The sequence below is a fragment of the Equus asinus genome, chromosome 11 (genome assembly GCF_041296235.1).
Source record: "Equus asinus isolate D_3611 breed Donkey chromosome 11, EquAss-T2T_v2, whole genome shotgun sequence".
NCBI lineage: Eukaryota > Metazoa > Chordata > Mammalia > Perissodactyla > Equidae > Equus > Equus asinus.
In genome coordinates, this window is record NC_091800.1 from 853,005 (window position 1) to 925,093 (window position 72,089).

The 72,089-nt window shown below is 42.1% G+C and overlaps 1 long non-coding RNA gene across 2 annotated transcripts; it reads left to right on the forward strand.

The window, feature by feature from the left end:
• Positions 1-17,275: 17,275 nt before the first annotated feature.
• On the forward strand, positions 17,276-56,764 carry LOC139046547 (uncharacterized). Of its 2 annotated transcripts, none has more exons than XR_011506685.1 (3): positions 17,276-17,661; positions 45,602-45,720; positions 56,397-56,764. It is a non-coding gene; the product is annotated as an uncharacterized lncRNA (long non-coding RNA). The 2 variants fall into 2 exon arrangements; XR_011506684.1 differs by lacking the exon at positions 17,276-17,661 and adding an exon at positions 45,067-45,197.
• Positions 56,765-72,089: the final 15,325 nt, after the last annotated feature.

Below are 72,089 nucleotides of genomic sequence, written 5' to 3' on the forward strand. Positions count from 1 at the left end.
CTAAGGCATTTCCTTGTGTTATTCAGGTGAGGACCTTTCAGAGGAGGGCCTTGGAAAGGAGGGGATGGATCCCACGTGTGTTCTTCCTTTCTCTTTACCCCAAGCTCCCACTTGAGTTCCCTAATTGGGTCCCCAACTTCTCTTTGGGTACTACAAGATGGGAACATTGCTTTGGCAATCCTGGGGTCTGTTTACAGTTTATTTGCCAAAAAGCCAGGTCCCATGAACTCTAGAACACTCAGCCTGCTGTGTATACACCCCTCCTCCTACATGGGACTTCCCGTCACGTGGTGGGAGGCCCCTCCCTGTCTGTGGCAGCAGATCAAGTCAGCATTGAAATTGCTGTTGTTTGAGGAAGGTTCCCATTGAAAAGGTGGTCAGAAGAGGAAAGCTTCTTAGTCCAGGGATTATAAACTCATGGCTGCCAGCTGAATTTCACCACAGAAACATTTTATTTGCCTGTGCAAACTGAAAGTAGAATTCAGGCGCCTTCAGGTGCAGCTAACTCCAGTTAGCCAGCTAGAATGTCAGCGTCATCACTTACAGCACAGGGCCTGGCCAGGAGGCACTGACTTTTGCAGACCATTGTGGTCACCCTTTCCTTCATTTATAAACGAGGAAATGAAGGTCCAAAGAGGGCCAGGCCCCACACTTAGCTGGTGAGAACACCGGGAGTGGAGCCCAGGTCTTGGGCCTGCAGGCCAATCCTCTTTCCATTATCTCCCAGCTGTGAGGCTGTGCTCACGATGACTCCACAGTGTGCCCCTCCAATGATACCTGTACCTCAGTGGGGAAGGCTTAGAGACACCGGACACAAAGGGAATGCAACAGTCGAGTTTCAGGGGTCGTGGTTAAGAGAGAAGAAGCCTCAGCTGGCACCCAGAGCTTTAAGTCCCTCCCACACGGGTGCTCACCCAGGCCTAGGCGGGCTGGAGCTGCTGGCTCTGTCCTGATGCATTCTGTGGTTTCACCTGAGGCCCTCCGGGTGTACAGAATCGTTAGGGAGGCACGAAGCATCTGCGGTAATGAAACACCAACTGTACTCAGCCTTGCAGGCTCTGCAGCGGCTGGTAGATGGATGACGGGCCTGCAAATCCCCAAGGCCCTGTAGAATCTCACCTCTGCTCTTCTGAGCTGTTCCCAGAAACCCAAGTGGGGACTCGTGGCCGCCGCTGCGGCTGGAATTGGTGTGCCGCCCCAGCCTGCGCAACATGGGGAGGAGTGCATGACACCCTCCCTGCAGAAAGAGGCCTGGGCTTCTTTAGGAAAGCCCCTCAGGCGGTCAGGGGATCTGAGGAAGACCATTCTGTCCTTGCAATTCTGTGCTGCCTCTCCCTTCTCTGCTGCTGGCAGGAGGAAGAATGGTCAAGCTGTCCAGCAGGCTTCTTCCTCAGCAACCCCAACACATCTGCACTGATCTGAGTAGCAGGTGGAGCCCCGCCTCCCGAGTCCCCAGTCTATCTAGTTCATGGCTTACTGTCCTGTGTCGACAAAAGGGCCTGAGACTAGGTAGCTGCTCCCGTTATCCCTGTGCTCCGAAGAACAAACATTTCTGCAAATGCACCTTCCAGCTGAGTTTGGGACTGAGTCTCAGGGACTCTCGCTGTGCACATGCTTAATAAAGCAGTTTCCTTCACATGATTCTAAGGAGCATTTCCCAACCGGGAAGCTGCTGGAAGAGTCAGTGCTGTCTCCCAGGCCGCCTAGGCCTTGAGCTTGCTGGAACTCAGAGGAGGTGACCGGAAGTTCTGTTTGGCCGCACGGGGCCCAGAGAGTTAATGGAGTTCGGGCCCAAGAACGCGGGCCGGAGGCGGAGCCGGCGCTGGTGGCCTGAGGCCCAGCCGGCTCCAGGAAAGGCCACTACAAACACACAAGTGAGCTGCCACACCCTCGGGGGCTCATTCCCTGTGGTTTTCATGAGGAAGTAGAGAAAGTGATCCATTTTAGTGAACTTTCTGGTATTTGAGAGCATGGAAAACAGATTTGCCGTGTTTCCCCAACTCCCTGTGTGCCAGAGCTCCTGGTTGCAGTTCCCCCTGCCTTGTGGCCTGGCTCTGACCCCAGCGCTGCAGCGCCTGCGTGAGCCCATGGCCCGGGATCCCCGCGCGGTGCCAGCGCCTTGTTCAGGGCACTCTGGCGCTGGCCGCTGGCCTCAGGGGCAGGAGACACGCAGCTCGTTTTCTTTGGAGAGGGTATTTTTTTCTTCTTTTTCTCTAATTTTAAGCCCTTATTTTAAAAGGTGGTTTTGCAGAAACAATATTACAATAACGATAGGAATATAAAGCAAAAGTTTCCCCTATTCCCATCAACTAATCAAACGAAAGCTGCTCTTTGTCCCTGTGACCCCCAGCCTTGTCCACAAGCCTGGGCAGTCCACACTGGGGGCTCTTGCTGGCCGCCTGGTGTCTGGGCTCCCTTCCCGCCCGGGCTCCCCCACCCATGAGACAAGGCAGCCCCTGCCTCTCCTCCCTCCCTTGCGCCATCCCTCCGACCTCCCACCCTACGCGAGGCGGGTCAGGGCACCCTTCCTGTGCAGGGAGGGCCCTGGGGCCACCATGGCAGCAGGGATTGCAATGATGTCCAGTGTCCGAGGTCCAGGATCAGTGGGCAGAGCAAGACATTCTGTGGTGTGATTTGGACAACACTTAGTCTGCCGCCAATCTTAGTTCTCCAAGCCCCTGAACGTTTAAGTGAATTTCCCAGTATTCTCTTATTAAGTTGTTTTCCTGTTTAAATTAGCCTGGTTCCTGCTGCTTGCAACAATGGCATCCCTGACTGATATACCTATTCATAATTTTCAGTATTTTGTAGTATGGAATTGATATGATTTTATATTCTTTTTTAAATTAATTAATTATCTTTTTTTTGAGGAAGATTAGCCCTGTGCTAAGATCTGCCACCAAGCCTCCTCTTTCCTTTTTGCTGAGGAAGACTGGCCCTGTGCTAACATCTGTGCCCATCTTCCTCTGCTTTATATGTGGGACGCCACCACAACATGGCTTGAAGAGTGGTACTTTGGTCCACACCCGGGATCCAAACTGGTGAAATCTGGGCCGTTGAAGCAGAGCACGCAAACTTAACTGCTACACCACCAGGCCGGCCCCTATAATTTTATATTCTACACTTTAATATTTATCCTCTGTGTATTTTTCAGTTTGGCATAATCTTTTATTTTTCTATTATAATGATAATAATAATTAGTAGCATTTTAATCCTCTTCCTCCTCCCCTCAGGTAGCCAGTGTTAACAGCCTGTTGGGGTGCAGATGCTGTGCCTCGTCTTGCCCGTCTGTTGGTGGATCAGACTTTCCGTTACGACAGGTGCCTTGCAGCAAGCTGGCAACACTGAGCGCAGGGCACAGAGGGAGGGCCATAGACGCTAGAGCTGGGAGAGTGTTAGAAAAAGTCTGGTCCCAGTTCTTTATTGTTGGCTGAGCAATTTGAGGCCAGGAGAAGAGAATGGACTCGAGCAGGTAAGTCACTCAGGGAGCCAGCGTTGGAAGCAGGTCCAACCCCAGCCCACCAGCCCCCATGCAGAGCAGAGCTGCTTTCCTGGTTTCACGGTAACCTGGCTACAGAGCGACGTCAAACTCGCTGCTCTTGTCAGGCCCTTGAAAGTGAAAATGCGGGGGGCGGATGGTATGAGATGTATAATATTGGCACTCAGATTATCGTCCAAAACTCTAAGAATACAGTTAGTCATTCTTTCTGTAAACATTATTCAGGGAGCGCTTGGTGCCTGCTACATCTGAGGCACTTGATGGATCCGTGTTGAGGGAATGAAAGGAGGACAGTGCTGGGCTGTACATACCCAGTGTCGACTCTAAAATGCCTAATATGAAAGGTTGCAATAGCAGTGAGATGGGGTAGTAGTAAATAACGTGAGTAACAGTCTAAAAACAGGAGTTTATCCTCCCACTAGTGTAGTCCTCAGTTGGTAGACTGGCCCCGGGGCTCTGTCCTCGCTGTGTGGAATCTTTGGGATGAGAGGCAGTATTTAGGCCATCTTAGCTTTGCAGCTCTGTTCGTAAATAGTGCATCCATCTGCAGCAGCACAGGCCCTCGGAACGTACCCTCTCCCGAAAAGCAGGCAGCAGCCATGCCGGGGTTTATCGAGCACTGTCTATGTAGCAGGCTTCTTTTGGAGGGATGGTTAGCCCTGAGCTAACATCTGCTGCCAATCCTCCTCTTTTTGCTAAGGAAGGCTGGCCCTGAGCTAACATCCATGCCCATCTTCCTCTACTTTATGTGTGGGATGCCTACCACGGAATGGCTTGACAAGCGTTGCATAGGTCCACACCCGGGATCTGAACCGGCAAACCCCAAGCTGTCAAAGCGGGATGTGTGAACTTAACCACTGTGCCACCGGGCCAGCCCCCCTGTGGCATGCTTTATGTTAGGAATTGGGTGAGCAAACAGACATAGTCTCTACCCTCAAGGAATTTATAGTATTATGGGAGAGACGGGGATTAAACAAGTCAAATCCTTAACACAAGCTATGAATATAAGTGTTTTGAGGGCTAAGAAGAGAAAGAACAAATGCTATGAGAAAGAAGCAGAAGACACCCATTTTTGGGGGGATCAGGGATGACCTCTCTGAGAATGTTGATTTTAAGAAGTTGTCTCTGAAATTGAAACCAGAATGACTAGAAGTTTCTGACCATTTTAATTGTGCTGTTGAGAAATTGTCCCAAATGTCTTGCATGTGGTAAACACTCAATATGTATTAGCAACGACTATAATAAACACTTTCATATCCATTACCTCGTGGGCTGGTCCCAATGCTGGCGGCCCACTCTGGTGGTTACTGCTATTCCCACCGTACAGCTGAGGACTCCTCTGAGGCTCCAGTGGGTAAGTGGTAGAGTGAGGTGGTGGCTCATTTCACTAGTCAAAGGCACAGCTGAGATCGGAACTGAATTTTCCTTACAGATCCATCAGTGCTCATCTCTCCAAAGCTATTTTGGAATGGAATATGCAGTGATTAGGGTCTATACCTCATCTTCAGGAGCATGTGAACTGTTGGAGGGAGCCTCTCCCAGTGTTCCGGTACGGCAGTCGAGCCCTGTGCCGAGTTCTGGGGCGCTTCATGTGCAGCTTGTTCAATTCCAGGACGGTGTGGCCATTGGGAAGCACGTGGAGTCGGGCAGCATCTGCCTGTTCCTTTTCCCTTTGAATCTATCATTTCTTAAAGATTCTCATAAAACTAATGGCAGGATAAGGCAAGAAATCACATTACACTTTATAACGGCTAATTAGGAAAATATGTTAAAAAGTGTTCCCCACAGTGCCGTTTCATGGTTGTGCTGTTGGTAATCAGCACTTGTCTTCCAAGTGTCAGAATCTCGAAAGCAAAGCTACCTGCTTTACTGGGTTCTGTCACACTAATGAAATGAGTTAAGTGGAGTACTGGAAATGCTGTGCCGCTATTATCGCTCAAGTCCTTTGAAGGGGTACTTTGAGGCTACTACTTTGGTTCTGGCTGATCCTTTGAGCATTTGAGTGGGCATAAAAGCTTTTTAAGAGCTCCCTCCAACCCCCGATATAGAGTTTCTTTGCCTAGCAAAGACGTTTTTGGGGCCCAGTGCCCCAGTGAAGTGTTCACGTTCCGCTTCACTGGCCTGGGGTTTGCCGGTTGGGATCCCGGGTGCGGACATGGCACTGCTTGGCAAGCCATGCTGTGGTAGGTGTCCCACATATAAAGTAGAGGCAGATGAGCACGGATGTTAGCTCAGGGCCAACCTTCCTCAGCAAAAAGAGGAGGATTGGCAGCAGATGTTAGCTCAGGGCTAATCTTCCTCAAAAAAAAAAAAAAAAAGAAAAGATTTTTTTGGGCCAGTACTGGGGCTCTAGATGAGCATTTTGGAGGTCAAAGGGGGTTTCTTTGACTGGTTCTGAATGAACACATCCATCGTGAGCAGCAGGCCCCTGACAGACCTTGGGTATGCGAAGATTAGAAGTTGACACCCCTACTTCATAGAAAGGGAGCAAAATCTGTAGCACTGTTTGCCTTTGATACGCTACAGGCTGCAAACATACATAGTCATGATGTTAGTTTCTGGGTGGCTGGACGGTACTAAGGGGAGAATGGAACTGAAGGAGTACGTGGACCACAGCATGGGTTCGCCTTACACAGGGAGAGGTACTCTCAGCCCCACTGCTAGCTCATCTTGTGACCCAGCAGGAGTCCTACTTTGCAGACAGTGGTGTCTGAATAATTTATGCAAAAAGGAGTTTATGGGAAGTCTGATAGGGCTCGAAGAACCAAGTTTGGGAATGAGCAGGACTGGTGGAGTTTGAGAGTCCAAAGGATAGATATTGTGGTCCTTACCATGCAGCCAGCAACATCTGATGAGCTGCTGCCACTACAATAGATAACTGGAATCATTCTGGATTCTGTATATTCCAAGTCTTAGGAGGAGGCATCTGACTAGGTGGGCTTGGGCCACACGCCCTTTTCCTAGCTGTGCCCTTTTACTTTCTCTGGTGCGAGACAAGATCCTGGGTTTACTGCCTCATGGAGACTATGTGTAAGAGTAGGTCACCAAAGGAATCAGGATGCTTTTAGGAGGGAGAATGGACACTAGGCAGCCAAAAAGTGACAAAGGACCAATACGGCTGGTTAGGGACAGACTCCTGCTCCTCAGGGGCCTTGGCACTGAATGGGAGCCTGGTCCTTGCTAGGATTTCTTATTGAAATTCAGCCAGCTCTCTGCTCAGCCTAAGCATTCCTGTGCTGTCCACATACGGTAGTCACTAGCCACATGTGGCTATTTAAATTTAAATTAATTAAAAGAAAATAAAATTAAAGTTTGGTTCCCCAGATGCATTTGCCACATTTTGAGTGCTGTAGAGCTGCAGATGGTAAGTTGCTACCACATTGGTCAGTATAGATACAGAGCACTTCTGTAATTTCAGAACGTATTACTGGAAAGCATTAGAAATTTTGAGCCAGCCTTGATGGCCTAGTGGTTAAGGTCCAGGTCACTCCACTTTGGCCTGAGGTTCAGTTCCTGGGTGCCGACCATAGCTCATCTCTCAGTAGCCATGCTTTGGCAACGGGTCACATAGAAGAATCGGAAGAAGTTGCAACCATACACACCCACATACTGGGGCTTTTGGGGGGGACAAATGAAGAAGGAAAAAAGGAGGAAGATTGGCAACAGATGTTAGCTTAGGGCAAATATTCCTCTGCAAAAGAAAAAAAAAGAAAGCATTAGAGGTTTTGGTGAGTGACACAGACCTTTCTCCCTATCTTCATCTTATATGACATCAACTCCAAGGGTATTTTACTCTTGTTTGCCTATGGAGAGAGTGGGGCACAGAATGTGAAAAAGGAGAAATGACTGATTACGTATTTTTACTTTTTAAATTTTTGGTGGTGGATGATATAGCAACATGGATAAATGTAGAAATTACAATATAGGATATACTGCAATTACAATTATATTAAGACAGATTAGCTTATGGACAAGGCCTGAAGTAGAGCACACATGAAAAAGAAAAAATAGATTTGTTGGGTTGGTGGGACGACGGAGATTTTCTTTTCATTATTGCTATTAAAATGATTGGGTTTTAAATATACTTTTGCTTAAAGAAATGTTGGTTATTTTGGCCTAAATGAGGTATTGAGGGTCATGTGGGATAATAATGATCCATAATGCCATTTTTTGTACATCATAGTTTAGAAAGTTTCCATGAGCTCATTTGCCCCTCAGACACTCCCGTAAGGTTCAGGGCAGGGCAGACATTTGACCCCTTAGGCCCTTTCTGGAACTAAGTAAGATTATACATTTCAAAAAAACCATTATTTTCAATTTAAACTCAACTGCAGTTCAGATGGTTCAATAACCTGCCCTTGGGAGTCAAGCAGCTAGTGTGGAGAAGGCTGGAATTCCAACCCCTGGTTTCCGGCTTCTGGTTCAGCGCTGAAACCCAATGTCCTCTTGTTCATTGGAGGCAGAGTTCTCATGTGTCTGGGCTCTCTTTGCCCCTTTCCTGGGGTTGTTGGATGCTGAGTATCACATTATGGGGCTGGGCTATGGAGATGAGGAGACAGGGGGCGCAAGCTGCCCTCAGAGAGAGTCAGAGCAGGGCTACGGGCCGGGGTCTGCTGCCTGGTCTGGGGAGGAGCCCCCAGGTGGGAATCAGGGCCTGCTCAGCCTGTGCGATGGACCCGAGAACTCCTACTCCAAACTCTCACAAGCTGGCTGTGCAGTTCAAGACAGACACCATGTGAAAGCCCTTTCACAAAGCTGAAAGCGAAGGTTCAAATGTAGAGCATGATCATCACGAGAGGCCCGGCGGAGGGAAGGTGCTCCTTGCAAACATACTCCCCGTTCCTGCAATCATAGCGAAAAGACTATTCTGGGATGGTGGCTGAGAAATGACATGGTGTGGACAAAGTCTCCATTTACCAATTTGTTCAACATGGAGCTGGTAATCTCGGCGCCTGTCGGATGGTGTGTTCTGGGAGGCAGGGTCTCTGCTGAGTCCAGGCTCAGCAGGCTCATGCTCTCAGGCTGGTGGCACTGGGAAAGTTCCTCTAAAAGTGAAGCCACTTAACGTGTGACCAACATTCCACACTAAATGTCACAAAAAGATTTAATTGAAACTTTACCTTGAGAAATAAAATTAAAAATTGAAAGCCAGTTTATATTATCTTATATTTATATATATCTTATATTTATGTTAGTTGCAATCATGCACAAAAGAACAAATTAACTTTGCTGAAAACCTAACTCACTCACTCTGGTAAACATCCTAAGATCTGCTCTGCTGAAAAGTGGGAAGAAGTTTCAATTTTCATAAGAGCTTCTGAAGGCAGTTTTCTCCTCCGAAGCATACATCTGGTCAAATCGCCACTCTGTAGGCCTTTCCTTTACATTAACTGCCCCTGCTCTGCCTTACCCTCACTTGTCAGTGATTTAAGTGGGATTCAAGCCAGTTGCCATTGTCACTTTCATTCACTTTGCAAATCTTGCAGAAGATGCAGAATTTCTCAATTTCATCTGGCAATTGATTTGCATTGCATTTGTGTTGTGTTGGCAGGCACCTGCCACATCTAATAATCCAGGAGCTTCTACAAGAAGTCCATGACTGGTGTGGCCGATCTGTGGATGTGAGCTTCTAGTTGGACCTGTTTTAAAAGTGGTCAGGTTATTGAAGAATACATCAGTTGTTTCCATTTGGAATCTTGTAACCACATGGAGTCAGACAACAAACACTCAGGAGCATATGCCCTCTGCACTCAGTCTGAGCTGCACCAGATGGGGATGTTGGGGCCAGGAATGTCATCAAGGGTGATGTCAGAATCAACACACTCCTGAGTGCTAATTAAAATAATCTGCGTTCTCCTGCGACACTGGGCAAACCCCTTCCTCTCTCTGGCTTTGTGTGTAACACTCTAATTTCAGTCCAGCTCTGCCATCCAGTTCCTCCATCACCGCCATGTAGAAACTGGTTCTCGGCTGTCTAGCCACTCCCCCATAGGCTGCCAGCTCTTGCCCAGGCCACAGTGTCTGAGATGCCAGGTCAAGAACGTGGGCCAAAGGAGAGTGTTGCTGTAGCAGACAGGACTCATGAGAATGTACTACTTGGCCACAGGTCTCCAGGGGCAGCTGTGAGGTGAGCGTTCCGGGTGTTTGCTTCAGCAAGGGCTCAAGGGGAACTTCAAGCCTTCTGTGTCCAGTGTGGTCTAAGCAGACCACAATCAACTCAGAAAACCAGATTGGGAGGGTCAAGAGGATTTCAGTGAGTTTTGGTCAAGTTTTGTCTTTTTTTTTATTTTGGTAAAAAATGCATAACAAAAAATTTACCATTTTAATCATTTTTCCAGTTTTAAGCATACGGTTCTGTCACAGTAAATACCTCCACATTGTTGTGTAACCGTCACCACCATCCATCCATTTCTAGAACTTTTTCATCACCCCAGACTGAACCTCTGTCCCCGTCTCCCCTCCCCCAGCTCCTGGCACCCACCGTTCTACTTCCTGTCTCTATGAATTTGACTACTCTAGGAACCTTATATAAGTGGAATCATATAATATTTGCCCTTTTGTATGACAATATTTCACTTAGCATAATGTCTTCAAGGGTCATCCATGGTGTAGCATGTGTCAACATTTCCTTCCTTTTTAAGGCTGAATAATATTCCATTATATATAATATGTATATAGAATATATATGTGTGTAAGTACCACCTTCTGTTTATACATTCACTCACCGATGGGTGTTTGGGTTGTTTCCACCTCTTGGATATTGTGAATAATGCTGCTGGGAACGTTAGTATACAAATATATATTCAAATCTCTGGTTTCAACTCTTTTGAGCTGGGCTTGGTTTTGTCAAGCTTTAATCCTAAAATATGTCTGACTTCTCTAATTTGAAAACATCTTTAAAAAAGTTGGATGTAGAGTGAGATTAATTTGTTTGTTTAAACAAAATCTTTCTTTAGTGTTAGGGAATTTGACATAAGTAAGAAAATACTTGTGAGTTCCTGGGGACCACCTCTGTTACAGAAACCAAAGTGGGTTCCCTCCTGGCGAGTTAAATCAGACTCTCCACGAGAAGTAGTTGTCTCACAAAGTAAAGTGTATTTGTGGCAAACAGGAGACCATGAGGAATCATTTCCAGAGTCACGGCATCCCCGAATGACAGGAAGCAGGGACATTTATTTCGGATGAGGAATGAATATTCAAAAGGGAGAGGCGGGTATTTGCTTGCACAGGTTCAGTTGGAAAATACGCTTCCACATACACTGCAGCTGATGGTGACAAGGCCTAAGCTCCTCCTGGAGAGATCTCGGCATTAAGAATAAGGCAAAGGTCACAGGCATTGCTCTCCTGGTGAGGCTTGGTCTGGTTCAGGGAGGTTGGTCATTGCATCTGTTTAACATAACAAAAGGGAAAAGAGCAATTTGGAAAACCAGTTAAAATATGCAAGCCCATCCTTGAGTTCCTCAGGGTAACTAGTCCATAACTCCTTCTCACATCTTAGGGAAGAAGAAATGAACTTAGCACTCCTGAGGCTTCAGAGGGAAGGATGATCAGAGCTGTCTGGAGCCAGTCTTCAGCCCAACATAGAGGAGCTTTTTAGGAGTGAGCATCACCAAACAAAGACCTGCACGGGCAGGGTACAGCAAGCTGTCACAACCTGCGTGGGGTGTGGGAGTCTCCAGGGTGCTCATCGTCCTCCCCCTCCTCCATCTCTTCCTTTCCTGAGACAGTTCCTGCTCCTTCTGCTGTCTCTGCTCTAATCACTGTCTCTGTGTGAATCTGGACTCCCAGCCATATTTGGCAAGGCTTACATGCGTGCTTTTCCTGTAAACTCTGTGAGCCCAGCCAACTTATTGTCACAGCGGTGAGAAACTGGGAACGTTATCTGAGAGAGATAGAGATAGAATGAGACAGAGAGTTTGTAACCTACTGCTCTCTGAATGGAATGGAAATGTCCTGTCTCCTCTCTTTCTTCTTCCAGGTCCTTCTGCCCTTCCACTTCTATCTTTCCTTCTTCAGAGAAGAAGAGCTGGTAATTATTCACCTGTGATATTGGGGAATTGTTAGCTGCTCTCCAATCCTTCAGGGATTGCTTGTGTTGGGGGAGATTGTGCACAGAAAGCTGTCTAAGTGATGTGGCTAGAACTCCCCCATGCACCCTGTGAGCAAGGAGGGGGTTGTTCTGGAGAGCTGCCAGTGAAGCATTTCAAAGGTAATTGGCAAATGATGTTTTAGAGACAATGCACAAATGCACTGAATTTTCCTAGCCTGAGATTGGAACCAGTCCCCTCTCTGCCAGGTACCCGATGGTTTATAATAATCACCTACGGAAAATTGTATTTTCAAGCCCCCAATTAATTTCCTACCCACTGGAGTTTATGAAAGGACTGCCAGCCAGGAAATAAAAAATAGCTTTGTAGAGGACCTTTACTATTTTGGCAACGGAAAAATCATGTTGTTTCTTCTGCTGTTTTCCAAACAAAGCAAAGCCCTGGATGTGGGCCAGGGATCACAGGCTGGAGTAGAGCCGAGGCAGCGATGACAAGGAAGGAGTGAGCTGCTTGTTTGTGCATTTGATCCATCGACTGATCTGGAGAATAATGAAAAGACTCCCTTCAGGTTGCCTGTTGGAGCATTGCTGAGGCAGGGGATGGCTGTGGAGGGTGGCTGCCAAGATACCTCAGGGCCCTTGGTCCAAGATGCCTAGGGTCCTGCCTTGGGGCCCACTCTGAGGAGTGGGCATCCCCTGGAGGCAGAAGGTCTTGGCCTCTGGTCTCCTGTTCTTGGCCCTCTCTGCTGAGTTCTAATCTGGGCTCTCTGTCTGCACGGTCCTTGAAACTCGCTCACAGTCTTTGTCTTTGAGTTCCCTCACATGCAGACCGTGACACAATGATTCGTGTTCAGGTAGTTTCCAAGGAAGCAGGATGAGGGAGTTGGAGAGTGAGATGAGGAAGGACTGTTTCCCGTGTCTGGTCTGTCCTCCTCTCTAAAGGTCAGCTCACACTTCTCCATAGCGGCAGAGCAGCTTGCCCTGGGCCTCAGCTCATTAAATGGAACATGGCCACCGACAGCTCCCAAGCTTGATATGTGTCAGCACTCTTTCTCAATCCAAAGTACAAATTCCCAGGGAGTGATCTGATTGGCCCAGCTTGGGTGGTACCCATCTCTGAGCCAATCACCTGTAGCCAGGGGGCAAGGACACGCAGAGAAATCATGTGATTAGAAGGAAGATAAAACAATGTTTCCCAGATTAAGGGATGGAGATGGGACAGTTCCAAGAAAAAATAAAGAAATGGACAGACAAATCAATAGATCTCTCCTATAAGAAACTATCATCACCTCGTTTTACAGATGAGCAAGTCTAGAGCCTCCACAAGCAAAGTGTACCAGGGAGGTCATAAGACAAGAGTAGAGTTCTGTCCAGGCCCCATGTTGAGGGGATAATTGGAAGAAGAACAGCCAGAGAAGGAGCCTGTAACAAATCCTGTGGGTGCCACACTTGTATCCTCCCAGCCTGACCAGGAGGATGTTTACAAACACTTCCAGTTCATGCTGGTGGCTCCCTAGGTCTCTCTGCCCCAGAATGTCTCTGGCCACTGGAGTTTGTGCTGCTCTCAAAAAAGGAAGCCCAGAAATGCCAAAGAGTTAACCAACGACGGATGACAGATAAATACTTTGGCTTCTTCACCTCTTTGGGGAACAATTCTGAGATATATGAGGTATATTCTACAGAGTCGTCAGGGTCCCCAGTGGCACTAGCCCCAGTTACAGAGTCATTGGGGTCCCCCATGGGATGAGCCCCAGTTGCCCACAAGGGTAACCTGACTGTAATACACCCTTTTTTGTCTTTCTTTCCATCACAGGTGAAGTCTGCATAATACTTTATTGACATTATCTTGATTTTTTTTACATAAAAATTTGATACCCAATTATCTAGTTTCAAAAATCAGAAAGATTAAGGGAAAAGGCATTCCCTTTTCAAAAAAGTTCAGACCTAGAATTGATTTTAATAGTAAAAAGAGTAGACCCTCATAGTATACATAAAATGTGAATCAGTTTAACATAAATTTTCAGAAACATATTTATTGCATAAAAGTCAACCAAAGAAAGTGAAGATGAGGCCAAGCAACATAGGGTGCAAACCACGGCCCTCATGCTTCAGGACACGATGACCTCAGGGGCAGTCTTGGCAAGCTCCTCTATTCTAGAATGTTCTGCTTTGGTACTCCATACGATGATGAGCACACACCATGGGTGAGTCCCACGCAGCAGAGAAGAATCTTCTCAGGGGCTTGTGTGGTTCTGGTGGCTGGAGTGGAGCACTGTATGCTTTGGAAATGTTGAAGCTACAAATACGCATGTTTTTAAACAACTACAGAACAATTGTATTGCACCTGTAGCATCCCACGGCCAATGTCTAGCTCATTAGCATAGCAGGTGCTCCATACATGAGAATGAATAATGAGTGAATATTGGTATGAAGGTCCGTGCAGAGGGGGATTCACAGCCCACACTGATCTCGTCTGCTTTCCACCCTCAGCCACAGCCTTCCATGGTACTCAGATAGGACCACCAACCACACTATGTCATTTGCCTGCTCAACGGGCTTCATCCTGTGTCCTTCTCCTCTTGTCTCTCCAACTGTCCCTGTTGGGAACGCTTTCAGCAGCAAGTTACAGAAACCCTTCACCACAGTCACTTAATTTAGAAGTGGCCAGCTGAGAGATTGTGCCCTCAAGGAGCTGTGCGCTTTGGACGGTGCTGTTCTGCCATTTGCAGCAGGTCTGATTCCACCCTTGCGCTCGTTTCCTCATGTTTGCGAGGTAACTGGGCGCTGCCAGAAATGCAGGCTTCCTCCAAGCAGGAGAGGCGGAGACGAAGGAAGCATAACCATATCCATTTCCTTCTGTTAGAAAAGAGTTTTCCCAGAAATCTTGAAGCAGAGTTCCTTTTGATCTCATTCCCCATAACTGTGTCACCCGACTGGCTTTCTCTAAAACGAGACTGGGTGAAAGGTTCTTTTTAGCAGATCATATTGCTGCTCCCACAAACCCAGCGTTTTGTTAAAATGAGGGAAATAGATGTTAGGCAGGCAACTAATAGACTTGTTATAACAACTAAACTGTAAAATCCATGACCACTGGCTCCGTGTTTTCAACGTCGGTCGTCATTGAGAACCCCCAAAGGCCGTGCAAAAGAACGGAACACTTACTGCCCGGGTGGATTCCAGTGGAGGTAGTTACCAGAGCCAGGGGGTCTGTCCAGGGCTACAAATCCAGAGAATGTGTCCCTTCGAAGTCTGGTCTCTCACTAATAGCCAGGCTTCACCTTGAGACGAGACGGCTGCGCTCCCCGAGGGAGTTCTGTTCGGCTCGGTGAGGGTTCCTGTCAGCTGCCAAGACCCATCGTCCAACTATCCTTGACAGATTTTAATTTCAGTTAAAGCAATTGGCCTAATATGAATCAGACTGCCGGCCAGCTTTCAGAACAGCCTCTAATAGTCCATAATATCCATGCTACCCAGGGGACTCAGAATGACATCGCCAACGATAATTATTACAGGATGTAGGAGCGAATAGTGAGGGCTAATTAAAGGTCTTGTTTGATGTATATTTCCTGCTTAAAGGAAGGAGATAGGGAGCTCCCAAGAGAAGTAATGGGCTTCTGGGGAGGGGAACTTCCCTTTGCAATTTAGAATGACCTCGGGATTGTAACTTCAGCAACTTCCTGCTCAGCACAAGGATCCGCCCCATGAACAACAGAACTGCAAATATCCGAACAGCTTGGGAGAAATTTACAGGTTAATTAGAGGGAAAAGGCTAACATGAGAAGTAGTGGATCCTATTGTTAAAAGCACAGCTTTGGAGTAAGATGGGCTTGGATTCAGATTCCAACCCTGATGTTAGTTTTGAGAATTCAGGCAACTTATTTAACTCCTGCTTGTTGCTTTTCTCATCTGGAAATGGGAGGAAATAATAGGTATCTTCACAGAATTGAGGCAAGAGTTAACATGAGAAAATGAATGTAGAGCACGGAGCCCAGAGCTTGGCAAGTGTAATTGCACCTATTAGAGACGGTTGCTTGGCAGAGCACGTCGGCAAGTGGGCCAGGGCTCAGGCTGCTGGGGTTGCCCACGTGCCCCTGCTCTGTACCTCTGCTTTCCACCACATGGGTTGAATGTATAGGGGATTTTGTTTCATGACTGGGAGGCTGGGAGGAGATTGCTGTTGGTGTTGGAACATGCTGATAAGGATAATGAGGGGCTGCATCTTGGATGTCTTGCTCAGCCTCCGGGTCAGATGTGAGTCCAATGGCCACACGAGTCGGGACCAGAAGCCAGAGAAGTGGTGTGACAAAAGTCTTATGAACTGGGCCCCGAAGCCACTCTGCTCATGTCCACAGACCATGAAGAGTGCCGTGGCTGGAGGCAGGATTCTCTTCGTCCAGCACGGGCCCCAGTGTGTCTGGTGGCTTTGAGATGTTGGGAAGCAGTGTACACTTTGCAAACACGTTGATGGGCATCTGGCCATGGGCAGGCTGGGAGTCAGTCCAGTGCTGGGCCAGTGAAGACGTAGCTGGGCCAGGTTTGTGGCTCCTGAGACTATCCTCAGGGGAACTCTTAGAAATACCCGGAGGTGATATTGGGAGGCCCCATGTTCCTGGAAAACCATGTTCCTCACTCAGCAGGTGGTTCAAACTTAAATGTTACTGGTACTTGCCTTCTTATTCACAGACTGGTACACCTAGATGACATCGGGATTATACCTCACCCTGACCACAATGTGATTAAGTATCAGAATGAGGAAACATATGTGTAGATTACAATAGCAGTGTCTGGAAAATAGTTGCTCAGCCAGTGCTGTTCACCCTTGATGTTTCAAATCTTAGTGAAGGTAAGAATGTTACATCATAGAAAGCTCAGGCAAATATTTATTCATTTATCTATTCATTCAACAAGAATTTGTTGAGTGCCTACTGTATATATGTATATGTGTGCATGTGCATACACCTGTACATGACGAACACGCACACACACGTTTGACCAGTGTGATCCTTGCATCTGGGATCTGCAGATCCTGGTAGAGGAGACCTGTGTTGCTCCAGTAGGTAGGACACAAAGCAGAGGCCGCTGACAGCTGCACCAGAGGGACCGGCAAGCACAAGGAGAGCACAAGAAGAGGGCTTGTTATGGCCTTGTGGGGAGGAGGCAGTCGAGCTGAGTGTCAAAGAGCTCCTCTTCCGCAAGTGGAGAGCCAGGAGATACCCAGCCCAGTTAGAGCAGACGGCAAGGGCGTGCACGGTAACTTCACGAGACTAAAAAGAATGCATCTTGACTGCAGTGTCATTGGTGGGAAAGGAGAGCAGCAGAGACCATTGTGAAGGTGGTGGGCCACGATTCACTCAGGGCAGGCACCCAGAGCTGCCCCTGGAGGGGTGGGAAAAGGAGGGGCCCTGCGGGCAGATTGCGGAGTTGCGGGTGGCACACTTTGGAGAGTTATGCCCCATGGGACTCCTGGACTTTACAAAAACACAGGACCTATGAAAAGGCAGGTTAATTTGCCTTTGAAAAGCACTTGGGCAAAAGCCTCTAACTGTGCCTGGAAGTTGTGGATGCGTGTGGCACATGGAGTTGACTTTTCTACTCTTTGAAGAGCAAAGTTTCATGTTTCCTTGTTTTTTTTCTTTTAGTTCCTCCCTCATCTCCTAATGACCTCTGTATCTTGTGAAAATATCGCTGGGTGGGTATGGGAGGGTTCAGAAGTTCCATAAAATGCAGAATCTGCCCACTCTGCCTTCTCCTGCTCCCCGACTCCTGAGTCCTGTCTTATAAGGTACACGAGGCACAGACAGCAGGAAAGACGTGCAGGGAGTCTGAAGCACAGAGCCGCTGCTGCCTGAGCAGTCAATAAATCACATGCCTGTCTCCTCCTCCCCACCAAGAAGATTTCCTTTCAAATAAAGTGCATGACCAGTGTCCAAAAGGGAGCCTCGCAATGCGCAGCAACTTAATGGAAGGCAGTGGCGAATCAATCAGCCAGAGACTGTTGCCCCCAGCAGCCCTGTAGCCAGAACTGCCTGCCTGCCCATTTGGAGCAGTAACAGCTGCCCTGTTAGCATTCCTCTCCTTTCATCTCCTGCACTTGGAACAAAGCTGGCATCATAAGGTGAGTTATGAACCAATGATTTGGTTCATGAATTTTTTATTTTCTCCTTGCTCTTAACTTGGAACTACGAGGTACTCATCCCCTTCCTCCAGGGCCCCATTTTCCTGTGATTGCTCTCCCAGACCAAGAGACCCTGGAGGTAGAGGGCCCACCTTGAGAAATGGGATTGTCCATGACTGCCCTGTGGCTGAATGATGATGAGGGAGAGAACCTCTTGGCACAAGGCGCAATGGGGTCAGCGAGGGATGGAAGAACTCAGAAGTGGTGCCACGACCCTCTTTGTGGAGCCTGCCCAGTGCTGGGGGCACATCCTCAAAAATGGCCACAGATGGTCTCTTTCATGGAGCATGCCCAGAGTCCCCAGGTGATAATGAGGTTCCTGCTGTTGCTGCTAAAGCCCATTTACCCACCATAGAGAGAAACTGCTCTGCTTCAATTACCTCTTCCCAGTACCAATAAAATGCATATGGCAGCTCTGCGCTCAGGCACACACTCTCTGCCATGGAGTAGCTCCAATTACTATCCACAGTGATCTTATTATGGCAAAATATTTTACTTCTGATTAACCTGAAACGGTTTTTAAGTCTCTCTTTGCTTGGGGGACCTGGAGAAGTTAGTGAATGGGTAGGTGGGCCTTTTGGGCAATAAGTACAATCTGGGGGTGGGGATTTGGGGTGGGGCTTAAAGCCCTATCTCAAGATTTAAATTCTTTCTCACTCAGTCCCTCCTTTTAGTTGAAATTTAGCTGTTCCTTTGCTGATAAAATATCTGTGGGAGATAACGCCTGTGGCCCACCCTACACCCTTGGGTCTTAACATTGTAGTGCAGACTTCCAACTGCCTGAGAGCTCTCTCATAATACACCCCCACGAACAGCTTACAACGGGCAGCTAGCTTGAGTTGGTGTGCGGATGCCCCCTCCCTTACCCTCTGTGGAGATAACTCTTGTTGCTAGGCTGGATCTCAAGAGTTCCCCACAAGGGTCGAGCCCCAGTTGCCTGCTGCAGTCATCAGCTCAGTCACCTACCCTTTATTGCTTACTTCCTGCTCTGTCTTACTTTGCTACTCCCCTGCCTGTGTTTCTTGGGATCACCTTCCAAATAAATGTCTTACTCTTGAATCTTGTCTCAGGATTTGTTTCTGGAAGAAGCAGACAGAAAAGTGCCATCAAGAGGAACAGAACATCCAGTCTGTGTCTTGCTACAGTAAGAAAGCACAGGATTGGGGATAAACTTTCTGAGTTCCAGGGTAATGCTTTATACCAGTCTTGTAACAGACAGGACTTGGTAGAAAATAGTTCAAATGTTGGCCTTAAGGTTCAGTGAATTATATGTAAAGTCTTCCTAGGACCCCTTAAGAAATTTCCATTATGATGTGGAGAGATCTTTGGCCTGGAGGCACTTAGCTATTTGACTCTAGTCACTGCTTTGAAAGCGATGTATGCCTGGCCGTTCAGTGGATCTGATTGTTAAAATGACCAGGGCAGACAGGTCATAACGGGAAGTCCTATGTCTCGACAGCACAAGCAGTTTGCCTGGATGAGAATCAGTCAATCATTTAATTGAACCATTTGGTCTTCCTTCTGTAACCTATGCATCAAGACTCTGCTGTGTAAATCGTGGAGGAGGAGAAGCCAGGGAGAGAGAAAAGAGCTGCCCCCAAGTGGCTTACAATTTTTCTGGGGAGCAAAAGACTAAACTTTAAGCTGAGAACAAAGAAGTTAAAAAATCTTCCCCAGAACAAAAGACTCTGAGATCAGCTTTGCTAAATGCAGCTACGGGTACTCAGCATAATCAACGGTTGTTCAAAACTAACCAGGTCTTTCTGTCCCTCCTGAGTGTAAGAGTGAGCTCTCTTTCCCAGGAAGTCCATGTCCAGACACCAAGATTCAGCCTCACCAGGCCAGATGCAGGCTGGTGGGAAGGCACCAATCAGCATGGCCCCATGCTCCCTCTCCCCCACCTAAAGCCCCAGGTCAAACCCCTACCTTCCCTGTGGCAAAGCGGTTAAGTTCAGTGCATGCTGCCTCAGCCGCCTGGGTTCCGATCCCCGTGCGGACCTACACCGAGTCAGCCATGCTGTGGCAGCAGCCCAGATACAAAATAGAGGGAGATTGGCACAGACCTTAGCTCGGGGTGAATCTTCCTCAAGCAAAAGAAAAATAAATAACAGGAAGATTGGCACAGATGTTAGCTCAGGGTGAATCTTCCTCACCAAAATACAAACAAACAAAAATAACCCTACCTTTTTCCCTGCCAGGAGGTGGATTTGGGTTTTAACTCCCATCTCCTGGTTTGCCTGCCTTTCAACGATAAAGGCCCCTTTCCTTGCCACAAGCCTAGAGTTTCATTTTTTTTTCTTTTGGTGCCTCTTGTGTGGCTGTAAATGAACCTGTGTTTATGTTGGGTAGCAAACTGGCAGTCAGAAGCCCTGAGGTCTTACAGCTTCTCTATCAGTGTGTGACTTTGGGCAAGTTACTTCACCTTTTTGGGTCGTAATTCTCCCAATGAAGAATGAAATAGGGGACTGGATGGTCTCTAATTGCTCTTCCAACTCTGATATTCTCTGATTCTTGTTTTCCAATCCCTCTGCCTCTCAGCAGCATCTTGTGTATTCTGTCTTTCAGAGATGAAGTCTTGGCATAGAGTTAATAAAGTAGTAAAGGAAATGTTTTCATATTTGTAGTCTATGAGACAGCCATTGTGATTAACATATTTAAAGTTTATATAGTTTTAAAGGTAGGTAACATATTAAATATCATCATCATCAATCACAGATAATTTGATCAAAATCTGTTGATGGGCATTTAGGTTTTTCCAATTTTTTACTGTTACTTCACTGTAATAAACATTCTATTGGATATATTTTTTTGCACTTGGTATAAGTGTTTCTACAGGCTAAAATAGCTGTGTGTGGGAACACTGAAGCAGAATATAAACGGCAAAAGTGTTAATGTAAATATTACCAAATTGCTGTCACAGGGGAGGAGGAATTATTTCTCTGCCCTCTAGGTCCTTCTGGCTGGTCTAGGAATTAAATTGACATGAGACAGATTAACAGGAGAAAATCAAACAACGTTTAATAACATGCATACATGGGAGAAACGCAGGAAAACTGAGTAACTTGCCAAAATGGCAAAAGCCGCTATCTTAAATACCACCTTCAGCTAAGGACAAAAGGAGGATGTTGGGGGTAGTGATTTTGGACTCCAAAGGAGAAGAAGGCAATTCACACGGAGGTGGAGAAGCAAATGTTTGGTAAACGAATGTTTGTTGTTTGCTGGGCCATCTAAGCTGGGTAAACATGGGCCTCGCCAGGTGCCTTCCTGTCTACCACACCTAGAGTTCTCTATGGCGACAGCTCCTTCCTGGGACAGGCCTTCTATCTTAAGTTCTTTCAGGCAGCTAGGGGAAAGTTTGAAGTTTCTTTCGAAGTCTTTTATCCTTAAAAATAATCAAACCAAAGAGACACATTTTGAGGTGGCAAATTTTGATCCCCCACATTGTCCAGGACTATTCTTAGTTACCATATCTTTCTAAGTTTTTATTTTCCAGTTTTATTGAGATATAATTGACATATAACATTGAGTAAGTTTAAGGTATAAAATGCGATAATTTGATATGCATGTATATTGCAAAATTATTATCACAATAATTACTTACCACATCCTTGTCTGCTCTGACATAAATTTAAAGAAGATAAAATATAATCTGATATGTGAAAATTACATTGGACTGTATTTCAATTTTGTCTTTAAATATGAGTGATATACCATAGTTGTTGTTAATTAGCTATTTTGCTTTTTCTTTCTTCTGTGAATGCCTTTCTTTTCTGATTTGTAAACACACGTGTGTTAAGTCTTATGTGTTTCACATATCTTTGGGATATCCTGTATTCACTTCCTTTAGCTATGTACCCAGAAGTGGGATTGCTGGACATATGGAAGCTTTATTATTATTTTGGGGGGAACCTCCATACTATTTTCCATAGTGGCTGAACCAATTTACATTCCTACCAACACAGCATGACTTCCCTTTTCTCCACATTCTCGCCAACACTTGTCTTTATTCTTGTCTTTTCTGTCTTTTATGGTGTCTTTAGATTCTTGTCTTTTTTCTGATAGCCATTCTAACAGGCGTGAGGCGATATCTCATTGTGGTTTCGATTTGCATTTCCTTGATGATTTTTAGTGATGTTGAGCATCTTTTCATGTACCAGTTGGCCATTTGTCTGTCTTCTTTGGGGAAATGTCTATTCAGTTTCTCTGCCCACTTTTAAATTGGATTGTTTGTTTGCTATTGAGATGTACAAGTTCTTTATATATTTTTTATTTTAACTCTTTATCAGACATATGATTTGCAAATATTTTTCCCTCTCCATTGGTTGTCTTTTCATTTTGTGGATAGTTTCCTTTGCTGTGCAGAAGCTTTTTAGTGTGATATAGTCCCACTTGCTTATCTTTGCTTTTGTTGTCTGATCCTTTATTTCTTTGATGCTCTGTGTTGTTTTCTGTGCATTTGATAAAACAGCCACCACTCCCGGTCTCGATGGCATGGTCTCCTGCAGGAGATTGACCTTACCATTCAGCCTCACCCGAGCTCTTGGTTGTCACTCAAACCTTTGGATCATCCAAGCCACCCTCTTTGTTCTTAGTGGCCTCCAGTAGTTGAGGGTTTGCCAAGACCTGTCAGTCTCCCAAAGAGAATAGTCTTATCAGCACTAGATGCAGGCTGATTGGAGGCTGGACCCTCAGCCCGCACTCTGAAGTATGCAAATAGGCCTCTTTCAGTGAATGACCGGAAGATGAGTGTTCTGTCTCCTCCCTCTGCTCAGAGCCCTTGGAGGATAGCTGGTTAAGAACTATTTCTTTCTTTGCTACAGTCCTGTGGGACTGGTGAAAGCAAGCTCTGCTGGCCACGACAGGCAAGTGATCGAGGATTGCATCCTCTGGGTGGCGGCTGCAAAAGCTGGGTGACAGATGTGTGCAGAGACTCCTTCCAGGGAGACACCAGTGACCTGAATTGGGCCAGAGGGAGGATGCTGAGATGGTGCTCACTGACATCCCCAGTCTCTGGCGAGGGTTGCAGTCAGCCCCTAGAAGTGTGCTAAATAAGCCTGACCCTCAGGCAACAGCTTTTGAAGGGCACAAATAGGGCTCTTTCAGGTAAAGATTGGGAGACAGGCCTCCTTCTGGGCTGAGCCCTGGAGAGATAGCCACAGCTAGTCCCACTGAGCCTCTCAAGAACTATTTTTTAAATTTACTACCGTCTTATGGGTCTTGTGGGTGCAAGCCACATTGGCTTTCAGAGCTAGGCATTTTGGGGGCCCCTCCCTCAGGTAGAGGTCTTAAGAGTTGGGGTGCTGGATGTCAGGCCCAAACCTTCACTCCTCAAGGGGAAGCTGGAGTTGGGGGTTCCCTCCCAATCGTGTGTTGCTGTGTGAGGAATGGAGCTTATGGTGAGAGTGTATCTTAGCCTTTCCTACCTGTTTCCATGTGGGTATTTTTTCCTTGGCCCTTCAGGTAGGTGTCCTTCAGGCGGGTTATGGATTTCTTTCAGAGGAATTGCTCCATAGGCAGCTGTATGCTTGGTGTGTCCAGGGCAGGGGGCTTCGGGAGCCTCCTGCATCACCGTGTGGGACTGCAACCTCTTCTCAGTGCTTTTATGCTTTCAGTTGTTTGTATTCAAATCTTTCATCAGTTGCGAGTTTATTTTGGAAAAAGGAATGAATCAGGATTGCCTTTTTTTCCCAAAGTCACTAATCTGATGGCCCAGCTTTATTAACTGAACTCTCCAGGTTTCCTCGGTGAATCAAAATACCACCTGTATTGTACACTAAGTTCCCAGATCTATGTAGGACTATTTCTGTACTCTGTTTCTGACAGCTTGACTGCAACATGGCTAGGTGTGAACTTCTTTGAGCTTATCCTATAGGAATTTATTGAGTGTCATACCTATGTAGAGAAATGGTTTTAATCAAATTTGGGAAGTTTTTGGTCATTATTTCTTCAAGTATTCTTTTTGCCTGTCTCTCTGCTCTCCTTTTGTGACTTCCATTATACCTATGTTGTTGTATATCTGACATTGTCCCACAGGTTTTCTGAAGCTCTGTTCATTTTTATCATTCTTTTTTCTTTCTGTTCCGCAGACTGGGTAATCTCAACTGATCTATCTTCAAGCTTGCTGATTCTTCTTTCAACTAAAATTTGCTGTTGAATCTCTCTAGCGATTTATTTAAAAAATCTGTTTGTTCTTTTTCATATCCAGAGTTTCTGTTTGGCTCTTTTTAATATTTTATGTCTCTTTATTAGTATTGTCTATATGGTGATCATCATGCTCACAACTTTCCTTTGATTCTTTAGAACTGGTCTCCTTTAAATCTTTGAAAATATTTATAAAACCTGATTTAAAGTCTTTGTCTTGTAAGTACAACATGCGGACTCCCTTAAAAACCAGTTTCTATTGACTGCTTTTGTGTGTATGTGTGTTTGTGTGTGTGTGTGTGATACTTCCCTGTTTCTTTGCATGTCTCATAACTTTTTTCTGAAAATGGGACATTTAAAATAATACAATTTTGCAATTCTGGAAATCAGACATTCCCTCTTCTCAGAATTTATGGCTGTTTAGTGACTTTTCTGAACTAATTCTGTAAAGCCTGTGTTACGTGTCATGTGAGAGCACTGACTTCTCAGTTTGATTATTTTAGTGGTCAGCTCATGACTGGACAATGATTTCCTTAAATTCCTTGAACCAATAAGTCATCTACACTTTTCCAAGGGGCACTCTCTGTGTTGGGGGCAGCCCTCCAATGCTCAGGAAGTTGGCAGCTCTACCTTAGCCTTCACTTCCTGCTTGTCAGGGCCTCAAGATCAGTGGTAGGTGAGAAGTTAGGGCCCTCTCATGTCTTTTCTGGGCATGCCAGGGCCTTGCGCATGCACATGGCCTACTAGATTCCCTGGAATGTGGGAATCTACTTTTAAGACCTCCTATGAATAGCTCTTTCCCCAATTTTTTTTTTTAAGTTTTGTGCTGAGCCTCATGATTACCCAACAAGTATTACTCCCTCAGACATCTGTGGGGTTAAACAATTATCTCCTATTGTTTCTGAGGCTGCTGGTTTTAGCAGCTACCATGGTTTCAAGGCTTCTGGTTTTCAAGGCTGCTGTGGATCTGAGGGGAAGGGGAGGGGACCAGGACAAGTTGAAACACCACTAAGTTCACTGTTCTTACCAAGAGTCAGCTGTTTTTCTTGATAAATGCTCTCAAGATGTTGACAATTTTTGGTTAATTTCCAGAGTTCTGAAAAATCTTTTGAAAAAAGATTTTGATTTTTTTTTTTCCAGTGTCCTCATTGCTTTTATGGAGGAACAAATTTTTGGAGGTCCTTACTTTGACATTTTAAAGCTTCACTCTGAATTCTCTTTTTATTATTTTTAAACTTGATATGTCTCTATTTGAATTACTTTGGTTTATAGTGAATTAAATATCCCATGATAGAATCATCCTGCCACTCCTCTCCCCACTGATAATTTTCTCTTTAATACATCTTTGACCATTCTTGTTCATTTATTCCTCAAATTAATTTTAGAATAATGTCTTCAAATTCTAAAAATAAGTCTTTTGGTATTTGATTGAGACTGTTAAAATGTGGATAAATATGGGAAGAATTGCCATCTCTGAAATATTAAATCTTCCATTTCAGGAACACGATATGGCTCATCATTTATTCAAGTCTTCTTTCATGCTCTTTAGTAAAATTTTGTTTCTTTCTTTATGAAGGGTCCACACATTTCTTCATGAGTTTACTCCTAAGAACAAATGGGGTCACTACTTGGCTATGTCTGCAGGAGTCTACAGTCATTCTTCAGGATCCATCTGGTTTCTTCAAGGACTAGATTAGTGAATTAAATAAATAGCTGATAGGGACCATTCTCCCTTCATTCTTAAGATCTCTAAGAGTGGCTAATATCCAGCTCCCCACCTACCCTACCTCCCTGAAATGTGACATCGTAGAGTTTCTGTTTTGGCCAGTGGTGGGGGCATGGTTTCAGTGGCTTTCACTTGGTCTTCCCCTCTGTGATCTCCCCTATCCAAAGTGCCAAGGACCCAATATGGGGGTTGGACTCACTGAGGGGCTAGGCACATTCTGCTGGTAAGCATTCTTTGAGTGGGCTGATAGCTAGAGGATGACCTTGACAGCACTCCCAGCATCTGGGGCAAAAAGATCTGGATGGTGTATCTTTGCATTTATTGAATAACTTAACCTCATTCATTAAAAACGTTTATGTATGTATCTGCATAGAAAGATATGCGTGCATACATTTCCAAGAGCATGTAAGAAAATACCATATTATAAAGTTTATCAGTTAGGGAATGATTAAAACTACCTTTGTCTTTGTCTTAGTTTGGATTCCTGCAGAAGCAGGTTATCATTCTAGGACTTCTGCTGGTGTTTTATTTCGGAGATGCACCCAGGAAGCTCAAGTGAGGGATTGGGAAGAGTAAGACAGCGAAGGGAGACAGGTCCGTAAAAGGTATGTAAATGAGTGGGTTACTGGGAATTCATCTGTCCGGGGACCCTATAAGAAACTGTATGGAGTACATCTGGAGTTGTCCACCAGAAGGCAGGGAATTTAAGGCATTTACTTCCTTCCTTCCATCTCTCTTGAGGATGGTCCCTGGTGCCCTGGCCACCAGAAGTTCCAGTTTACACTTCCATTTAGGGGAGTAAACTCTGGTGTTGCTGGAGAAAGTCCTCAGGCAGTGAAGAAGAGAAGTGCGAAAGCTTGAGGCAGGAGGCCGTCACCATTTTGGAACCATCTATCACAGTTTCAGGTGACCTAAAGCGAACTGAGGGAATTGGAGCCATCAATAGTGTCTGTTATAACCTTATAAATGATTCTGGAAAGATTCAAGTCTCCAGATATATTTAGAATAGGAAAATTATTTATGTAACTTTCCACAAGCCAGTCTTGGATAGTGGCATGGATAATATGGATTGGTGAAGGTCAATTTCAGACATAATACTAACTAGGTGTGTGATGTTACCACTCAGAAATATGTGGGGACTTGAGCAGTTTGCCCTCTTATGCCATGCTTTTACCTCCGGAGTCAAAAGGACGCTTGGTTAGGTGCCAATCTGTAACCAGCAGGACCTTAAGCCCATCTCTAGTCCTGGGGCTTCTGCCTCTTGTCTTTGGCTCAGAAATGTGTCCAGCTTCATGTCTTTAGCCCCTACTAGTCAAGCACCATTGAAAGACTGCCTTTTAATGCATGGATTCCCCATTCCACTTTCTGTTATGATTGACTGAACATAATTAGGCAAGCTTTCTTGATAAGAACATCCTTAAGAGAAAGTCTGGTTTATGGTAAACCAGGTAAAACACCTCCTCAGGTGATTTAGTGTGACAGGTAGACTTAATAGCCATAGCCAATTAATCAGGGGACCAAGAGAGGGAAGATGGTTTGCTTCCTCACTGTGGCCTATCTTGATGTCTAGTTTCAATGTCTTGGCTTAAGGTAGGTATGTTTTAAACTCTTTCCTAGATGTCTGAGTGATCATATGAGCACTTATGCCTGTGAGTGTGCATCGAAGTGCCACACTGCCTGAGCAAGAGGGCAGGCAGTCTTCAGGAAGGGTCGATGATGTGTAGGCATCTGTGTGACGTGAAGAAGCTGCAGTTGGTAAAGATTCTAATGAATCTGGCATTCTTAACAAGAAACTCACTTACGTGCATCTGTTTCCCACCTGGTATATTTCCTTTCTCCCCATGAATGGAAAACTTGACTTGTCCTCATCCTAGGGATCCATCTGTAATCTTTGTCAGTCCACAAGAGGATACAGGTTGGGGTTGATCAAGAGGCAGACAGGAGACACAGTAAGTGTTACTGATTCTGAATGGGATTGTTTCTGAATTTGCCCAAGGTTGGGTCACTTCCTGGGGTGAATGCTGGCTCTGTTTCCGCAGGGTTATCGGTTACCATAAGTGCTTCTGAGTGGGGCTCTCCTGAGATGCTGGGCTCTGTGAAGGCTGTCCAAGCATGCTGGCTTCTCTTCCGGGAGAGGCATGATGGGAGTTTGTGTGCAGAGCTCGTGACTTAACCACCCTGCTCAGCAGAGGAAGGACACCCACTCCATCTGTTTGCTTTCATTGTTAATAGCCCGTTCACATTTCAGATGACTGTTATGCCAAATTAACCTAATTATGTATGACAGCTAATTTTCTGAATGATAGGCAAGTCTTTAGGGCTTTTTAAAAAAAGAATTGTGGAGAATATGCAAATTACAGCTGTGAGGCTTTGGTAGGGGTGGGAGTGAGGAAGAGAGGTGGCAGTCATCCAAGAGGAAGCCTGTAAAAGAAGGAAGAGCAGATGTCATTCCATCACAACCTGCCCACAGGGTCCCTTCCAGACTTACTTCCCATTTCTTCCTTTCGTGCTCTCTTTCTCTATCTCTGAATGACTACCCAAATCTGGTATTTTCCAATTAGGTTCACTCCAATCATTTACTGGAAACAATTGCTAATGGCCACTAGGAGTGGCGTGGATAAAGACTCTGGGACTGTGTCTCATTTAACAAGAAATGCAGAGTGGCCAGTTTACAATGTCCTCTCATACCCGCCCAGTTTTTCACTTTTCTCCATCTCTGAGGCCCCAGTCTTATTCTTGGTATCATCTTTTCCCACCTGGACAACACCAATGCCATCCAAATGATGTCTCCATGACCACTCTTTTTTAAAAGTGTTTTTTTGCGAGGAAGATTGGGCCTGAGCTAACATCTGTTGCCAATCTCCCTCTTTTTGCTGGAGGAAGATTGTCACTGAGCTAACATCTGTGCCAATCTTCCTCTCCTTTGTGTGGGATGCTGCCACTGCATGGCTTGATGAGTGGTGCTAGGTCCGTGCCCCGGATCTGAACCTGCAAACCCCGGGCTGCTGAAGTGCAGCGTGTGAACTTAACCACTACGCCACTGAGCCAGCGCCCCCACGACTACTCTTGTCCTCCCTTTGCTCTTGCCTCCACAAGCTGCCAGATCCCTGGTGAATCTTACCAGGAACACCAGGGCTTGGGGTGGGGCAATTCTTTATTGAGAAGGACTGTCACGTATGTCTCAGAGTATTTAGCATCTCCGGGCATTCCTAAATGCCAGTAGTGCACTCAAATCATTGTGACAACCAAAAATGTTCCTACACGTTATTAAATGTCTCCTGGGAGTGGCTGTACTGTCTGTGTTGAGAATGATTGTTAACATATTTTAGGAGCAAGAAATCCATCTCATCCTTGTTTAAAATCCTTTAATGGGAGAAACAAAATAACTGAAAATGAACGTTTCTATGACTTCACATTTTGCTTAGGATAAATTCCAACTCTTTACCATGACCCACAGGCTCTGCTCACCTCCTCTCTGATTCTGTTCCAGCCACCCTGACCCTGTGCTCCAACACACATCAAGCTCAGGCTCTGCTAAGGGCCTTTTCCCCACATGCCATTTTCTCTGCCTGGAATGTCCATCCATCCCCTCTCCCTAATCCTGTCTTTCACAGGGTGGGCTCCTGCCCTTGCTTCAGGTCTCAGTTTATCCGTCACCTCCGCAGACAGCCTTCCCTGATCCTGATCACTGTGTCTAAGTAGCCCCTCCCCCACCATTTTCTGCTACCACCGCCTCTATTTGTTCCCTTACAGCACTTTCTCAATTTGTAATCTCATATTCATTTACTTGTTCACTGTGTGCTGTTTGTTTTCTGTCACTGATTCCATAAGGGCAGAGACAAAGTCTATTTGGTTTGTGACCCTGTGCCCTGGATGAGCCCTGAGGACAGCTAGTGGCTGTAGAGACCCTCAATGAGTTTGGAGGGACCTGCTGCAGAGGGGTGCTAAACTTACTGCCCAGTGTGTCTGGGGGAGCCCCAAAGCATTCCTATCCTAATTCAGTGCAGTAATACTTGGCAGTGGGAACAATGAATGTGCGTGTAGATACCAAAGGGCCTGTGATGGCCCCTCATAAAGGGCGAGGCAAAGAAGCCAAAAGTTTTCTGCATCTGAGTTTAGAAATGGGCAGGAAAGTCTTTGGGTCCGAAGGAGACATGTGGATGTTGGAGTGACTGTGGACTCAATGCTCTCCCACACGAAGATTCAATGAAAATACAGCCCTGTCCCTCACCTTTGCCTTGGGATAGCTGAGATCTCCTATCTAGGAGAAGAGGGCAGAGAGGAGAAAACATTGGCTTTGAAGCCTGACATTTCTGCATTTAGCTGGGAGAGAATGACTTTACCTGGGGTTAACTAGATTAAGTTTATTTACCAGGCAAAATGGGAGCTTAACTCAAAAATTGAGTTCAATTATAGCAAACTACATTTTTGCACATTGAGTGTTGTGACTGAAAATTCATAGACTGTGTAATGATAATGAATGTTAATAACAATTATCCTGATATATATAGCACTTTATGTAATCATGTCTGTCTGATCCTTACAATGACACACTGAGCATGAGATAGAGCTGGGCCCTGAATACAAGCGATCTCTCTCTGGAAGCCTGTCTCCTTGTCGCTGGGCTCTGTGCTGCATCCCAGAGCAGTCAGGGAAGGCTACGCATGTAGATCAAATACACAAAGCCTTCTGTCTTGGAATCCTGGGTTGGCTGCCTGCCTGCCTAGGTAACCTGTTGTGTAGATCTGTCCAGAAGAGGTGGGTGGAGACCTGGGATCCACACATGGCATTTCCTGGAGTCTCCTGAGCCACCAGAAGCTTGAGATCTCTCAGCATTTGTCCTTTGCCTCACTCAGTCAAGCCCCAGGAGCAGGGCTCACTGTGGTTGGATGAGTTTCCAGCAGGTTCTCTGACGGGTTTGAGGCTGGGAGGTGCCTGCTGGTGGTTATGGGCTGAGACTGTGATGCAACACCCCACTGCTGGACTCAGGGACTTGAAGGAGGTTCCTGTACTCCTTGGTACTTGTGTGCACCACATGGGGCCTGATGGGACACTGCTGTATATGGGGCAAGTTGTGGGCTTAGGCCTGGCCCCTGCTTAGGCCCTGGTGGCCTGTTAGGCTGCTAGTCCTACCTCTAAATCTTACATGCTGTTGTCAGGGCTCCCTCAAACTTAAGGTTGAATGGTGAAATTAATACTAACATTAATGGTGTTATCACCAAGAGGAGCATTTACTGAGCATCTATTACATGCTAGGCACTATGCTAAACCCTTTTCTATGCTAGTTCATATAATCCTTGCAATAATTCATTGCAGAGATACCATTATTGCCTTCATTTCACTGATGATGAATTTCAAACTTAGAGACATTTGGAAATAACGTCCAAAGTCAATAGCTGCACCTTGGTGTGTCTGGCTCTAGAGTGGTATTCTGAGCCACTATGCCATGTCTTACAATCACAATCATGGTCATAATGGCTGCCCTTATATGGCAGGTACTGTGCAGAGTACCTAGTGACTAAGGGTGGTTCTACAGTTACATGCAGAGTGTACCAGTAGTCATTCATGGGTAATTGAAAATCACTGCTAGCAAACCTCCAGAGTCAGTTATTGACACCTGAACTGGACTCATCAGTGTGCTCATCAGAGGTGGTGAAGGTACCACAGAGGCCTGGCTGTCCTTCCCTTTGTGACTGGGCTTGGATATTGGGCAGGGGCTGATAAGGCTGTGCTGCTACCCCTGTGGGCTGGGTGGAAGCTGTATATCCACCTGGCTCTCTGGATGAGGCTCTTACTGTCTCTCAGGAATCCACTGCCAAGATAATCCAGAATTGACTGGTTTATCTCTGAAACCTGTAATTACTTTGCCTGGTAAGTATTGCTCTCCCCATTTGACAGACGGAGGATGTGAGACCCAGAAACCTTAAGTGTGGTGTCTGAGGATGTACAACTAGTCAGCAACAGGGCTGAAATTTGTCTGTCCTGTTCTGATGCTGGTGCTTGTGTTATCCTCATTCCTCTGCTGCTCAATCACCATCAATCTTTGAAAATTTCCTCCTTTTATTTTCTTCCGTTCAGTATGACAGTAAGACAGATCTAAGGGGCTTGGGAAAAACCATTTTGTGGTCCTAACATATATACACACGTCTTCTACATGAGTCTCTGATAAGAATTATTTAAATAATATGTTCACAGAGATTTCTCCCTTCTTTCTGAGTTTCTTCCACAGGCTAAAGTTTGTTGGTGTGCAATGGCACAGTTGGTGGCGATGTTTTGCAGATCTGCTGATCATCAGAATTATTTGGGGAGCTTTTGAAAAAATACCATGCCTGGGCCCACTATGGAGTTTTGCTAGGGGTGGGTAGAGTAAAGAAGTATATGTTTTTAACAGTCCACAGCCTCCATAGGTTTGGTAGCTACTGACAAAGAGGACAGAGTCCCAGCCTATGAGCTTGGGGTCCTGGGTCCCTATCAGGGATCTGTCAGTGGCTTGTATCTTGACTTCAATCAAGTACCTTCTTCTGTCTCGGCCTCTGTTTCTATAACTAATAAATAAGGAGATTTGGAACAAATCAGAGGCCTCAAACTGATTTCCTGTAGGGCCAATGCTCCTGGCGTGTGTTTTGTTTGAACTGTACACAGAGATGGTAGTGAAAATAATTCACAAGCATAGTGCAGGCACCCACCAAGCCACACAGACGCTGGCCGTGGTGCTGAAACGGGCTCCTTGGGGTCTGTCGTTAGGTGTTAACCCTGTAGTCGCTGGATGATGGTACAGTCTGACAGAGGTTCTGGGCAGGCTGGGCTGCCAGGGTGATGGTGGGGATCATTTGAAGGGCCTGGGATAATGTCTACTTGACAATTTAAATAGAACGATTTCACAAACCCTGCAGCAAAGCTGGTGAGTACCTGCTGGCTATCTTTCTTACCTGTATAGTGATTTTATTAATATTATTATTTGGTTTTATTACTTTTTAAATATTAAATTTATTATCAATATTTAAGAACAGGGACATTTTCACTTATAAACATCAATATACATCTTCTCTTGAAAAACCTATCTGGCCACAATGGATCAGAATTCCTGCCTGGCAACAATTACTTGTGATTGAAAAGTCATTGCTCCTACAGGTCCTCTCTTTCCCTGAGGGAGCCTGACCAGCCACTTGATTCCCTCATGCTCCCTGCTGGCTACGATAGGCATTTGACTCTGTGATTCCCTGGCTAGTAAGGTCCTCTCCAGGCCCTAAGCTTGAGGCTGTTTTGACTCTTTTGCTCTCCATTCCCATTCCTGAATGAGGTGAAATGGGTAGGCATGTAAGAGCTGTACTGAAAAACTGGACCCTGTAAGGAGTCAGTGATTTTCAGGTGAGATTTGAAGCCTATTAAACCTGATGACATCTCTTAAAGCTATAAATTACCCTCTGTCTGGAGCTGGGTGAGGAAGGCCTTTAGTGCAGATTAATCCCAAGACTGTTTCATTAAAATCTCCGTGTAGCCAGCAGTGGGAGGTGACATGCTGACGTGACTCGTATTTTTTCCAGAGGTGACATACCCGTCCTTTATGCCACAAACTCTATCTCCCGCTTCTCCCACTTTCAGCCTCAATTATACAAGTGGCTTGTCGACTTGGCTTTAATGCTGAATTAGCTCCTTGAGACTGTGCTGGCTAAGGTCAATACTTTCTGAAGTCTTGTTAAATGTCCATCACAGAGCTGACAGTCTTGGAGATTTTCACACTGAAGAGCTAGTAGTCTCTGCCTTTGGAACCATGACTCAGACAGAAGAACAGGGCAGGCATTACCTCTCACCTGGCAGCCTTTCCTCAGAGATCCCAAATCCCAAATCTTTCCTCATTTTCCTGAAGTGAAATACAGGGGTCCCAGAACCTGATTTTGTTCCAAGAATCAGATATGTTGCTGAATCTTCTCAGTGGAGGGTGGGCTGTGTGTTTTATGCAGAATGACAACACCAACAAAATGATAATAAATGTTTTCCTCTTTTTTCCCTCACTTAATGACTGAGCATCTATTACCAGACGCAGCGACAAATAAGTCATCTATAGTCATCATAGGCTTACAGTCTTAGGAAGGAGATTATCTTAGTCTGGGCTGCCTCAGAAGCAGATCCTGAGACAAAGATTCCAGTGCCAGTAGTTTATTTGGGAGGTACAGGAAATAGGTGAGACGGGGAAAGTGATACAGGCAAGGGAAAGCAGTCAGCAAAGGGTGTCCTGTTTATGCCAGATACCACAGTGACCGACTGAAGCTTAAACCCATGGGAGACTGAGGAAACATGTAAAATACACACCTCAGAATTGTCCCTCCCAAGGGGAAAGGGAGTTATGGTATTTCTATGCCAACTCCAGAGGATCATGATTTGAGTGCTGCTGCCACAAGCTGTTAACTCCTTGGTACTTCAGCCCACTGGACAATAGCCTTCCAGGGTTCCAAGAAAATCTCTCAGGACCAGAGATACAGAAACTGGATGAGCCTCCTAAAATGATAGTGTTGGAGGGAAATGGGTGTGGCATTGACAATATCTCCTATGGATACAGAGATTAATTAAATATTAACCCAGAAAAACCCGTAAAATGACAACTGTGATAAGATTTCTTAAGGACAGATGCATTTAGTAGAGGTTTGTCTTGGTCAGGTTTATTTGAACAAAAGCTTTACATATGCAGTTTATTGGGTCTTCTTTTTTTTTCTAAGATTAGCCTTGAGCTAACATCTGTTGCCAATATTTTTTTTCCTCTTCTTCTCTCCAAAGCCCCCCGGTACATAGTTGTATATTCTAGTTGTAGGTACTTCTAGTTGTGGCATGTGGGATGCCATGTCAACACAGCTTGATAAGTGGTGCCATGTCTGCACCCAGGATCTGAACTGGTGAAACCCTGGGCTGCCAAAGCAGAGTGTGCAAACTCAACCACTTGGCCATGGGCCAACCCTTATTGGATCTTTTAAAACTGATGAGATTGAATAACTTGCCAGTCAGAGAGAGAGCCAAGACTTGAAGCCAGGGCCCTAAGTTGGAAACTTGTACTTTTTTCTCCCCTTAGGCTTTTGCCACATATAAACTCATTTTCTTTTGGCAATATGCAGAGTGAAAACAACAGGTAACTAATTGCGTCTGAGAGAATTAAATAACAATGTGGATGTACCCCAAGGAGAGCCTTCCTTCATCTGTGTGCAAACCTAGCCTGCCATCCTTGGATTCCTGTCGTTGTATTTTTTGGAAAAGCACCACTGCATATTCCAAGAGGTGGAGAAGAGCCAGAGTACCTCTAAGAGAGAAGAAATTGTCCTTTTTGCCTCCCTGCCTTTTCATTAACTCTTAGAGCAGATTCCTAGCCTCCAAATTTCAAGGAAGCTAATAAAAGTGTCTGGCCACAATTCCAAGGATTGCTGATTTTTATTTCATGAGCTGGACACAATTTTTCATGACTGATTATGCACCAGGCTCCAATGTTGCTATTATATAACCATTTGCAACAAAAATATTCGGTAACAGCTCATCTAAAATGTTATAGTGACAGAGAATTAGGACCAAATGGCATGCCATGTTTCATAGTGAAAATAAATCCCTCTCTGGACATGGACATCTCAGGACAGCAAAGATTTGGTTTTAGATGTTTCCCTAAACTGAATGGCTTAAGGGACATAAAGGGAATACTTCTGCATTTTTCCTGGATAAACAATGATCAGCTAAAAGTTAATTAGAGGTTTTAACCCCTAGGAAGGGCAGCTTGAAGAGACCAAGGTCATTCATGCCCGTTGGTCTGTGAACAGATACCAGCTTACTTGGATTAATACTGTATGACTTGTTTTGAAATCAGAGGCAAATTAGCAAGTGTTTACTGAGTGTCCAACTTTTCTCTTAAGGCTAACATCATTTTTACCCAGGGTAGTACTAAGGCCTTTGAAATTAGCATCAGATGCTCTTAATTTGCAATGGCTTTTTTTGGAAATAGCAGGAAATTATGCCCAACCTTCTAAAAAGTTGAAGCATTCATTCAGATGCATGATTTTTTAACAGTGCATGGAATGGGCTTGAGAAGACCTAAATTTGATATTGGTTCCCCCAGTAATAGCCTGTTTAGACTTTAAAAGAGTACTTTCCTCTTTAGGCCTTGGTTCTTCATCTGTGAAATATTAGGGTGAAACTAGGTGATCTCTGAACTCACTTCCCCTAAGAATCTGGAAGCTTTATCTCTTCTTTCTCTTCCTCCACATTTCCTCCCTTCTCTTTTCCTCCTCATCCGCTGAGCATCTACTCTGAGCCAGGTACTCGGTCCTAGGAATACAGTGGCAAATCCCTTCTTTGTAAGACTTCTCAGTTGAGTGGGGGAGAGAGAGAGCTATGTGCAAAAACTGTTAGAACAACAGCACAACACACAAATAAACACATAGGTACCGAGAACTGATTAGTAATTACCAGAGGGGAGGAGGGGTGGGGAAGGTAAAACGGATAAAGGGGGACAGTTGTTTGATGATGGATGGAAACAAGACTTCTGGTGGTGAAAATGAGGTAATGAATACAGAAGTCAAATTACAATGATGGACACCTGAAATCTGCATGATGTTATAAACCAACGTTACTTCAATAAAAAAAGACAATTACAACACAGTGTAAGTGCTGTGAAAGAAGGGCAAGATAGTACAAGCCAAGGAGGGGATAGCATTTTAGGAAGCTCACTTTGGCTCTTTTTGTCTGGATCCTGATCCAGGTGAGAGGTGATGACAACTGGCAGTGGAGGTGGAGGGAAAAAAGAGAGATCAGAGAGAAATTTAGAGCAGAATCAGCTGTGTGTGTGTGTGTGTGTGTGTGTGTGGTGTGTGTGTGAGTGAGAGTGTGTGTGTGTGAGTGTGTGTATGTGGTGTGTGTGTGTGAGTATGTGTGGTGTGTGAGGTGAGTGTGAGTGCATGTGTGTGTGTGAGTGTGTGTGTGTATATGTGTGTGTGTGTGTGTGTATATGTGTGTGTGTGTGAGTATATGTGTGTGTGTGGCTTGAGAGCTGGGAGGGGGACTGGTGCTACCTTTTGCTGAGATCTGAGACCAAGGAAGAAAAGGAGGTTATGGTTAGAAGGAAAGAGGATGAGTTAAGTCCTGGCAGTACATGAGTTCTGCCTTTTGTACTCAACTTCAGGAAAATTACTCAAGCAACAGGAACGTCAGTTTGCTTCTCTGTAAAGTAGAAGTAGGAATAGTACCTACATTCCAGGGAGTTATTCTAAGGATTAAGTCTCACCTTATGGGAGAATGCTATACAAATCGGCGTTGCTGTCCAGGTATGAAGGATTACTCTATTACAGTGTGATCTTTGGTCTGTTCAGCGTTGGGGCACAGATCAGGAGAGCGGAATTTGAGTCTGGTCTTTGCCTCTTGCCAGCAGGTTGGTGGCACTGGGTAAGACATTGCCCATTGTGGGGTTTAGTTTACTCCCTGCGACCACCCCCCGCACCTGCACAATGGATATTCTGGCAACTTATGGGCTGAGTGTGGCCTCAATATATATTATATTTGAGTCACACAGTTTTTAAGAAAGCAAATTATTTGACACCATTTAAAGACAGAAAAATTTCACCTAAACTCTTGCATCTTGAACCTTAGTTCCCACATGCAATGGTCAACTGACGCCAAGTGGAGGCTGCTTATGCAGGGGGTGCCTCCAGTGCAGATGGGGGCCACCACTCTTTCCTGCTCCTGGTCCCTGCAGCTGAGTGATGTTGGCCATTTTTCATTGTCCTTGTGCTATTTCTATTCTCACTCCTGGCCTCTACTCAGTTACGTTCTCTTTCTGGCTCTGTATGTTTTTGGATTTGTGACCCCCTTAATATATAGTCTTCTCTAAAGTCACATCTGTCTTTCAAATTCTGGAACTCTGTCTCTAAAGATCCTATAGTGGCCTCTTGCAGGCTTGTAATCTCTGATGCAGTGGCTTCTATGACGTGTTTCTGGAGTGAATGACTGCTTCTTGATAGTGTTTCATCTAAAGGCACAATTTCACTTCCTTAGGTAGCTAGTTTAAAGCATAGAATGAAAAGGAATGACCTAGACAAGTGTGTCAGTTCGATTTTCCATTCATTCTAAACCAAACAGCTCTAACTCAATCCGGCTTGCAGGGAAGAGGGGATTTATTAAGCCACGTGGTGACCAAACAGACTAGTCAAGTGAGCTCTTGAGAGAGAGGCTCAGAAAGATGTCGCTGAGCTCAGTTTCTCTCCATTTCTTGGCTATTCTTTTCTGTTTTGGCTGCAAGATCAAACTCCACTAAGAGCAAGATGGCTGCTAGTGGTTCAAACTCCTTATTGTTTCGGGTTAAAAGCTGGTGAAAAAGAGAGTTCTGGCTGGGCCATGCACCTGTCCTTTAATTACCTGCCATGGCCAGGGGACTGTGATGCATTGGCTGGTCAGTCCTGTGTGTCATGCCCTCTCCTCAGCCAAGGGGATGTCAATTCTGCCTGATGTTCATGGACTGAGAGTAGTGAGGGGTGATTTCCTATAAGAAATGGCAGAATTACCCAAAGAAGGGAGACTGTCTGTTGTATGGATGTTGTGTATCAAAACAATGTGTGTCCTTGCAGTAAATATGGTTTTTTTGCCTAGAAAAACTGATCAGAAGACTGTCAGTTCTTAGAAAACACTGTCCTTAAGGGTGAGGGGATCACAATGCCGGCATCACTAGCAATGGAATAAATCATTCATAATAGATATAAAATTATTAAAACAACTTTTCAATTTAATAAAGTAGTTTTAAAGCATCATCAAATGAAGAGTGTGATGGTAGATAAATGGGGGCATTTTGAATGCTTCATTTTTCAGCAGGTTATTTTGACGGGTGGTGGGAGCCCTGACATTGCCTTCTGTTAGAGAGGTTTCACACACAAGACAGTGATGACGATGGCAGCACAGTGCTTCACGTAGCACTCAGTACGCATTAGCCTCTCGGCACTTTAGATGCGTGCATACTTTCACTCATTCATTTAGTCACTTAATAAAAGTTTATTTTGGACACCTAATCTGTGTCAGGCATTATTCTAGGGGTCAGAAAATTTTTTCTGTAATGAGATAGTAAATAATTTACACTTTGTAAGCCACATACTGTCTCTATCACATATTCTTGTTCCTTTTCCTCAAATATTTAAAGAATGTAAAGACCCTTCTTAGCTCTTGGGCCATATGGACAGGTGGTGGGCTGCATTTGGTGTGCAGGAAGAGTTTACTGAGCATAGCTGGACTCTAGGTGAAATGGATTATTCACTGAACAGAATAGGTGAAAATATCTGACCTTATGAAATTTTAACTCTAGTGTACATTTAATTCTCAGAGAAATCCAACATAGATACCATATTTAACCTTATTTTATTCTATTATTTATTTATTTAGCATGCTAATTTTTTATTGAGGTCACATTGGTTTATAACATTATATAAATTTGAGGTGTATGTCATTATATTTTGACTTCTGTGTAGACTGCCTCGTGTTCACCACCAAAAGTCTAGTTGCCATCAATCACCATACATATGTATCCCTTTACCCCTTTTGCCCTCCCCTCATCCCCTTCCCTTCTGGTAACCACCAATCTGTTCTCTATAACCCTGTGTTTGTTTGTTTATCTTCCACATAGGAGTGAAGTCATATGGTTAACGGCCAGACCACCCTGAATACACCCAATCTAGTCTGAACCCTATTTTAGAAATAAGGGGAAAGCATAAGTAATTTGTCCAAAATCACAAAGCTAGTAAGAAGAAGACCTGGGCTATGAACCAAGCTCTGACTTCAAAGTCACTTTTAACCCTTGTGTTTAACTCCCTGTCACTTGCTGTGCCTTTCTCCATGATTAACCTGGAATTTCTGGCTTCAAGTCAATTAATAAAGCAAAGATAATGGAGAGACTACATGTGTGAGGTACTGTCCTGGGCATTGAGAAATTCTGCTGAACAAGACAGACATGATTCTGCAGATGGATTGTGTTTGATGCCTTGAGAATGAGAGAAATCCCTAGGAAGAAATTTGAAGAGGCGAACAGTTAGGGCTAAACCCTGAGGAACTTTGATATGTGAAACTGAGTGGAGGAGGTGGTACACCCAAGAGACAGGGATTGAGAGATATAGGAAAGCCAGCAGAGCATGCAGTCACAGAAGCCAGAGGACATTTCAAGAGAAATGACACATGCTCCCAAAAGGCTATGTGAAGTGGGGATTAAAATGTAGCCATTGGATTTAGAAACATGGAGGCCCCTAGTACCTTTGGTGAGAGCACTTTTGGTGGAGTCATGATGATGAGGCCAGCTTAGAGTGGATCTAAGAGAGAACGAATGGAAGTGAGAAGATGTGGCGACAGTGTATACAGACAACTCAAATTCTTTTGAATAGTTTCCTTTTTTAAAGATGGGAGAGAGTAGAACATTTTTGAATGTTTATGGGATGTATCTGAAGAATAAGGGGGTGATGAAGTTACAGGAGGGGCAGAGAACAACAGAGTCAGTGGGGTTCCTTAGACGGATGGAAGGGTTGAGGTTCACAGCACAAGCAGGGGAAGGAGGCTTCCACATATGTGGGAAAGGACTTCTTCCTCAACTGCAAGGGGAGAGAAAGAGGAGAGGTACCGATGCAGCAAAGTTTAGAGATTTGGTAGATGGAAGATAAGAGAATTTCCATCTACTGGCTTCTATTTTTTCTGACAACTACGTATTTCTCTAGAGTCCACTGTTATTTCTCCTGGGCCCACATATCTGGAAGGATTGATTTCAGCCTGTGTAGGGTAACAGAGGGAGACTCTGAGCTGAACACACGCAAATTGGCCACTACTCTTATTCTCTGCTTTTGTCCTTTGCTGGAAATAATCCTCTCCATGAGTTTTGCAGACAAAAGAAGCTTGTTCTTGACAAAGAAAGAAGCATGATGCTCGAAGAATAGTATGCTCGTGTCATAGGGCTGAACAGGCTGACAGCACTTGGGATGTTTGCATTGTTTGTCAGAAGCAGTGAGGCAGGTTTCTAACCTTGCATCAAATTTGCAAAACTCTTTAAAGGAATGCGTCTATAGAAAGTACGAAACCTAATACCCAAGGCAAGCATATGCAGTCCCCACTGGACCATCCATCCATGCTGCTCACAGCTCGATCTGTCTGTCTCTGCCACACCAATCACCTCACTGGCAGTTGAAAAATGAAATGTCCCTGCTAAATTAGAAAATGACTCCAACTAATATTAAGACTGGTCTTATTCCTTGGAGAGTCAAACACTGAAGTTAGTTTCTTATATTTTTCAGATCACCTAACCTGATCTCTAATTATGTTTCTATAAATAGAAAAAATAGAAAAAAAAGAAAAAAAAACAAAATTAGTTTTATGCTGCCAGCCTGCATTGTTTCTCGATTTTATGGTAAGGAGTGCAGAATACAAAGAACAAGGTTCCCAGGAATGAAAGGAACCGGTGCTTTAGTCATGTGAATCATAGCATCCTGAGGTTGGAGAGGACCTCAGAGGTCAGTGGTAGAACCTTTTCCTGATGCAAAAATCCCCTCTTCATCAGCCCCGTCAGCCTTGACCTGATGTATCAGTGAAGGGGCCCTCGCACTGCTGTGACCTTTCTAGGAGGCTTTGGTGGTGGTGGAGTTCTTCTTCATGTGGAGTGACTTCGGCTTTCCTGTGTCTCACTAATTCTGTCCTGCTGAGGTGTGTGGAATGTGTGGAATCCTCCTTATACAGAATGTATATCTTTTTATTGGAGAGCAAATATCTTGGCCTTCATGCAGTATAAAGTATAAAGTTATATCTTCTCTTTGAGTATCAGTCTCGCATTTATAAAATGGCCTGATTCGAGTGCCTGCCTCCTAGGGCAATTGTATAGCCTGAGTTTTGTGATGAACTTAAAGGTCATAATGCAGCGCTCTGAATTCAGAGACTCCGCATCTCATAGTAAATTCACCATCTCCCTGCTGAGTGACCTTGGGAAAGCTGCTTCATCCCTTGGTGCATCTGCTTCCTCGTGCACAAAGTACCCACCTCATGAGGTGGCTGTGAGGTTCAACATAAACTGCTTAGAGCCATGCCTGGCACATAGTAAGTATGCAATAAATATTTAACATTTATTAATAACCAGCGGGCTAATTAGATTAATTATAAATCAGCTAATTATTAATGATAATTAATATAGTACTATTATTTATAGAGTACCTGGTTCTTATATATTCAAGGAGACATTCAGCACATATGATAGCTTCTTGTGATTTATAATTGCACTTAGCAAAATTCTGGGTTAGTTAGTAGTTACTCCATCATTACTAACTGATTTTCCCTAACTAACTAATTGAACTAATTATCGTAATTTTCTGTTGTGTCTTTGTTGGCAGTTTTGCCAGAATTCTCCTTAGCAAAGATTTGTAGGCATCCTTGAAATGCAAAAACAAAAGGAAGTGGTTGACTTGGTATTACTGAGTGGAATACAAGGACGTGGCTTGCTTTCTAGCACTCCTGAAAAGCAGCAGTGCGGTCAAAGAACCTGCCTCTCCGGTTACCATCTTGAACACTGATGGACCTCAGGATCTCGGTCCATGTATAAGCCAGTGGAGTAATACACAGGAACATTTGTTTTCAGTACTGTATTCCCCTTCCTTTTTCATCATCAATTTGAGTAAGACCTGGATTTTTTGGGTCTAATTTATGTGATCAAGATAATTCTACCTGTTTTCTCATGAGACTTTTCTGAAAAGCTTTGCCATCTTTTGTCTTTGCACACAATAAAGTTTCAGAGCTATCTCGTGTTTCAGGGCAGGCTATAATAAAGAGATGTTATTGAACAAGGAAACTAAAACAGTTCACTGATTCCCACCATGTGCTTGCATTTTCTTAATGAGCATCAGACTTCTCACCCCCAAATTGATTTGCCTCACGGGGTGTCTGTGGATCTCTGCAGGGAGACGCCTCTGCTTCTGCATCTCTGATCCACTGAGGCCCCTCTGTTCCCTCCCACTACCTAGAGACGTCAGAAAATGGAAGTTTTGTCTTTCAAGTCCTTTGCATTTCAGGTGCCTGATGATTCTTTACAACTTAAAATTTGACTTGATCACCAGCTGGACGACTCTGTTTTATATCCAATGTGAAGATAGAAGGATTTGTACAGTCTCAATATACTGCAACTAGAGAAGGCTTTTGCTGGACTAGTCTATATTTTTCCTGAAGGATAATTATTCAGTTAGAGTAGTGACTACTAGGGTCTTCTTTCCATATTCGGACCAGAAGGGCCATCCATCCATGGCTTCGCATAACCAGATTAACAGGTGGGTAGAATCCAATTTAATATACGTGTTCATAAAAAACTCACCAGAAGTTGGGCCTCTGAGGGAGGACCAAAAATCTCTTGTTCCAGATCAGACCTGGAAGGACAACTCTGCTCTGATGTTTCACACGCACTTCAAGCTCAACATGTACAAAACAAAACTCATAAAATTTCTGCCTAGAAATCTAATTTCTCCTTAAGTGTTTACATTTCAGCAAGTAGCATCATCATTCTCCCCTTTGCTGAAGCCAGAACCTGAGAGTCATTCTTGCCTTCTACCTCTTCCTCACTGCAATGCCTAAATCCTGTTGATTCTACTGTCTAAATAGTCATCGCATCTGTCTACTTTTCCTCGTTTCTACTACGTCTACCAGCATCTCAAACGTGAATCATTGCAACAGCTTTTGTGGCAGGTAGAATCTAAGATGGCTCCCTTTGATCCCGGTGTCCTGGTGTTCATGACCCTGTGTAATATCTTCCCCTTGAGAGTGGGTTTGGGTGTAGTGACTTGTTTCTAGTGAGAGGAATATGGCAAAAGTGATGGGACGCCACTTCTGAGACTAGATTATCAAAGACTGCGACCTCAGCTTTGCTTGCCTGCTCTCTCTCTGGCTCGTCGCACTTGCTGGCTGTGATGAGGCATACGGCTATGTTTTGAGTCTCCCTGTGGGCTTCTGATCAGCAGACAGTGAGATATCGAGGCCCTCAGTCTAACAGCTGCAAACCACCATGACTGAACTTAGAAGAAAGTCCTTTTCCAGCTGAGCCTTGAGATGACTGCAATCCTGGACGGCATTTTGATTGCAGCTTTGGAAGCAACTGTGAACCTAAATATCCAGTTAAGTTGTACCCAGATTCTTGATTCACAGCAATTGCGAGATAATAAGTGTTGTTTTAAACCCCTAAGTTTTGGAATAATTTGTTAAATAGCAGTAGATAACTAAATACAGCATCCTAATGGGACTTCCCATACCCACTGTTGCTAAACTACACTGTAGCCAAATTTGCACATTTACTAACATGTAAATCTGATTTCCTATTGACTCATGATAAAGCCCAAAGTTCCAAACACTTGGTCAAAGATCTTTTTGACTGACTGAAGCTCTCCAGCCTCATCTCCCACATTTCTCTCTCTGGACTCTGGACTCCGACAGTCAGTCTTTTCCAGTTTCTCCTGGCGCCATGTTCACCCTCCCCTGCAGGCCTTTGCACTTGCCGTGTCTCCTGCTGGGAGCTTCCTTTCTCCTCACCCTTTACCTGGCTGCCTTGTTGGCATCTTTTTTGCCTCAGCTTAGTATTCCCTCCTCAAGGAGATCTTTCTTTCCTGACCCCGCCCTATGGACAAGGCTGAGAGCTGCTCTTTTTACTCCCACAGCACGCTGTGATTTCTCTACCACCACACTGAGTACTCTAGTATGAAGGTTTTTATGTGCCTCTTAACTCTTACCCAGCTTGAGCAAGGAGCAAAGCAGACATAGGCCTGGAACATCGCAGGAGCTCATTGTACAGGAGAAGGGGAAGTTTCCTTTCTTCCCAAGGGGTAATTTGGCTGTTCAAATATTTTATGGGCGTCTCAAACTCAGCTTGTGAAATATTGAAAGCTGTTTGGGGGGAATGGCAGGGAGCAGCAGTCTCAGTACGTTCTGCCACCAGCGAGAAGGAATTCCATTTTTACAATGTTCCAGGCCCAGTGCGGCAGGGAGTGCCAAGTGACACTGTTCCCACCAGAAAAGCAGTTCCACAAATGCTTCGCTTTGCTCAGGGCTTTTGGTTTCACAAGAAGTGGGTCTTCATTATGGCTGTGTGGAGAACTTGGAGTATGTGAAACAGTATCAGTTCTGAAGATAATCTTCCAGTAGAACTCTACCAGAAAGCTATGGTGGCCAGCACTTACAGACCAGGAAGAATAATTTCCACAGTGTATGACACGTAATGGGGATCACTATGGGCAGTTCAATCTGGGGTTTTATATGGAGTGTTGATAATTTATATACCGACAAGAACAGCTGATAATTAGCGTACAAGCCAATCCAAAATCCTGTGTGTTGAGGCTTAGCCAGGAGATTGCTTATATGGAAGGCAGCTCACCCTGTGTCGTGCCCTGATTATTTTCCAAATCCAAATGTCCCTTGTGCAGATGCATTGGAGCTGCCACTTGACCCTGTCTCCATCATAAAAGAGCTTGTGAAACACACTGAAGGGATGGACCAGTGCTGTTGTGTTAGAGATACGTTGCATGGGCAGGAACGCAGTGATGAGGAAGGCCTGCCCCTACTGATCAGGTTCTGAAGGAAAGCTGGCCTCTCACATGGTCTACACTTCCTGGTAATCAGAGAACATGTGGTGTGTTGATCACGTCTGACTTTTTGGGTAAAATGGAGATGTGTGGGCCTTGTGCCTAGAAAATACAGCTGGTCTCAATACAGTGTAACACAATTCCCTCTTAACACAGACAACTTGCATTTGAATATGCAGATTTAATCTTAATAATAATAATAATAACAATTTTTGCAGTTTTTATTCCCTTCATCCATTAGTTCATTCATTTTTTTCAATATTTATTGGATATTTACTAAATACTGAAATAGCACATGGCAGTTAAGTGTATGTAGCAATCAGCATAGGCTGAGTGATGCTGCAGTACCAAATGGCCGCTACATGTTCCGTTCATTGTAAGTTCATGCCCATCATGGGTTGGCTGTGGCTCATCCAGGTTATCTGCGTTCCAGGACCAAGGCAGAAGGAGCAGCCTTTATCTGATACATGCTGGCTTCATGAGCTGTGATGGACAACATGATGGCCCTCAAATCTCTGTTCAGAAGCACTCACTCGCACATCATTGGTCAAAGTAAGTCACAACGCCCCCTGGTGTCAGTGGAGTGAGATTACAGTCCTTCTGTAATCCCCTCTCCCTGGTAGTAGAAGCAGGAATATTTTGAACAAATGATACAATTTACATCAGTGTAACCACCAGGAGACTCTGGATAAAGAGTTCCCAGTGACAGGATGATTGGTTTTGATGAATGGTTTGGCTCGTTTCACAGCAGGGAGACTTCACAGAATGTGAAGAACTTAAATGGATCTGGCAAAGTTCAGTTTTATTAAGATCATCGCCCTGATATTTTTCTGCCAAAACAGTAGTTTTTCTCTTGCTTTGACCCCTCGCAGCACTGATTTCCAAGGTTCTCCCAGACTGGGTTTGTAGAAGCACAAATGTTTCAAGTTCCTTGCGCACAGCAACCTTTGGGAAGCTGGAAACTTTCGAAAGAAAAGTTTTTCCTGGAATTTGCGAGTCAAATGCTGAGTTTGCCACTCTACTGGCATTATATCTTTTGACTTCATTTATGCAAACGTTTCATGCTTGCAAGGGGTTCGCTCCTAAAGGAAGTAAAGTCTTGAATTCTTACACTGCCAAATTTAATTAAAGTTGCTCATTGCTGATATCCAGCTTAAAACTGGCAAACTTTATTAGTCATTCTATAGAAAAAGTGATGACAGCACACTTTTTTTATAGCACGAATGGGATTTTTTTAAAACTTTATGCAAAACAAAGTAGCCAGTATAATTAGACAGTAATTTGTAACTTCCAACGTAAACATTTTAGGAGCAGTAGTATCAAAAGTGAGTGCTAATTAGAGAGCTCTTAGAGAATATGCGTAAGTGGTAACAGATTGACAAGCTATACCAAACAGCAGGCTATTTATAACTCCATGCTGTTTTTAAATTCTATTTTGTTTAATAGTCTTTGGACAACTCATAAGAGGGGAGAGTTTCACAACTTGATTTGCGGTTTAATTTCTGTAAATACAGCTAAACCTTGCAGATGTGACTGCAGAGCAGCTAGCCGTGATAATTAAAAAGTATTAGTAATTGGATGCCTTTCTGACTAAGTTGTTTGAGATTCTAGTATCTTTTGTGTTCCATCTCCCCAAAGAAAGGATACATAGAAGCATTACTTAATTATGTCTGTAACAATAAAGCGCACTTTGATCAGCAACCTTTCAGGAGCATTTGCCTTGTAGTCATTTATTCAAACAACAAAAAGTCAAGAAATATTTATGAGAAAGGGTAGGGGATTGAGGCACAGACACTCACTTGGGCTGCTGTTGACCCTGTGGACACTTGACCTCTAGTTTCATTAGCAAGGAAATTGTTTAAACATTGACAAGAGGCTGAGATGTGATTTCCTGTCAAGTTTATGCCTTCTTCTGGATTTCTTAGCAAGTAATAAGAAAGAAATTTAGTTCTTGATGGGAAAGGAGACATATCACAATGCGTAAGACTTAGTCTCTTCTCCCACGGTCATGTTCCATGAAAGTAAGTGTCAGAATTAAAGAGATGTGAACGGGAAGGGAGAATGTCTTGTATGACTATTGCTTTTTAAAAAAATAGTTAAAATTCACATAACCATTTTAACCAATCACCACTTTAATGATTTTTAAGTATAAAGTTCAATGCTTTTTAAAACACTCACAATGTTGTGATACCATCCCAACTATCTAATTCTACAATATTTTCATCACTCCAATAAGAAACCACAGACCCATTAAGCAGTCCTTCCTCATTTCTCTCTCCCTCGTGCCCTGGCGAACACTGCTCTTCATTCTGTTTCTGTGAATTTGCCCATTCTAGGTCTTTCAAATATATGGAATCATAAATATGTGGCTTTTTATATCTGGCTTCTTTCACCTAGTATAATGTTTTCAAGGTTCATTCATGATGTAATATGCATCAAAATTTAATTCCATGTTATGGCTGAATAATATTCCATTGTATAAGTATACCACATTTTGTTTATCCATTCATCAATCAGTGGACATTTGGGTTGCTTCCACTTCTTCCTTATAATATGAATAATGTTAACATGAACTTGGTGTACAAGTTATTGTGTAAACATACGCTTTCAGTTCTCTTGGGTATATATCTAAGAGTGAAATTGTTGAGCCCAGTGGTAACTCTAAATTCAACTTTGTGAGAAATTGACAAACCGTTTCCTACAGTAGCTGCACCATTCTACATTCCCCTTATCAGTGTATGAGGATTCTTGTTTCTCCACATTCGCACCAACAATTATTATTTTCTACTTTTTTTTTGGATTAGAGTTATCCTACTGGATGTGAAGTAATAGCTCATTGTGGTTTTGATTTGCAATTCCTTAACGACTAACGACGTTAAATTAGGTATCTTTTCAGGTGTTTATCAGCCGTTTGTATATCTTTTTTACAGAAATGTATATTTAAGTTCATTGTCCATTTAATTTATTTATTATTTAAAAAAATTATTTTATTGAGGTCATATTCTCTTATGACATTGTGTATATTTCAGGTGTATATTATTGTATTTCAGTTTCTGCATAGATTGCCCTGTTGCATCACCGAGAGTCCAGTTTTTATCCATCACCATGTATATTTGTCCCTTTACCCCTTTTCACCCTCCCTCTACTCCCTTGTCCTCTGGTAACTGCTATTCTGTTCTCCTTATCTATGTGTTCGCTTGTTGATCTTCCACATATGAATGAAATCATACAGTATTTGTCTTTCTCTGGCTGACATTTTACTTAGCATAATACCCTCAAGGTTCATCCATGTTGTTGCGAATGAGATGATGTTGTCCCTTTTTATGGCTGCATAGGATTCCATCATATATATATACACCACATCTTCTTTATCCATGCATCCATTGATGGGCACTTGAGTTGCTTCCACATCTTGGCTATTGTGAATAATGCTGCAGTGAACATAGTGGTGCATATATCTTTTTGGATTATTGATTTCATGTTCTTTGGATAAATACCCCCAGTAGTGAGTAGCTGAATCATATGTATTTTTGAGAAAATTCCATACTGTTTTCCATAGCACCTGCACCAGTTTACATTCCCACCAGCATTGTACAAGGGTTGCCTTTTCTCCATGTCATCTCCAGCACTTGTCTTTTCTTGTCTTGTTAATTATAGCCATTCTGATGGGTGTGAGATATCTCATTGTAGTTTTGATTTGCATTTCCCTAGCAATTAGTGATGTTGAACATCTTTTCATGTGCCTGTTGGCCCTCTGTATATGTTCTTTGGAAAAATGTCTGCTCATATCCTCTGCCCATTTTTTTTGATCAGGTTGTTCACCGTTTTGTTGTTGAGTTGCACGGGTTCTTTATATATTTTGGAAATCAACCCCCTTTGTCAGATATATGATTTGCAAATATATTCTCAGAGTTGGTGGATTGTTTTCTCATTTTGTTGATGGTTTTCTTTGCCTTGCAGAAGCTTTTTAGTCTGATGTAGTCTCATTTATTTATTTTTCCTCTTGGTTCCCTTGCCTGAGTAGATATGGTATTCAGAAAGTTGCTGTTAAGACTAATGTCAGAGAGTGCATTGCCTATATTTTCATCTAGAAGTTTTATGGTTTCAGGTCTTACATTCAAGTCTTTAATCCATTTTGAGTTAATTTTTGTGTATGGTGTAAGATAACAGCCTACTTTCATTTTTTTGCATGTGGCTCTCCAGTTTTCCCAACACGATTTATTGAAGAGACTTTCCTTTCTCCATTGTATGTTCTTTGTCTCCCTTGTGGAAGACTACCTGTCCACAGATGTGTGGAATTATTTCTGGACTCTTGATTATGTTCCATTGATCTGTGTGTCTGTTTTTGTGCCAGTACCATACTGTTTTGATGACTATAACTTTGTAGGATATTTTGAATTCAAGGAGTGTGATACCTCCACATTTGTTCATTTTTCCTCAGGATTGTTTTGTATATTCAGAGTCTTTTGTTGTTCCATGTATATTTCAGGATTCTTTGTTCTATTTCTGTGTAGAATGTCATTGGGATTCTGATTGGGATTGCATCGAATCTGTAGATTGCTTTAGATAATATGAGCATTTTAACTACATTTATTCTAATCCAGGAGCATGGAATGTCTTTCAATTTCTTTATGTCTTCTTCAATTTCTTTCAATAATGTCTTATAGTTTTCAGTGTATAGGTCTTTCACCTCCTTGGTTAAATTTATTCCTAGGTATTTCATTATTTTTTTGTTACAGTTGTAAATGGGATTGTATTCTTGATTTCTCTTTCTGCTAGTTTGTTGTTAGCGTATAGAAATGCAACTGATTTTTGTATGTTTATTTTGTACTCTTCAAATGTACTGTATTCATTGATTATTTCTAACAGATTTTTGTGGATTCTTTAGGGTTTTCTATGTATAGAATCATGTCATCTGCAAATAGTGACAGTTTTACTTCTTCCTTTCCAATTTGAATCCCTTTTATTGCTTTTTCTTGCCTAATTGCTCTGGCTAAAACTTCCAGCACCATATTGATTAAAAGTGGTGAGAGTGGCAATCCTTGTCCTGTTCCTATTCTCAGAGGAACAACTTTCCACTTTTTCACCATTGAGTATGATATTCGCTGTGGGTTTGTCATATATGACCTTTAATATGTTGAGGTACTTTCCTACTATACCCATTTTATTCAGAGTTTTTAATCATAAATGGATATTAATCTTGTCAAATCCTTTCTCTGCATCTGTTGAAATGATCGTGTGATTTTTATTCTTCATTTTGTTAATGAATTTTGTTAATAATGAATTTTGTTAATTAATCATTGATTGACTTGTGGATGTTGAACCATCCTTGCATCCCTGGAATAAATTCCACTTGATTGTAGTGTATAATCATTTTAATGTATAGTTTTATCTGATTTGCTAATGTTTTGTTGAGGATTTCTGCATCATTGTTCATCAGTGGTATCAGCCTGTAATTTTCCTTTTTTGTGTTGTTCTTGTCTGGTTTGGTACCAGGGTAATGTTGACCTCATAAAAGGAGTTAGGAAGCATTCTGTCCGCTTCTCTATTTTGGAATAGTTTAAGAAGGATAGGTATTAAATCTTTGAATGTTAGAATTTACTGGGGAGGCCATCTGGTCCTGAACTTTTGTTTTTTGGGAGGTTTTTGATTACTGTTTCAATCTTGTTATTTGTGCTTGATCTATTCAGGTTCTCTATTTATTCTTGATTAATTTTTGGGAGGTTGTATGATTCTAAGAATTTATCCATTTCTTCTAGACTATCCAATTGCTTGGTGGATAGCTTTTCAAAGTATTCTTTTATAATCTTTTTTATTTCTGTGGTGTCCATTGTAATTTCTCTTACTTTGTTTTTCATTCTATTTATTTGAATTTTCTCTTTTTTTCTTAGTGAATCTTGCCAAGAGTTTGTCATTTTTATTATCTTCTCAAAGAATCAGCTCTTAGTTTCATTGATCTTTCTATTGTGTTTCAGTCTCTATTTCATTTATCTCTGCTCTGATTTTTATTGTTCCCTTTCTTCTACTGACATTTAGCTTTGTTTGCTCTTCTTTTTCTAGTTATTTTAGGTATAGTGTAAGATTGTTTGTTTGAAATTGTTCTTGTTTTTTGAGGTAGTTCTGTATTGCTGTAAATTTCCCTCTTAGTACTGCTTTGGATGCATCCCATAAGTTTTGGTATTTTGTATTTCCATTTTCATTTGTCTCTAGGTATTTTTTGATTTCTTCATTGATCCAATAGTTGTTCAGAAGCATGTTAGTTAGTCTCCACATATTTATGACTTTCCCAGTTTTTTTCTTGTAGTTGATTTCTAGTTTCATACCATCATGGATGGAAAAGATGGTTGATGTGATTTCAATCTTCTTAAATTTTTTTAGTTGTGCTTTGTTTTCCAACACATGGTCTATCTTTAAGAATGCTGACTGAGCACTTGAGAAGAATGTATATTCTACTGCTTTTGGATGGAAAGTTCTATATATATCTACTAAGTCTATCTGCTCTAGTGCTTCATTTAGGGCCACTCTTTCCTTGTTGACTTTCTATCTGGATGATCTATTCATTGATGTAAGTGGGGTGTTAAGGTGCCCTACTATTATTGTGTTGCGGTCAATTTCTCCCTTTAAGACTGTTAATGGTTGGTTCATATACTTTCCTGCTCCTGTGTTAGGTGCATATATATTAATGTTATGTCTTCTTAGTGGAATGTCCCTTTTGTCATTATCTAATACCCATCTTTGTATCTAGTTATCTTTCTGATCTTGAAGTCTGTTTTGTCTGAAACAGGTATCACTACATCCACTTCCTTTTGGTTGCCATTTTCTTGGAGTATCATCCTCCATCCCTTCACTCTGAGCCTACATTTGTCTTTAGAGCTGACATGTGTTTCCTGGAGGCAGAATATTGTTGGGTCTTGTTTTTTAATCCATCCAGCCACCCTGTGTCTTTTGATTGATTAATTTAATCCATTTACATTTAGAGTGATTCTTGATATGTGAGGGTTTAATACTGCTATTTATCTTTTGTTTTCCGGTTGATCTATGTTTCCATTGTTTTCCTTCCCTGGTGTTTCTGTCTGTCATTTCAGTTAGGTGGCTTTGTGTGATTGTTTTCTCAGTTTCCTCTTTATTTATGATAGGTGACTCTGCTCTGATTTTTTGTTTCGTGGTTACCATGGAGTTTGTATAAAAGATCTCATAGATGAGATAGTCCTTTTTCTGATAGCCTCTTATCTCCATCAGCCTAAGCAGCTTTCATCTCTTTCCTCTTCACCTTCTATGTGTTTGTTGTCACAAATCATTCTTTTTCATGTTGTGAGTTTGTGGCAAAGTTGAAGTGGTTATATTTATTTTTGACACTTTGTTTCCCTTTGTCATTTAGAACCTATAACCTTTGTTGTTTACTAAGCTATTCTGATATAGAGCAGTAATTTTCTGATTTTGCCTGTCCATTTATCTCTTTGCTCAAAGTTTTGTAAACTTTTGTTTTCTTGCTTTAGGTAGGAGGGCTCCTTTCAACACTTCTTGTAAGGCAGGCCTAGTGGTAGTGAACTCCCTCAGCTTTGGTTTCTCTGGGAAAGGTTTTATTTCTCCATCATTTCTGAAGGACAGTTTCACTGGATTGCTGTCAATTTTTCTGGATAGAGTTTTCTTGGCTGGATAGAGTTTCCAATTCCTGGATAGAGTATTCTTGGCTGATAGTTTTTGTCCTTCAGTATTTTGAATATGTCACTCCACTCTCTCCTAGCCTTTATGGTTTCTGCTGAGAAGTCTACCGAAAGCCTTATGGAGTTTCCTTTGTAGATTCTTTTCTTCCATCTTGCTACCCTTAATATTTTTTCTTTGTCCTTAACTTTTGACAGTTTTGATATTACATGCCTTGGAGAAGGTCTTTTTGCGTTGAGGTAATTAGGAGTTCTATTAGCTTCTTATACTGCTATGTCTAGTTTCTTCTCCAGGTTTTGGAAGTTCTCAGCTCTTATTTCTTTGAACAAGCTCTCTGCTCTTTGCTCCCTCTCTTCTCTTTGTGGAATACCTATAATCCTTGTATTACTTTTCCTAATTGAGTTGGATATTTTTTGAAGAATTTCTTAAATTTTTTACGTCTTAGTTCTCTCTCCTCCCCCACTTGAATCATTTCTAGGTTTCTTTCTATCTCTGAGCTCACTAATTCTCTCCTCTGTGTGGTCTGCTCTATTTTTAATACTTTCTACATTATTTTTAATCTCATTAATTGTGTTCCTCATCTCCAGAAATTGTTTGTTTTTTTTTCTTTTAGAGTTTCAGTCTCTTTGGTGACATACTCCTTCTGTTCATTAATTTTATTCCTGAGCTCATTGAACTATCTTTCTGGATTTTCTTGTAACTTATTGAGTTCCTTCATGACAGCTATTTTGAATTTGCTGTCAGATTGTAATCTTCTGTGACTTCATGTTTGATTTCTAGAGAGTTGTCATTCTCCTTCTGTTCTGCTGTGTTACTGTAGTTCCTCATGGTGTTTGATGAATTGATCCTCTGCTGGCACCTTTGTGGTAGTAAACACCTTTCTTATTTGGGTAAGGCTTGGTTACATTTGTTCTGAGCTTCTTCTGGTTGTACCTGAGAGCCTGCACTTCCCACCCTCCATTGCCTCTACTAGAGGTATTGTCAGTACCCTCCTTGTGCTACTTGTGACTCTGACGTTGTTGGTGTCTTGCTGCTTCTGATGTTGCTGCAATCTCAGGTGATGCCACCGGCGTCACCAGGCATTGAGCACTTCTGCTTCCAGGGTCACCTGGGTTTCATGTTCCTCTGCTGGCTCTCTGTGGGCTCTCTGCTGGCTTGGGTGCTGCTGCCCTGTGCACTGCCTGTGCTTCTGATCCTGGGTTGTCCGTGGGTGCTGTTTGTACTACTTCTAGGGGTGCTGGGTTCATGGGTGTTGCTGTTGCTGCTGGGATCCCAGGGATCCAGGGACTTGTTTGCAGCCCCTGCTGCTGGTGGAGCTGGTGTCAGGGATCCCAGCACTGGGGGCTGGGTCACTGGTTCTTCTGTGGTTCCTGAAGCCTCTGACACAGGTTCCACTTGCCACTGCTACAGTGTATTAGGGACTAAGCAGGTAGACATTTTGGTTACTGCTTTCTGTGCTGCCTCTGGTCTCTGGTGCTAGCTGTTCTGTTTTGAGAAGTCAGGTCAGGGGGCCCTGCTTCACCTGGGAAAATCTGAGTTTTGTATATATTCCTTAGTATTGGAAGACCTGGCCGCTCCTATGGGAGGCTGAGGGGACATGTTTTCTGGATCCACTGGAAGATGGGCAAGAGCAAGCCATGCCCACTTTCTCTGCCCCCACCACAGCTGCTCATAGTTGCATGGGCTGAATCTACTGAGATGTGGGCAGAGAGCAAGCTGCATCCATTTTCTCCACCCCTGCCACAACTGTTTGCAGGTGTGGGGTCAGGATCTGCTAGGAGATGGGCAGAGAGAAAGCCTTGCCTGCTTTTTTTCTCTTTGTTTTCTGCCCCCACTGTGGCCACTTGCAGGCATGTTCGCCAGTATAAGTCTCTTCACCCTGGATCTCTGCTGTTGGAGGACAGGGAGGGGAGCTCCTCCTCTAGTTCTACTGCCTCCTGCTGGTCCAGTCCATTTACTTTCAGATGTATAGAAGTGTGGATCTCTTAGGTGTCCTGTTGTGCTATGTAGGGAACCTTCTGTTGGTCAATGGATGTCTGATTGGTTGTAACTTAGAGGAGAGAAACAAAGGGAACAACTCACTCTTCTGTGATGCTGACATCACTCTCATTGCCCATTGAAAAAGTAAGGTTGTTTTCCTCTTTGTTGTTGAATTGTAAGAGTTCTTTGTCTACTTTGGATATTAATAACTTGTCAAATAAATGATTTGTAAATATTTTATTCAATTCTGTAGGTACTTTTTTCTCTATCTCGATGTTGTCCTTTGATGAACCAAAGTTTTAAATTTTGATGAAGTCTAATTTATCTATTTTTCTTTTGTTGCTTTTACTTTTGGTATCATATCTAAGAATCCATTGACCAATCCAAAGTCATGAAGATTTACTGCAATGTTTTATTCTAAGTTTTATAGCTTTAGCTCCTACATTTAGGTCTTTGATCTGTTTTGAGGTAATTTTTGCGTGTGGTATGTGGTAGGGGTACGACTTCATTCTTTTGCATGTGGATATCCTGTTGTACCAGCACTATTTGTTGAATAGACTATTCTTTCCCCATTGAATGGCTTTGGCAGTCTTTTGAAAATCACTTGGCCGGGGATATAAGGGTTTGTTTCTGGACTGCCAATTCTATCCTATTGACCCATATGTCTATCCTTAGGCCAGTACCACACTTTTTGATTACAGTAGCTTTGTAGTCAGTTCTGAAATTGGGAATGTGAGTCCTCCAACTTTGTTCTTCCTTTTCTAACATTATTTTGGCTATTCAGGATCACTGGCGATTCCATATGAATTTTAGGATCAGCTTGTCCGTTTTTGCAACAAGGTAGCTGAAATTTTGATACAGATGTCGTTGAATCTGTAGACGACCTTGGGTAATATTGCCATCCTAATATTAATTCTTCCAATCCATGGATTTCCTTTGTTTAAGATTCATCCTAATTCATTCACTGATGTCTTGTATTTTTCATTGTACAAGTTTTGCACCTCCTTGGTCAAATTTATTGCTAGTTTTTACTCTTTCAGATGCTATTGTAAATAGAATTGTTTTTTAATTCCAATTTTGGATTATTCATTGCTAGTGTATGGAAATGCAACTGAATTTTGTATATTGACTTTGTATTTTGCCACTTTTCTGTATTGTTATGGATTGACAAACTTGTTTATTAACTTTAATATTTTTTTGTGTGGTTTCTTTAGGATTTTCTATATATAAGATCATGTAATCTGTGGATAGAGAGAGTTTACTTCATTCTTTCCAATTTGGATACCTTTCCTTTCTTTTTCTTTCCTGCTTGCCTTGGCTAGAACTTCCAGTACAATGTTGAATAGAAGTGACGAGAGCAGACATCCTGTTCTTATTCCTGATTTTAAGTGAGAAATCTTTAAGTCTTTCACCATTAAGTATGATGTTAATTGTGGGTTTTGCATAGATACATTTTTCAGGATTGAAGAAGTTCACTTTTGTTTCTAGTTTGAATATTTTTATCATGAATAGTATTGGATTTTGTCAAATATTTGTCTGCATTGTTATGGACTAAAATATGTCCCCACCAAATTCCTATGTTGCAGCCCTAACCCATGATGTGACAGTATTTGGAGAAAGCCTTTAGGAGGTGATTGAAGTTAACTGAGGTCTTCAGGATGGGGCCCTGATCCAGTAGTGCTGACGTGTTTATAAGAAGAGGAAGCAACACGAAAAGTGTGCACACAGAGGTATAAGGCCATCTGAAGACACAGTGAGAAGGTGACCATCTGCCAGGCAGGAAAAAGGTCTCAGAGGAACCCAACTCCACTGGTACCTTGATCTTGAGCTTCCAGCCTCCAGAACTGTGAGGAAGTAAATTTCTGCTGTTTAAGCCCCCCAGTCTGTGGTACTCAGTTATGGCAGCCCGAGCAGATGAAGACATGCATCAGTTGTAATGATCATGTGGTTTTGTTCTTTCACCCTATTAATACAATGTATTATATTGAGATTTTCATATTTTCAACTACCTTTGCTTTCCTGGGATAAATCTCACTTGCTCATTGTGTCTAACCTTTTAATATGCTGCTGGGTTTGGTTTGCTAGTATTTTGGGGGGATTTTTGTTTCTATATTTATAATGCATATTGCTCTGTAGTTTTATTTTCTTGTGATTTCTTTGTCTGTCTTTGATTTCAGGGTAATACTGGCTTCATAGAATGAGTTGGGAAATGTTTCCCACTCTACTATTTTTTGGGAGGGTTTGTGAAGAATTTGTATTAATATTTCTTTAAGTGTTTGGTAGAATTCAGCAGTGCAGCTATCTGAAACAGGGCTTTGTGGAAAGTTTTCCTGATTACTAATTTAATCTCTTTATTTCTATAGGTCTCTTTAGATTTTGTATTTCTATTTGAGTACATTTGGATAGGTTGTATATTACTGGAAACTTGCCCTTTCTGTCTGTTGCCTACAGTTGTTCATCAAATTCTATTTTAATCCTTTTCATTTCTGTAGAGTCAGTCAGTTGTAATGTCCTCATTTTCACTCGATTTTAGCAATTTGAGTTTTCTCTCTTTTACTCTTAGTCTGGCTAAAGGTATATTAATTTTACTGTTCTTTGTGAATCAACTTTTGGTTTCGTTGCTTCTCTCTATTGTTTTTTAATTCTCTATTTTCACTTATCTCCATTATAATCCTTATTATTTCCTTCTTCTATTTGCTTTGAGTTTAGTTTTATCTTCTTTTTCTAGTTCTTTAAGGTAGAATGTTTGCTTATTTATTTGAGATTCTTTTGTCTTTAAATGTAGGCTTTTATAGTTATAAATGTTCCCCTGAGCACTGCTATTGCTGCATCCCCTAAATTTTGGTATGTTGCATTTTAATTGTCATTTGACTGAAAGTATTTTCCAATTTCCCTTGTGAGTTTTTCCGACTTTGTTGTTTAAGAGAATGTTGTTTAATTTCCACATATTTGTGAATTTTCCAGATTTCCTTCTGTTATTTATTTCTAATATTATTCCATTGTAGTTAGAGAAGATACTTTGTTTGATTTCAATCATTTTAAATTTCAGACTTTTTAAATAGGCTAACATATGGTCTATCCTGGAGAATATTCCATGTGCACTTGAGAAAAATGTGTGTTCTTCTATTTTTGCATGGAGTGTCTGTTGGATGTAGTTGGCATATATATTGTTCAAGTTGTCTATATGCTTGTGATCTTCTGTGTATTGTTCTGTCAATTATTAAAAGTAATGGGGAACTGATATCTTCAATTGTTATTGTTGAACTGTGTATTTCCCCTTTCAATTCTGCCACTTTCTGCTTCATGTATGTGGGGCTCTGTTGTTAGGTGCATATATGTTCATAATTGTTTCTTCCTGATGGTTGACCCTTTTATCATTATATAATGTCCTTCTTTTTCTCTTGTAACAAAGTTTTTGTCTTCTGATATTAATATAGACACTCAAGCTTTCTTAGTTTACTGTTTTTGTGAAATATCTTTTGGATTCTTTCACTTTCAAGTTACTTGTGTCTTTGGATCTAAAGTGAGTTTCCTGTAGATAGCATCTAATTGGATCATTTTTGTTTATTCATCCTGCCAATGTCTGCCTTTTAACTGGAGGATTTAATCTATTTACATGTAATGTAATTACTTATAAGAAAGACTTGCTTCTATTTTCCTATTTATTTTCTGTATGTTTCATATCTTTTTTTGGGGGGGCCATCATTTCTTCTATTAATGCCTTTTCTGTTAGATAATTTTTAGTGTACCATTTTGATTCTCTTCTCTTAAGTTATTTTCTTAGTGGTTACCCTGGGAATTGCAGGTAACATTTGTAACAATTAATTTATAACACTCTTCTTCTAATTAATACCAACTTAGTTTCAATAATATGTAAAATTTTGCTATATAGCTTCATTCCCCTCTTTATGTTGTCACAAATTTCATCTTTATACATTTGTACATTATGTGCCCATGAACATGGATTTATAATTACTGTTTTATCTAGTTGTCTTTTAAATTATATAGAAAAAATAAGTTACAAATAAAACAAAAATTCATATTGACTTTTATAATTATCTGTATAATTGCCTTTATTAGTGTTCTTTATTTCTTCATGTATATTTCAGCGTATTCAGTTATTGTCTAATGTCCTTTTTTTCATCCTGAAGACTCCTTTTAGCATTTTTTATAGGATAGATCTGCTACATACAAACTCTCTGTTTTTGTTTACTGGAAAGTCTTAATTTCTTCTTTGTTTTTGAATGATAGTTTTGCCAGATATAGAATTTTTGACTGACAGTCTTTCTTTCAGCACTTTGAATGTGTCATCCTACTGCCTTCTGGCCTTTATGGTTTCTGATGAGAAAGCAGCAGTCAGTCTTATTGAGAATCACTTGTGTGGACGTCACATCTCTTCTGCTGCTTTCACAGTTCTCCCTTCGTCTTTGAGTTTTAAGATTTTGCTGTGGATCTCTTTGAGTTAGTCTTACCTGGGATTCATTGAGCTTCTTGGAAATGAGGGTTAATGTTTTTCATCAAATTTGGGAAAATTTTGCTTGGTGGTTCCCAGAAAGACCAAATCAAAGAGTTTGCTTTTATTTAATCTACTTCAGACTCTCCCAGAGATGAGACAGCTACCCAGGGGCATTTATCAAAAATATTTGAAGGCAAATGTATTAGCTTCCACTACCAGGGACAAGGGATAACAGTTGAGGAAAACAATAGACAAATCAAAAAGCTTAGAAATTATCTCTTCAAATATTATCTCTGCCATTTTTCTCTCTCCTCTCTTTGTGTAACTTCCACTATGCATAAGTTGGTATGCTTGATGTTGGACTTCAGCTCTCTTGGGCTCTGTTCATTTTTTTCATTGTGTGCCTCAAATTGGGTAATTTCAATTGACCTATCTGGTTCTTTCTTATGCCTACTCGAATATTCTGTTGAACACATCTAGTAAAGTTTGCATTTCCATTATTGTAATTTTCAACCCCAGACTGTTTATGTGGTTCATTTGTATAGTTACTTTCTTTTTTTTAATATTCTCTATTTGGTGAGACATAATTCTCATGGTTTCCTTTAGTTTTTTGTACTTGATTTTCTTTAACAGTTTGAACATATTTAAAAATGTTGATTTGAAGTCTTAGTCTAATAAAAGCAACAGTTTAGCTTCATCAGTGATAATTTCTGTCAATTTGATTTTTTCCATGGTGTGGGCAATCATCTCTTGTTTCTTTGCATGCCTCATAACTTACTTTGTTGCAAACTGGACCTTGTGGATACTATAAAGTGGCAAGTCTGAAAATGAGGTTATCTCCCCTCCCCAGGGTTTGCTTTTGCTCCCTGTTGTAGTTGTTGTTTGTTTAGTTAATTTTGGACCTAATTTTGTAAAGTCTGTATTCTTTGTCATGTGTAGCAACTGAAGGCAGCTACCAATTCAACGGAGATGTCCTTAAACCCTAGAAATGGGGTGAAATAAATCCCTTGTCATTTATTACAGCTCTGTTTGTGTTATGCTGATGCTGTTAACAGTGAGCCTGGCCATTTACACCTCGACTATAGCCTTCACTTCCTTCCAGAGCCTGAAAGTCATCCAGAGGGGAGAACTTAGGTCTTTGTCAAGTTTTTTCTGAGAATATGCCAGCCCATGGCATGTGTATGGCCTCCTCAATTCCCAGGAGTAAGTGAGTGCTTTTCAAAGCCCTTATTTTCCAAAGTGTCTCATGCTCCAGGCTTTCCTTCTAAGCTTTTTGATTTGTCTATTGTTTTCCTCAACTGTTATCCCTTGTCCCTGGCAGTGGAAGCTAATACATTTGCCTTCAAATATTTTTGATAAATGCCCCTGGGTAGCTGTCACATCTCTGGGAGAGTCTGAAGTAGATTAAATAAAAGCAAACTCTTTGATTTGGTCTTTCTGGGAACCACCAAGCAAGTCACAAGAAACAACCACAATTCTTTGAAACTGAAGTCCATTCTTCTCCCTCTGCTGCTAGGAATCTGGGAATCTACATTGAGAATGCAGGCTATTGTCTCCAAGTCTTCCACCAACCAGGGGGCAGTGAATGGGCTGGGTTGAGTTACAATGGCACGAAGCTCTCTTACTGGGATTCAGGTGTTTTTTCCTTAAGTGTTTACCTGTTTGCTATAAAATTATGATTTGTTTTCAATGTTCTGATAAAGTTCATTCTGACAGGTTTTACCAGTTTATTCACTGCTTTTCTGGAGAGACAGGCTTTCTGGAGGTGCCTAATCCATCACTTTTTCTGATGTCATCCTGATAATTGCTTTTTAACTTCTCAGTCTTGTGTTGACTCTAATTCTATGGCTTCCTGGACTGGAACCTGTTACTTGTTTTCTCTCAATTTTTGGTAGAGAAGTAGTATCATTATAGAGAGGAAACCTATTGATAAAGGACTTTTACCCAAAATATACAAAGAAATCTTAAAACTCAACTATAATAGAGAAGCCAATTAAAAAATGGGAAAAAGACATCTCATAAAAGAGGATTGCTTCCTGGGTTCCCCAAACCTCCTAAATAATTTTTAAATTTGCATATGTAAATGCATACTTGCAATTAATAACATAAAATATACTGAACACAATTTTTTGTTAGGGGATTGCAAATTAAAACAACAATGAGATATGAGTAACACCTATTAGAATGGCTAATATCCAAAAAACTGACAATACTAAATGCTGGCAGAGATGCAGAGTAACAGGAACTTCGTTCATTGCTGGTGGGAATGCAAAATGGTACAGCCGCTATGCAATACAGTAAGATAGTTTCTTACAACAATAAACAGTTTTACCATGCAATCCAGGAAGCATGCTAATAGGTATTTATCCGAATGAATTAAAAAGTTATGTCCATACAAAAACTCACATATGAGTGTTTATAGCAGCTTTATTCATGAGCACCCAAACTGGAAACTACCAAGCTATTCTTCAATAGGAGATGGATAGACAAACTATGATACATCTATACAGTGGAATATTTTTCAGTGACAAAAATAAATTAACTATCAAAACACAAAAAGACATGGGTGAACCTCAATTGCATATTTCTAAGTGAAAGAAGCCAGTCTGATACGACTACATATTGTATGGTTCCAATTATATGACATTCTGTAAAGAACACAAAGCTATAGAAACAGTAAAAAAATTGCCAGGTGTTTGGAAGGAGAAAGAAGGGTTGAGTAGGTGAAACTCCCAATGGTCAAAACTGGACAACATAAGCAACAAAATCATATTGGATTATAACCAAAAATATAAATAAATATCCACCAGTCTACAGTGACATGAGTGAATGATTGAATAAGTAAATGGGGAAGAAGAGACTGAAGAATTCCAAACAGTTTATGTAGATATTCCACTCTCAAGGTAAGGAAGCATAACTCCTCATTGCTTAACATGGATCGCAAATAGTAGATTCCTTTGAAATAGTACAGTATGAAAAGGAAAGGAGAAAAGAATAACTATATAGTGTATAACCTGGCAAACATTACCTCAACCAGGTGATTAAAGTCAGCATCAACAGATAAACCATGCTGATAGTATCTAACTTTGACATAATTTTATAAAATGGCACTTTATCTCTGTGGCCTTCCTCCCCAACTCCATAACCCCAGTTTATTTATGAGAAGAACATCAGAAGACAGAGGAGTATCCTACAAAATGTCTCATCAGTAGCCCTCAGAAATGTCAGGGTCATCAAAAACAAGGAAAATCTTGAAAGCTGTGCAGTGAAGAGGTGACTAAGAGACATGATGACGAAATGTAATACGGTATCCTGGATCGTGTCATGCACCAGAAAAGGGACCTTAGGTAAAAATTAAGGAAATGTGAATAAAGTATGGACTTTACTTAATGTCTTGGTTCATTAATTGTAATATATGTACCATGGTGATGTAAGATGTTAATAATAAAGAAAAACGGGTGAAGAGTACATGGAAATTCTCTGCAATATCTTCTCAAGTTTTTCTGTAAATCTAAAATTGTTCTCAAAATAAAAGTCTATTAAAGAAAGAAAATGAACAATGGAGAAAATGAGAAAGTGGGAAAATGAACAGACTTGCATTCAATTCTTGGCTCTGCCACTTACTGGGTATATGAGCCTCTCTGGGATTCGTTTGCTTTAACCATGAAATAGAAGTGGCTGTACAACTTATTTGATTCAGTTACTACAAGTATTTAATAAGACAATGGATGGAATATAAACAATATAGTGCCTGACATATACCATATATTTTTGATGCACCATTGGAGACTAAATTCAAATAGCATAGCATTACTTTTCATTCTAAATAATTTAGTGTGTATTTTTTAAGAGAGAACTTTTACCTAATCCTTATACAGCTATCAAATTCATAAAATTTACAATTGAATTATCTCAATTATGTCTTTTAAATCACCTTTTTTTCTATTCCAGAATCTAGTCCCAGGTCATTTAATACATTTAGTTGCCAAATCTCTTTAGTCTACTTTACTCTGGGGCGGTTCCTCAGCCTTTATTTGATTTTTATTAATTGATGCTCTTGAAGAGTTGAAACTAAGTTTTTTGTAAACTATCCCTTAATTTGGGTTCGTCTAATTATTTCCTTAATCTTTTAAAAATTTAGATTAAATTTTTATCCAAGATGTTCCTACATAACGTTTAAAGTCAAACAGTTCTAAAAGAATTTTTAGGAAGACAAAAAGCAGCCCCAGACCCCTATTTTTATTCCTGTCCCTTGGAGGTGACCTCTGTTAACTCTTTCCATGGACTCTTTGAACATTTAACTCCATATCTCTAAATAACACGTATATATTTATTTCCCAGATTTTCTGTTATCTATTTAATTCTCACTATCAAAGATGAAGATTTGGCTCTCTTTTACCTGTCCCCTTGCTATCATCATGGATTTGCATGCATGTCATCTTTCATTGTGTCAATATGGAGATAATTTTGGTTGCATCAATATTCAATGTTTACATTACTAGGACTATTAAGCACTATTCACAGCTGAGCTGTGTGGCATCTCATTTTTCTTTTTGTACATAACTTTTTGTATTTTCTGGATTTATTCCTTTCCCTCCCAGTTTCTTAGCTTTCTGTGTAGTTATCACCAAGTTATCCCTAAGGTCGCCCTAGTTGTGTAATCTCTACTTGTTATATTTAAGCGCAACAGATAGTCTACCAATTCCTTTATTTATTCATTGGTGAGGAAGATTGGCCCTGAGCTAACATCTGTGCCCATCTTCCTCTATTTTGTATGTGGGATGCTGCCACAGCATGGCTTAATGGGTAGTGTGTAGGTCTGCACTTAGGATCTGAACACGTGAACACCAGGCCGCTGAAGTGGGGCATGCAAACTTAAGCACTACACCACTGCACCAGCCTCTCATTTCCTTTTTTTTTTTTTTTTAAAGAAATATCTTCCTGAGGCTTTTGATCTGCTCTGATCTGCATTGGTTGCTCTCTATTGCTAGTGCTCTCTTGTAATGGATCTGACATCTGGAGGATTTCCCCTGTTCACTTTTGCATTGCGTCTTCTGTTTACATGTGTTTATATCTTTGTTTGGATTTACTTCATTTTATCAGAGTGTGTCCTGAGAATGGGCCCATCAAAGTAAGCTTTTTGAAACTTTGCATGTATTAAAATAGCCCTGTTCTATTCTTGAATAGTAATTTCGCTAAATATAGGATTCTAGTTTGAGAACAATTTATACTCAGTATTTTGAAGGCATTTTATCCATTGTCTCCTTTTTTCAATGTGGCTTTGGAGAAGTTCATTAATATTCTGAATATTGATTTTTCTATGACCCCTGTATTTTACCACTTTCTGGAAAAAATATTTTTTATTTTATTTCTCCCTCCAGTTTTATTGAGGTAAAATTGACAAGTAAAATTATATACATTTAAGGTGCAAATGTAATTATTTGATATACATAAACATCATTAAATGATTACCACAATTGTATTATTTAACACATCGATCGCCTCACTTTTTTTTTGGTGTGTTGAGAACAATTCAGATCTATTCTCTTAGCAAATTTCAAGTATACAATACAGCATTATTAACTATAGTCATCATACTGTGTGTGGATCCTCATAACTTATTCATCTTATAACTGAAAGTTTGTACCCTTACACTAACAACTATCCTTTTCCCCATGCCCAGGCATATGTTGAACCATCCCTGCATCCCAGGGATAAATCCCGCTTGATTGTGGTGTATGATCCTTTTCATGTGGTGTTGAACTTAGTTTGCTAGTACTTTGTTGAAGACTTTTCATCTCTGTCCATCACAGATATTGACTTATAATTTTCTTTTCTAGTAGTGTCCTTGTGTGGATTTGGTATCTGGGTAATGCTGGCCCTGTAAAATGAGTTTGGAAGCATTCCCTCCTCTTCAGTTTTTTGGAAGAGCTTGAGAAGGACTGGCATTAATTCTTTAAATGTTTTGTAGAATTCACCCATGAAGCTATCTGGTGTTAGGCTTTTCTCTGTTGGAAAACTTCTATTACTTATTCAATCTCCTTACTTATTATTAGTCAGTTCAGATTTTCTATTTCTTTATGATTCAGTCTTTGGAGGTTGTATATTTCTGGGTATTTATCCATTTCCTCTAGGTTCTACAATTTGTTGGAGTATAATTGTTCATAGTAGTCTCTTATAATCCTTTGAATTTCTGTGTTATCAGTTATATTGCCCCCTCTTTCATTTATAATTTTATTTATTTGAGTCCTCTCTCTTTTTTCTTTGTGAGTCTGTCAATTTTTTTTTATCTTTTCAAAGGCCCAGCTCTTGGTCTCGTTGATCTTTTTAGTCTCTATTTCATTTATTTCTCTTCTGATCTTTGTATTTCTTTCCTTCTACTAACTCTGGGCTTCCTTAGTTAGTCTTTTCCTAGTTTCTTGACGTGTAAATTTGGGTTGTTTCTTTTAGATTTTTCTTGTGCCCCCCCCCAGTTTTACTAAGAAATAATTGGCATATATCACTGTATATAAGTTTAGGTGTACAGAATGATGATTTGATTTACATATATCATTAAATAATCACCACAATAAGTTCAGCCAGCATCCATCTTCTCATGCAATAAAAGGATGCAATAAAAAGAAAAGAGAGGGGCTGGCCTTGTGGTGTAGTGGTTCAGTTCTCACACTCCACTTCAGTGGGCCAGGGTTCTCAGGTTTGGATCCTGGGCACTGCTCATCAAGCACACTGTGGCAGCATCTCACATAAAATAGAAGAAGATTGGCACAGATGTTAGCTCAGCAGCAATCTCCTTCAAGCAAAAACAGGAAGATTGGCAACAGATGTTAGCTCAGGGTCAATCTTCCTCGCACACACACACGCAAAAAGAGATAAAAAAAAAAGGTAGTTTTCTCCTTGTGATGAGAACTCCTAGGGTTGGCTCTTTTAACAACTTTGCTCTACATCATACAGCAGTGTTAGCTACAGTCATCATGTTGTACATTAAAACCTTATTTATCTTATAATTGGAAGTTTGTACCTTTGGATTGCCTTCCTCTAATTCTGCCTGCCCCATCCTTCATTTCTGGGCTTCTTTCCTGCTATGTACTTCCCTCTTAGAACTGCTTTTGCTGCATCCCATAAGTTCTGGTTCATTCTATTTCCATTTTCATTTGTCTCAAGCTGTTTTTTGATTTCTCTTTTGTTTTCTCTTGGACCCATTGGTTGTTCAGTAGCATGTTGTTCAATCTCTATGTGTTTATGAATTCTCCAGTTTTTTTTCTTGTAATTGATTTCTAGTTTCATATCATTGTGGTCTGTGGAAAAAATGCTTGATATCATTTCAATATTCTTAAATTTCTTAAGACAATTTTTGCCTAACATATCTATCTTAGAGAAGACTTCATGTGCACCTGAGAAGAAGATGTATTCTGTTGCTTTTGCATGGAATGTTCTGTATATATCTGTTAAGTTAATCTGGTCTGACATGTCATTTAAGGCTGATGTTTCTGTATTGATTTTCTGTTCGGATGATCTATCCATTGATGTAAGTGTGGTATCAAAATCCCCAACTGCTATTGCACTATTGTCTATTTCTCCCTTTAAGTTCATTAATATTTGCTTTATATATTTAGGTGCTCCTATGTTGGGTACATAAATATTTACAAATGTTATATCTTTTTGTTGAGTTGACTCTTTTATTATTATGTAATGCCCTTCCTTGTCTCTTATTACACTCTTTGTTGTAAGGTCTATTTTGACTGATCTAAGTATAACTACTTGAGCTTTCTTTTGGTTTCCATTTGATTGGCACATCTTTTCCCATCCCTTCATCTTTAGTCTGTGTGTGTCCTTACATCTGAAGTGAGACTCTTGTAGATAGCATACAGATGGGTCCTAATTTTTATCTTTTCAGCCACTTTATGTCTTTTGATTGGAGAATTTAATCCATTTACATTTAAAGTAATTATTGATAGGTATGTACTTATTGCCATTTTGTTAATTGTTTTCTGTCTTTTTATAGTTCATGTCTGTTCTTTTCTTCTTTTCTTGCTCTCTTCCTTTGTGATTTGATGACTTTCTGTAGTAGTATGCTTAGATTCCTTTCTCTTTGTCTTTTGTGTATCCACCATAGGTTTTTCCTCTGTGGTTACCATGAGGCTTGCATATAACAACTTGTATCTGTAGCAGTCTATTTTAAGTTGATAACAACTTAAATGTGAATGAATTCTAAAGCTCGACATTTCTAGTCTCCCCTCCCACATTTTATGTTCTTGATATCACATTTTACATCTCTTTATCTTGTGTATCTCTTAATTATTGTAGTTATAGTTATTTATACCTCTTTTGTCATTTAACCTTCATACTAGCTTTATAAGTGATTCATTTACTATCTTTACTTTTTACTTTTCAGCTTGAGGAACTTCCTTTAATATTTCTTGTAAGGCCAGTTTATTGCTGATGAACGTCTTTAGCTTTTGCTTGTCCAGAAAATCCTTTATCTTTTCCTCAATTCTGAATGGTGTCCACAAAAATAATCCATAGCCAATCTATAAATGAAAATTTAGGTGAGTTTATTCTGAGCTAAAATGTGAGGATTATGGCCCAGGGCCTTTCTTTGCGAAGGAAGAAGGGGCACCAAAGAAGTGGGGTGTACAGAGCCATTATATACCCCCAAAGAGGACGTTTCACATAGGATTGAAATGTCGCTTTTACAATAGACGGGAGACTGCTCTGTTGGCACAGCGATTGATGGACACAGCAGGTAGGTCGCTGTCTTGGTGGACACAGCAGGGTGGCAGGTCTGTTGTCTTGAGCTGGGTGGTCACAGGTGAGCTGGATGGTCAAAGGCGAGTGCAGCAATCAATTCCTAGCCTAAGGAAAGATGCTTATCCTTAAGGAAATGCCAATGTGGGGGGAAGTTGTACCCTTCTCTTAAGGGCCTTTGTTCTTGCCTTAGGAAATGTTTAAAGGAGATGTACAATTCATGCTCAATGGCCATGTCAGGTCCTTTTGGAAAAACAAAGTCGGGCTGAATTAGGTTTACACCAAATGGCTTCTCATATGCTCCAATATATCCTATTGCTTGCCATTTCTGTTTGTCAATGGTAACTTGCTGGGTAGAGTATTATTGGTTCAAAGTTTTTTTCTTTCAGAACTTTGAATATATCATGCCATCCCCTTTTACCCTGTAGATTTTTTGCTGAAAAGTCTGCTGATTATCTCATGAGTTTTCCTTGATGTAATGGCTTTTTTCTTTTGCAACTTTTACGATTCTTTCATTGTCTTTAACTATTGACAATTTAATTATGTGTCTTGGTGTGAGTCTCTTTGGGTTCATCTTATTTGAGACTCTGTGGGCTTCCTGGATGTGGATGTCTGTTTCCTTCCCCAAATTAGAGAAGTTTTCAGCCATTATTTCTTCAGGCAAGTTTTCTGCTCCTTTCTCTCTCTCTTCTCCTTCTGGGAACCCTTTAATGTGAATGTTAGTCTGCTTGATGGTGTCACATAAGTTCTTCAGCTGGCTTCACTTTTTTTCATTCTTTTTCCTTTTTGTTGCTCTGATTGGGTCAGTTCCACTCCCTGTCTTGGAATTCACTGACCCTTCCTTCTGTTTCATCTGGTCTGCTGTTAAACCCCTCCAGTGTATTTTTCACTTCATTTATTGTATTCTTCAGCTCTGTGACTGCTATTTGGTCCTTTATTATATTTTTTATCTCTTTGTTAAAGTTCTCAGTGTGTTCATCCATTCTTCTCTTGAGTTTGGTGAGCATATTTATAATCATTACTTTGGTCATTTCAACAGGTAAATTACTTATCTTCATTTCATTAAGAGTTTTTGTCTGAGGTTTTATCTTTTCTTTCATTTGGAAGATATTCTTTTGTTTCTTCATTTTGCTTGACTCTGTTGGTTTCTATGTAATAGATAAGACATCCACCTCTCCCAGTCTTAAAGGAGTGGCCTTGCATTGGACATGAAACTTATCTCTCAACCCTGCCCTAGCTCTTGATTGTTTCTCAAGCTTTTGTGATTTTTCAAACATCCTATTTTATTTTTTATGGCTTCCAGAAATTGAACATGTGCCAAAACACGTCAGTGTCCCAAAGGGGAGGATCTCAGTCGGCACCTGGATTCAGGCTAATTGGAAACCAGACCCCAGGGCAATAGTTTTTAAAGTATGCAAGTATATACAGTCCTATGGGACTGCAAGTGTGTACCCTGCTGGTCACCAGTGCCAGGATATCTAGAGGTATCCCCTGAGTGACAACCACAAAAACCAGAGCACCAAACATAAAACTGGGGTAAAAAAGACACTTCGCTCCTGGAGATACTAGTTCTCTGGAGCATGGCATAAGGAGAGTGTGAAGATGGCACCCACCTGATGGAGGGAGGCAAGGGGAGAGTGTGGAGATGGTGCCAGTGGTGAAAGAGAAATAAAAGAGAGAGGAAAAAGAAAAAGATGGTGGCTGCCAGCTGGAGCAAGGCAGAGAGCATGAAACTGATATCCAACGCCTCAAGCGAGGCAGAGGCAGGGTGTGGAAATGGCATCCATGGAGCAAGAATTTTGAATAAATAAGAGAGAAAAGAAAAAATGATGACATCTGCCAGCTTGAGCAAGGTGGAGGGCGAGGACAAAGATGGTGTCCCCCAGGGGGTATGAGGTAGGAGGACAGCATAGAGATGGTGGCCACCAGGAAAGAAAAAAATGCCTAGAGTTTAAAAAAATGATGGCGCCTACCAGCTAGAGCAAGGCATAAGGAGAGTGCAAAGATGGTGCCCACCAGTCTTCATCCCCGTAGAACAACCCAGCAGGCCCCCAAATGTGTGTCAAATCAGATGCCTGCTCTTCAGGCTGATGCTCCAAGACAAGCACATGAGCCTCTTCTACACAAAGTCTGGGTGCCCCTTGATTGGCTGCTTCCTTGCTGGGCCCTGGGGAGGCTGAGTCCAAGCACACAAGCCCTTAAGAGCCATTTCTCAGATCACTAAAGCCCTGTGGGCCTTCCAGATGTGAACCCCATTGGTTTTCAAAGCTAGATGTTTTGGGGGCTGATCTCTCAGGTGCAGGCCTTAAAAGTTGGGTGTTCCAGATGTGAGGTTCAAATCCTGCATCCTCAGAGAGAAGCTCCAGGTTCTGAGCTCCCTCTGACTGTGGTTTGCTGCGCTGGGGGGTGGCTTACGGTGACATCACATCCCAGCCTCTCTTCTCACTTCAATGTGGACCTTTTCTTATTTGCTTGATGCATTGTAGCTGCTCAGCCAGTTCTTAGGGTTTTTTTTTTTTTTCCAGAGAAAGTTGTTCCATATGTGGTTGTAGATTCAGTGTGTCCATCAGAGAAGGTGAGTTCAGGATCCTCTTATGTCACCATCTTGAACCAGAACCTCTGTAAGTTCTTTAAACAGTCTTTCTTCCCCTTTCTCTGTCTCTTCTCTTTCTGAGATTCCTATAATGTGTATGTTGTTTCTTTTGATCATATCTCTTAAGTCTTGTTGTGTTTCTTCACTCCTTTTCATTCTTCTTTCTGTTTTCTCCCCGAATGGATACTTTCAAATGACTTGTCTTTGAGTTCACTGATTCTTTTTTTCTTGCTTTGTTGTATCTGCTGTTGAAGCTCTGTTTTTAATTTTTCAGTTTAGTCATGGTATTCTTCAGCTCTAGGAATTCTGGTTGTTGTTTGTTTGTTTGTTTTTGAGGAAGATTAGCCCTGAGCTAACATCCACTGCCAATCCTCCTTCTTTTTGCTGAGGAAGACTTGCCCTGAGCTAACATCTGTGCCCATCCTCCTCCACTTTATATGTGGGACACCTGACACAGCATGGCTTCATAAGCAGTGCTAGGTCTGCACCTGGGATCCGAAGCAGGTGAACCCCAGGCTGCCATAGCGGAGCCACAAATATAACCGCTACACCATCACGCCAGCCCCTGTTGTGTTTCTTTTATTGGTTACTCTTTCTTTGTCGAACTTCTCATTTTGTTCGTGTTTGCTTAATTTCATTTAGTTGTCTATTTGTGTATTCTTGTAGTTCACTGAACTTCTTTAAGAGGATTACTTTGTATTCTTTGTCAGCCAATTCATAGATTTCTTTAGGGTCAGTTATTGGAGCTTGGATAGTTTCCTTTGGTGTTTCCCAGATTCTTCATGATCCTTGTATCCTTGTGCTGGTGTCTGTACAGTTGTGGAAATGGTCACCTCTTCCAGTCTTTACAGGTTTGCTTCTTCAGGGAAATCCTTAACCAGTCGGCTCTGGGGGTCTGGATGGCCCAACTGGTAGCATCCATGCATGGATGGGGCTTGCCGCCAGGGTCCCTTAGTAGATGGGGGCCACTGCCTGTGCTCTGAGTTCTGCTAGCACCACTGGCTAAGCTCACTCCTTGGAAGGGTGCATTATCTGGGTTCTGCATTTAGGTGTGGCTACTAACTGTACTTAATGGTCAGGTGGGGTCATTGGCTGGATGCCACAGTCAAGTGGGGCCACTGGCTGGGCTCCCTTGCTTGATAGTGTTGCTGATTGGACTCTGGAATTGGATGGGACTGCAGGCTGTGCTCCATGATCTGATGGGGCTGCTGGCTATGCTCTCTAGACAGGTAGGGCCACAGGCTGGGCTCTGCAGTTCAGTGGGTCCACTGGCTGGGTTTCACAATCACCTCTGGTCAGGTCGGGGTGCAGGTGAGTGGTGCTGCTGACTGGACACTCTGACTGGGGGCAGGCACAGGCTAGGCTCCACAATTGCCTCTGGTCAGGTGGAACCATAGGCTGTATGCCATGGCCTGGTGGTGTTGCTGGCTGGACTTTGTGTTAAGGCAGGGCCACAGGCTGGGCTCTGCTGATGGGCAGGTTGCA